General features: G+C 39.9%; 2 protein-coding genes across 2 annotated transcripts; one reads left to right on the top strand and one right to left on the bottom strand.

The window, feature by feature from the left end:
- Positions 1–24381: 24381 nt before the first annotated feature.
- NCF4 (neutrophil cytosolic factor 4) lies at positions 24382–51313 on the bottom strand. The gene is made up of 10 exons (XM_051961733.1): positions 51031–51313; positions 44259–44343; positions 42941–43094; positions 41781–41851; positions 34565–34692; positions 30937–30994; positions 29389–29487; positions 27647–27780; positions 26195–26260; positions 24382–24752 (listed from the first exon to the last, which is right to left on the bottom strand). The coding sequence occupies exons 1-10, from the start codon at positions 51060–51062 to the stop codon at positions 24557–24559; spliced, it is 1023 nt and encodes a 340-aa protein (XP_051817693.1). The 5' UTR covers positions 51063–51313; the 3' UTR covers positions 24382–24556.
- Positions 51314–52734: 1421 nt separating this feature from the next.
- On the top strand, positions 52735–53752 carry LOC127538143 (pinin-like; the record flags this gene model as incomplete). The annotated part of the gene is given in 2 exon segments (XM_051961730.1): positions 52735–53702; positions 53704–53752. Coding segments are annotated over 2 exon segments (1017 nt in total), but the record flags the coding sequence as incomplete, so codon positions are not given.
- Between the last annotated feature and the right edge of the window lie 16870 nt (positions 53753–70622).

The raw sequence follows: 70622 nt of genomic DNA, 5'->3' as shown, positions 1-70622 counted from the left end.
TAAGGGAGGATTCTTCATAATTTAGGCCATGGTAGGAACATGCTGAGCCTTCTGTTACCTCATTCAAGTAATTACCTCTCTCTAGGCTCTGTTTCCAAATATGTAAAATGAGAGGATTGGAGGAGTTGATCTCAAAGGCTCCTCTAAGCTCAGATTCTTATCATTTTTCCCCTTCCTCAGCTTCTGCTCCTTCATCTTCCACTGCCTTCTCCAGCTTCTTTAATCAGCTTAAAGTTTACATTCTCTAGTTCTTCTAAGAAAAATTCAAGATAAAGGGACTTTCATCATCAGTGGTAAATTATAAAGAGAATAAGGAACTACCCTATATTTTATTTCTCTTTTCATACCCCTGATACTGCCAAGCTAAAGACCACAGGCTTTTCTGATTAAGGAAGAATTGCTACAGACTGGGCCAAAGGACTGGGCAAAGGACATGGATAGAGAACTGGAAAGGACCTTAGAAATCATAGAATCCAAGATTTAGTGCCAGACCTCAGAGGGCATCTAACCCGACTCTCTCACCTTGCAGATGAGGAAACAAGAATAAATGACAGGCCTAAGAACACACAGGTAGTGTCAGAGATAGAATTTTTTTTTAACATTTTAAAACAAGATTTCATTACTATAATCTGTTTCTTACATCACCATAGTTCTCCCGAGTATTCTTGCCCATCCCAAAAAGCCATCCTGTGTAACAAATAAATTTTTTTCAAGAAAGAAAAAATTCAGTTTGATTGATTGATTGAAAAAAGTCTGGAAATATGTGGGTTGTGTAACAGCAGTGGAACTCCCATTTTCGCAAAAGAGTTATTTCTGATCTTTATCATTTTCTTACATACACTTTGGGGTTCCACAGACATTGTTGTAGTTACTAGATGTATTGTTTTCTTGCCTCCACTAACTTCCCTATGCATTAATTCATGATTCTCTGTATTCTTCACCCATATTTCTTACAACACAGTAATATTCCATGACATCATCTATTTGTTATTCCCCAATTAATGGGCATAGACTTTGTTTCAAGAGGCAGAATTTGAATCCAGGGCCCTGGCCTTTAAGGCTGGTGCTCTTCCCGATTGACCAGCCTCTGCCTCCCCCACTCCAGAAAGATAAAGTTCTTGCCATAGTTGGCTGAAAGTGCAAGCTGTCTATATTTGAGAATAGTCCTGCTGACTATTCTCCCTGGCCCAGAAAAAAAAAAAGCCCATGGTTCTAACTGCCACCAATATTGACTTAAGCTCTTCTCCTTAAAGCATGGAATATTGGAACTAGAAAGAAATTTAGAAGTCATCCAGTCCAGCCCATCTTCTTTGTACAGATGAAGAAATTATGGCCAGAGTTGATGTCAGACTGAGGACTAAAATCCAGAGTCTGAGTTCCGAAATGTTCTCTCAGTGTTGAATTGAGAGAACATTTCAGAACTCAAATAACCATTTAATACCTATTGTGTGCAAAGCCCTGGCCTAGGTGCTGGAAGCAGGAATGATACACACTTAAGTCATGATTCCTCCCCTAGTGGAATGGGTCCCTTTTCTTATAATCAATTAGAAGGATCCAGGCCAATCTATCTCTCAGATCCAGACATTCTCTCTGACTTGTTCTCCTTGCCTGCACTGCACTTCTACTGTTGTCCTGACTTCTATGACTTCCTTTAAATCCCAATGAAAATCCCACCTTCATCTTAGCCCTGGACCAGATGGCTCTGGAAGAGAGTAAGGTTGGTAACCTTGCCCAGCCCTCCCTCACTTAAATCCAAGCCCTTGAATGTCATAGCATCACCTCCTTGATGTCCTGATCCTTTTCAAGAACAAAGGATGAACAACCTCTGTGAATAGAACTGTCCAACTGGAGATCCAGCTGAACCCATAAGTTGAGCAACATAGCCTGTCCCTCCCTCCCTTCCTTCCCTCCCTTCCTCCCTCCTTCCTTCCTTCCTTTCTTCTTGCCTTCTTTCTTTCTTTCTCTTCCTTCCTTCCTTTCTTCTTTCCTTCTTTCTTTCTTTCTTTCTCTTTTTTGTTTCTTTCTTTCTCTCTTTCCTCTTTCTTTCTTTTTCTTTCTTCTTTCCTTTCTTCCTTTCTTCCTACATATGGCATCATACCCTTATCTGAGGGTGATCTACCTAAAGGAATTTTTTTTGATCACTGAAACCTTTCAAGATATCTTGGGGTTTGTGGGTTAGATTTCTTTCTTAAGAAGCAGAACTTACAAGAAATTGGAAAATGAGTGATGCCAATCAGTTGGAGAATGACTGAATAAGTTATGGTATATAATTATAGAATATGATTTTTTTAGTAAGAAATGATTAGCAGGATGATTTCAGAGAGACTAGAGAGACTTACATGAACTGATATGAAGTGAAATGAACAGAATTAGGAGATCATTGTACATGGCAACAAGATTATAATCTTGTTTGATCATAACAACAATCGTTGAAATGTGGCTCTCTTCAACAATGAAATGATTCAGGCCAGTTCCAATTATTCAGTGATGAAAAGTCATCTACACCCAGAGAGAGGACCGTGGGAACTGAGTGTGGATCACAACATAGCATTCTCACTCTTTTTGTTGTTGTTTCTTGCATTTTATTTTTTCTCATTTTTTTTTCCTTTTTGATCTGATTTTTCTTGTGCAGCAAGAGAATTATATAACTGTATATTCATATGTTGAATTTAACATATTTTTGCCATGTTTAACATATATTGGATTACTTACCACCTAGGGGAGAGGATAGAAGAAGGGGGAGGGGGAATTGGAACACAAGGTTTTTCAAGAATTATTATTGAAACTAAAATCACCCAGGCTCTCACTGACTGGCCAAGAATAGTCTTAGATCAAGCAAATCAATGATTGCTCATTATCTGGGTCTTGAGTGACTCAGTGAATATAAATAGCAATTGGTTTTGTTTTGGCCAGAAACCCTAAGGGTCTTTCCCTCCCAGGTTGGATTTTTTTTTCTGGAGGGAGGGGGTTCATAACATACAAGAGGCCATTTTTTGCCTCATTTCTTACTCAACCTTAATCATTGAACTGGCATTGTCTCTGTCAAATTGAGTCCTAAATTGAGTTGAGCTTTAAATAGCCAAAGTCTCTCACTGCATCCAGGGCCATCTCCAATTGTCCTGATCTATATCTTGCTACTGGATACAGAAGAGAATAAGACTAGTGACTTTGCACAGGTCTTCCTCACTTTAATCCAAGTCATTTGCTTGCCATGTCTTCACTTCCCTAATGTCATGGTCCTCTTCAAGAACAAAGGACAAACAACAGCAAGAACAAATTCCACCTTCTACTGGCAGCCTTTCCCAATCGTTCTTAATTCCAGGGCCTTCTCTCTGTTAATTACCTTCTATTTATTCTGGGTTCTGGCAAAGTAAAGATTGATTCTGGGTCCATTGACACATCCATTAACTGAATGCTCATTTTATTAGCTAAGGTCAAAGAGACTCATGGGTTTATTTGGTGACAGCAACTTTCTTTGATTACTATTTTCTTGAGTGGTGCCTGGAGTCAACTGACTGCTTAGACCTGCCTAACACATTGGGCTTATCTTTGACTCTCCCTCTCCTACACCTGAAAATCTTCATCAGTTGTTGTTCCCTGGCCATTCTCCCTCCTCAATATCTCTCCAATCTGTTTTCTCCTTCTCCTTACTGCTACACGAGTACTATCTTTCATTGTAACCTCCCTGGGCCATCACCATGGTCTCCTATCTAAACTGCTTGTTTTGTCTTTCCCTCGTTCCAAGCCCTACTTTCCTCACTCTGCTAATTTTCCTTATTCATCCCTGGAGTCATTTAATTTTTCAGCTCAAAATTCTTTGATGGCTCAGAATCACAAAATTAGGGAACGTTAGAGTTGGCAAGGACATCAGTGTACATATAATCCAACCCTTATTCAAAAGGAATTCCCATTCTAATATTCTCAAATGTTCATTTCCCTTCTACTTGAAGACTTCCAGTAAGGTGGAGCTCAACAGGTCCCAAGACAATTCGTTCCACTTAGGGACAATTTGAATTGTCAGGAAGTTGGGCTTGACAGCAAGCTTAATTTAGACTCTTCCCAGCTTCCATCTCCTATTCCTGATTCTACTCTTTGGGACCAAGAAGAACAAATTCACCTTCCGCAGGATAGCCTTTCCATTACTTAAAAATAGATATATTCCTACTAGTCATCTGCTCATCTCTAACTCAAACAGCCCTAGTTATTCCAACCAACTCCCATATGACACAGACTCAAGGTCCTTCACGCATGCATGTTGCCATCTTCTGGACACTCTAGCTTATCAATGCTCTTTTCTTATCTCCTTTGTATCCTTAACATTCAACATTGTCACATGTTAATCATTATTCAATCATTAATGATTGTCACATATTAATCATTGTCTGGTGACTGATTCCTGAAGTGTGATGCTCTGAAGTAAACCAAACCCTAGTCATCATCTGATAAGGCCATGGTACAGTGGATGAATCACTCCCTTTTCCCTGGAAGTCCTAACTCTCTCAAAAAAACAAACAAACAAACAAACAAACAAAAAAAAAACTGACAGCCCAGGAATTCTTCTAGTTGCCACATCACACTTCTGACTCAAACTAATTCCCTAAGATGACTTCCACTGTAGATCCTTCTTCTGAATATTTTGAATTCAACTTGTTCAGCATCTAAAGTGGAAGGCAGAATGTGCCCAGATTTCTCTATTTGGCAGACTTCAGAAGGGAGTGACCACTTCTCCCTAGGGCAAAGTTTCCATAATTTCCAGCTGCCTTGTTAGTGAAAATCCGATCCAGTATAGAATTTCCTCTTGGTCATTTCACCTTTCAAAGGATGAAATTATGATTAAGGCAAATCAAGAAGTTATTACTGTTGAGCAGAGAGTGCCAAGTGTTTGAATAATTGAAGTACCCAATGATCACTCTTTCATGGCACTGTATTATTTGTATCCTGTTCTTCTAGCTCATTATTTCTTTCTTGTTTCTGCTCAGGCAGTCTGTAGTACATTCTGATGACATGATTATTTTTTCTTCTTCCTCTATTGCTCTTCACCCAAAGACTCTCTATCATGAACTCACCACTTCCTCACTCACCCTGTCCATTCCTGGCTTTCCTTAAATGGATCTATGTCTGTATTCTGTTTCTTTTGAATAAGATTCCTCATCCATCCAGAACCATATTCCAGCCATGGATCACATTGCATCAAGTCTCAAGAACTCTAGTTTCACATTCTAAACTTTGGAGAGTTGTGTGTGCTTCTTTAAGGTCTGCTGAAGTAATTCCATCATACTTATTTTTTTTTAGTCGTAAGATCTGCACTTATTGGATTCCCTTTTATATTTGATATATTTTCTCTAAATGAGTCAGATAACTTCTTATAATTCTACATTTCATTGATTGTAGATTTATGCTCAGACTGGTTCCAATGTCTAAAATGTCCACCATCATTATCATTTCCTCCCTATTCCCAAGGACATCCTCATACCCCTTCTGACTGCTGAATGTCTACCAATCGTTAAAAAGCTAATTCATATACCATCTTCTCCTTTTAACCTATCCTGATACTTTTAAGTCAGCAATAGTTGTAAGTTTCAAGAGGGTAGAAGGTCTGACTTACCTAAACCGGGAATCTCTTCACCTTCTCTTTCCCCCCAAGGTAACAGTAGAAGCTGAATTGAACTGAGAAAGTGCTGAATCATAATTCAGGAGACTCTGATGTAGGTGCCAAGTGTTACAATTCATTGTCCAATGATCTTGAGTAAATCACTTCTTTGTGGGTCTTAGTTCTTCCTCTGAAAAATTGGAGACATTTGGACTATATGACCTTCTAGACCTCCATCTAATTCTGATATTTTATGATTTAAGTTACTCCCTCACTTACACACACACACACACACACACACACACAGACACACACACACACACACACACACACACACACACACACACACACTGACATTTCCTTGTCCTAAGTCTCTTTCAGCTCTGACATTCCCTGTTCCAAGTCCCCTTTCAGTTCTCATATTTCCTGTTGTAAAGTCCCTCCTAGGTAAAATGCACTGTCTTATAAAATGTTTCTCACCCCTGACATTTCATGTTCTAAGGCTTTTCTTAGCTCTTATGTTCTCTGTTCTAAAATCTCCTCCAGCTTAGACATTTCAAGTTCTGAAATTTTCTGTTCTCGTGTTTTCTGTTTTGATATCCCTTCCAGCTCTGTCATTTCATGTTCTAAGATTCCTACCATCTCTAATATTCTATATTCTAAGGTTCCTCCCAGACTTGACATTTTTGGTTTTAAGATTTCTCCCAGCTCTGACACTGTATGTTCTAAGGTCCCCACTATCTCCAACATTCTATATTCAAAGGTTTCTATTGCCCCTGACATTCTCTGCTCTAAGATCCCTCCCAGTTCTGACATTTCATGTTCTAAGGTTATCCCTACTCTTTCCAAAATTTTTCGAGTCAGTTGTCATGTAAATGGCAGTGGAAAGGGAAGAGGTTCTTAGGAGAGAGAGGATACTTCCTATTGTTTTTTTTTTTTTAATTGAAGCTTATTATTTTCAAAACATATGCACGGATAATTTTTCAACATTCACCCTTGCAAAATCTTGCGTTCCAAATTTTCCCCTCTTTACTCCCACCCCCTTCTCTAGATGGCAAGTAATCCAATATCTGTTAAACGTATTAAAATATATGTTAAATCCAATATTACCTTAGACTAGTTAATTTACTTCCTTGGTCCTCAGTTTCCTTCTCTGTAAGAATGAGTGGGCTAGACTATCTCTAAAGTTAACCTTTCTACTCTAGCTCTCTTCAGTCCCCTGCCTCTCTTCGGTTCTTTCTTTCTACCAGACCCTCTAAAGCTGTCCTTCTCTTATTAGCAAATGCCTCTCTCCCTGGATCATTCTGCCATACCCCATCCATCTTCTATGGCTTTTGGATACTAACTTTACCAAGGTTTCTTTACAAATCTGTTTCTTTTCCCGAACCTCAGAACATATAGAGTAAAGAAGAGATAATGGCACATAGTCCTATATTCCTACATTGTTTCTCCATTATTTGACAGTTTTTTCATCTGTTAAAATGAGGATCTTAATATTAAAGCTATCTAGTGAAAAACACTGTGGTCAGGGAAGGCTTTTGTTTGTTAGCTTATTTTTAAGTTTTAAAATATAAGAATGTGGTTTCAAATTGTGACATTGCTGTTCAGTGGCACTGGATAAGTCACACCCTCTCAGTCACAGTTCCTCATTTGCAACATGAAGGAGTCAGATTAGATGATCCTAAAACTTCTTTCCTAGTTCAAAATCTATGATCCTGAAAAAACAATGGAAATATCAGTTATTCCTAATAAGGGTAGGTCAATACTCAGTGATTAGAGTTAATCTGAGAATCACAGAGCATGGAGGGCCTTAGAAGCTCCAAGGGTTCTGGGAGAGTCATGAAGACCACATGTTTCCTTCTCCAGGGTCTTTGTTCTCTAATATCCTTACTGCTCCTGCCCTGGAAGACACACCAGTCTGAAGCTCACTTCCAGAGGAAACCTCATTGGTACCTTCTTCCCAGCTCCCCAATTCAATCCAAACAACATATATCAAGCTCCTTTGGGGTATAGAACATGTCTATCTCAAGATCAAATCCAGACGGAAGACACTTTCATGGACTGAAAGGAACAAAGAATACCTACATGGATCTTGGGTTCATAGGACCCAGGTAGGAAGACTCAGGGTAAAATTTTTAATGCAATGATAAAGGAGACTTCTCAAGCAGATGCTCTTCTTCCTCATGCAGTAGATTCCACTTTTTGGATGCCTGTTAAAGTCTTCTTCCTCATCTCAGACTCATAGCATCTCTGGCTTTATTCACAGCAGAGCTCTGATGCCCCTGCCTAAGTGGACTTTTTGCTAATCATCTAGACCTCAGGCAGTGCTTCTTCCCAGAAATTGTATGTTCTATGGTCATCCTTGTCATTCTGTGTTTGGAGTGGGAATATTTGGGTTCCAATCTCAGCTCTGCCTTTTATTACCTGTTAGTCTTTGGAGAAATCCCTTTGGTACAAATATACATTGTAGCTTTTGATCTCAAGAGACTGGCACATTTCAGATTCTTTGTATCTTTTCTCCTCAGTCCTGGAAGACTGTGGGATCCCCAAGGGGAAGATCTGGGTCTCCTTCTTCTTGGGTCTCCTTTCCATGACACAATTCCCAAAAGCTTTTTGATTTCTGTCCTTTTGACATCCTTAATCTCTCCAATTGGAAACCTCTGACAATGTAGTCCATGACATCAGCAACTCTTCCCTAACATGACATGACTGGGATTCCCTCTGTCAACAAACTATCCAGGAACTCATTACAAAGGAGTTTCTATTTCTACCTTTCTAAGCCTCAGGCTCCCTATCTACAAAATGATTCAAATAAGGGAAAAGAATAAACATTTATTAAGTACCTACTATGCTAGGTACTGTGCTAAACTCTTTCCAAATGCCATCATTTTATTGTCACCATAACACTAGTTGGTAGTGATTTTATGATCTCTGTTGTACAGTGGAAGAGCTTGAGGCAGTCAGAGATTAAGTGACTTCTTGGTTTGGATCAGGAAAATCCCCTACATAGGATATCTTGTCTTTTTTCTCTTTTTAAAACTACAACTCAAGTGCTTCAATACAGCTGCCTTGGTCTTTCTTCTCCTTCCCATATATTGTACCCCCCTCAACTACCCATCTCCTCATCCCCACACCCAATTAAAATTAACCTAGCTTGTGTCCCCTGTGACTATTATTATTGTTCAAAGGGACAGGAAAGATCATAGTGAATGATTCTGTCATCTTTTCTAGATAGAACTCATTATTTAGACAGGCTTCAATGTTCATATCACTGTATCATCTCTTCTGGTAAGATTGACGAGAACTTAATATTAAGGCATAGAAGAAAAAATCCTGGAGGGAACATGCCCAGAGAAATGAAGTATATATCTTTAGTGAGACTATCTTCTCACATAGAGTACATGGGTATCTAGAAAGGAGACAGAATAGACATCTCGGGTTACCTCTCCCCACCCTTCTCCAAGGGAAACTTTAATTCCTACCAGGAGAGGAAGCAGGAGATTGGAGTATTTCTCTACTAAGAGAGAGGGAATACTGCCCTAGAAATATGTTCCCTTATATATTGTTAATCCAAAGAATGTGTTTTTCAGGTTCAAACTAAACTCCTAATTCTTATTTATTAATGAGGAAAGGGAGACCTCAAGCTTTACATCCAAAGCTTGACATCTTTCCCACCAAATGCCAGTTTGACAATAAAAACAGATACCAAATAGCAAAGAAATCTATTTACTCAAGTTTATAGCAAAACAGAAATCAGAGTAAATAAACATAGGAAAATATGGGCCAGACAATAGAGAATGAATGAGCTCTCCCATTGGTAGTGAAATAACTCAGCTCAATCAAGAAAGAAAGAGTACAGATCCCATCTAAAGGGGAAGTCTCTAAAGTCTTTATTGAAGTAGTTGAGGATAGAAACAAAGGTGACTGACCAGCTCTTCTCATGTTATCTTTTTCCTGCCTTCATAATGTGAAGCGGGATTGGTTTCATCCATCTCTGTTTCTCTGTCTCTGACTCTATCTCTCTGTCTCTGTTCCCAAAGGTGCTAGTTGAGAAAGCATCAAAAAGAAGAAAAGAGATTGTTGGACATGTTTCAAGCAATTATGAAGGACAAAGAGAATTTTACTGTGATCTGCAGAGTATTTTATGCTTGTGCTTCTGCCAGTGGTATATAATATCCATGACTGTCCAAAGTGAAGCTGAAGTTCTCTTCATTCCATTAGAAGAATACATTTTTCTTCTCCAGTTTATTAGAAGGAAGAAATTATGAGGGTAGAAAGTTCAGAGAGCTTAGAGAAGATCTAGTCTAATCCCTTCATTCTAATGATGAGAATTCTGAGTTTTGAGGGGATGAGTGGAGGGTTAAATGAATTTTCCAAGGTTTTAAGGCAATGTTAGAGCCAGAGGTAAAATTTTAACCCGATTCCTCTAAATCTGGAAACAATGAGTGTACTTTTCACTGTATCATGCCTTCCATAAAAAAACGAGAGATGATTACCCACAGAAGAGAGGGAAGAAGTGCTCCTAAAATTCTGGAAGCCTATTATAAATATGACACTCTCCCTACAGACACAACTGTCTGATTTCCTGGAAAGGTGATCTTTCTCTAAAGGAACGAACTCCTCCTTCCTTTCCATGCGTTCCATTCCATGAATGATGATGTGAATCTAAAGGTATCATCAATAATTATCAGAGATAATTATTAGAGGAAGAAGAAAAAAGAACTATAGCAAAGATTGATAATTTCCTGGTGGGGGGAGCCATATGGTGGCCAGATGCAGTCTTCACATCATGATGGAGAGCTTCCCAAAAGTTATAGAACACAATAACCATTATCCTCATCATGCATTTGAAAGATACTAGGATGGATTTTAACGTTCTGGGAAAAACAAATACGTGAATACAGACCTTAGGAACACTACTGGTGATTTCAATGCTATTGATGATTTTAGACAAGGGATTCAGAAGGAGAAAGAAAATCAGAAACAAGCAATTCTAAAGATGGTATCTGAAAATGAAATTTGGATTTCTGGATCAGGACCAAGATAGAGGCATAAAATTCATGACCACCTATGTTCACATAAGAAATATACATTGTATGGGTAATGAATATGGACAACAATAAAGATTCCAACAGAAACCAGCAAAATTAAACTTATATCACTAAGACTCAGTAGAATGAGTCTCATGACTGGAATGATTCTGGAAGAGTTTAAAATAAACATATTAGATAAAAGAGAGGACAAACAAATTAAAATTTTATATTAAGAATACACACTCACGTAAGAAAATTCAGGAATCCAAGTGGGATAACATTATAGATAGCATTTGGATGATAATCAAAAAATAAAAATACTAACATTGTGGAGTTCAATTATACTTCAGACCATCTAGACAGAAGATGTAAATAAATTATATATTTAAGACTAATTAAGTAAATCTAGCATGGAAGAACTATATGATAATGATGAACGGGAAGTTTCATCTGGTTAGACATCTGCTGGTGATTGTCACATCAAAAGCGGAATGGTTGATCAATTTGTGACTTGCTTCAACATTTTCATTCTTAAAAATGTAGAATTACAAGAGAAATTTCTATTCTGGAACTGATTCCAATAAAAAAGAGAAATTCACTGATAAAGTAGAAAATACAGGAACCTTGAAAAGTGATCACTTGAATGAAAGGCATAGTATGGCATGTACCTATATTTTAGAACTGATTTCAAAATGTCCAAGGAAAGAGATCCAAGGAAAGGGGTCCATTATTCTGCTGGGAAGAGTTGGCTAAGGAAGAAAAGGGAAGCTCCTAACAAATTCTGGAGACACAAACAGAAATGATTCTAGTAAACCCCCTTCCATTCTTTACTTTTCCTATTACTGGAGAAGACAATCCCATCCTCCAGTGCCCCAGCCTCAATACCTAGGACCGATCTTGGATCCATCACTATCCCTTAGCTGTCATATCTGAGCTATTACCAAGGTGTATCACTTTCACTTCTGAAACATCTCACAGATACACTCCCTTCTCTCCTCTGAATCTGCTCCCACCTTAGTACAGACTCTTATCATCTCATGACTAGACTATTGAAATAGGGACTTAGTGGGAGGTTTAAGTCTCTCCCCATTCAAGTTCCTCCTCCATGCAGCCACAAAAGTCATTTTCCTATAGCACAGATCTGATCATGACACCCTCTACTCAGTAAACTCCAGCAATTCCCTATTGCCTCCAGGATCAAATTCAAAATCCTCTGTTTAGTGTTCCAAGCCACTATGTTCTAAAATAGTATAACAGCTTTCTTTGTGATGGCAAGAAACTAGATATAAAGGGAATTCTCACCACTGGAGCAATGGTTGAATAATTTATATGATTGTGAGGGATTACTACTGTCCATAAGAAATGATAAGCAGGTTGAGTTAAAAAAAAAAAAAAAAAGCATGGAAAGATGCCTGAAATAATGAAGAGTGAAATGAGCAGACTCAACAGAACATTGTATACAGTAATAGTGACATTGTTCAAAGAGTAATTGTGAATGACTAAGCTATTCCAAATAAGATGATTGTTCAAATCAGCTGCAAAGAACTTATGAAACTTATGAAGAAAGATGCTCATCCACTTCCAGAGAAAGAACTGATGTATGAAAGTACTTATTGTTTAGTTTCACAAATTAATCTTTGTCAAATGTTGGCATTCTCTAGTGCAAGGTTGGGAGGAAAGGAAAGAAGAAGAGAACTCATAACTCAAAATGTAACTAAATTTTTAAAAAAAAAATAGAATTGGACAAGTGGAAGCTAATGACTGTGAGACAATAAGGAACAATAAAACAAAATCAAAAGAATGAATAAAATAGATAAAAATATAAAATATCTCATTGGAAGAAGAACTGACTTAGAAAATACGTTGAGGAGAAGCAATTTAAGAATTACTGGACTATTTGAAAGCCATGATCATAAAAAGATTATATCGATAGTTGCAGAAAAAACTTTTTCACCAAAAAAAAAAAATGTATTCCTATTAAGAACACTAGAAAATATAGGAATAAGTAGAGCTTTCCTTAAAATATTAAGTAGTAGACTGAGCCAATATTATAAAAATGACAGTTCTACCTAAATTAATTTATTTATTTGGTGTCATAACAATCAAACCAACAAAAATTATTTTAAAGAGTTAGAAAAAATAATAATAAAATCCATCTAGAATAACAAAAAATCAAGAACAACAAGGGAATCATTTTTTTTAAATGTGAAGGAAGGTCACTTAGTAATACCAAAATTCAAACTTTATTCCAAAATGGTAATCTTCAAAACAATTTGACACTGGCTAAAATAGATCAGTGAAATAGATTAGGTGCATAAAACACAGTAATTGATGTTTAATAAATGTAAAAATCCAAGTTTTGAGGACAAGGATTCACTATTTGGTAAAAATTTCTGGGAAAACTGGAAAACAGTTTAGCAGAAACTGGGTGCAGATTAAAATCTCACATTGTATATCAAGATAAGACCAAAATGGGTATGATTTGGACATAAAAGTCACTCTCATAAGCAAACTAAGGGAAGATGGAATATTTCACCTATCAGATCTATGGAAAGAACTTAGGACCAAACAAGAAATAGAGAACATTACAGGATGTAAAATAGAAATTTTTTATTAACTTCAATTTAAAAGGATTTTCACAAACTGAACCAATGCAGCCAGGATTAAAGAAAAGCAAAAAGCTAGGGATGGGATATGAGGTGGGCTTAACAACAAATTTTTCTAAGACCTGATTTCTTAAATATATAGAAAACTGAGTTGAATTTTGAAGAATACAAATCATTCTTCAATTGAAAAATAGTGAAAGGATATGAATTGGCAATTTTCAGATAAAGGAATCAAAGCTATCTATAGTCATATAAAAACATTCTAAATCTCCATTTATTGAAGAAATACAAATTAAAATGACCGTGAGGTACCATCTTATACTTATCAGATTGGCTAACACAACAGAAAAACAAAATGACAAATGTTGGAGGGTATGTGGAAAAATCAGGATGCATTGTTAATATTACGAACTGATGCAACCATTCTGAAGAGCAATTTGTACTATGCCCAAAACTGAGCATCCTTTGACCCAGCAATACATCTACTAAGTTTGTATCCCCAACTAATTTTTTTTAAGGGAAAAGGTTCTATATGTACAAAAACATTATAAGAGATCTTTTCTTTTTCAAAATAAAATTTTAATTGTTTTTTTTTCTTGTTGTACATGTATACTAATTTTTTTTCTGTCATGTTGGGAGAAAAAAATCAGAACAAAAGAAAAAAACCCTGGGAGAGGAAAAAAACAGAAAAAAGAAGTGTACATAGTATGTGTTGATTTACATTCAAACTCCATAGTTTTCTTTTTAGGTGCAGATGGCATTTTCTGTCCAAAGTCTATTGGGATTGTTTTGGATCACTGAACCATGGAGAAAAACAAGTTTTTCATAGTTGATCATTGCACAATCTTGCTGTTACTGAGCACAATATATTCCTGATTCTGCTTATTTCACTCAACATCAGTTCATGCAAATCTTTCCAGACCTTTCTAAAATCAGCTTGTTTATCATTTTTTTTATAGAACAACAATAGCCCATTACTTCCATATATCATAACTTATTTAGCCATTCCCCAATTGATGGGCATCTACTTATTTTCTGATTCTTTGCTACCACAAAAGAGTAGCTATAAACATTTTTTTGCACATGCAGATCCTTTTTCCTCCTCGTTGGGTCCTTTTCCCTCCTATAATAGATCTTTTTGTGGTGGCAAAGAATAGGAAATAAATTTGTTGTCACAAAGGAAAAATATTTTACAACATACTTAAGCAGTTATTTACTGCTTAAGGTGCCGTGAAAGAATTTTTAGCATGATCTCTGTTGAACCATCATTTTGAATCTTTTGGGACTTTGAAAATCACTAAATGGGATCCATTGCTTCAATCTACCTTATATGGCCCAAATCAAAATGATATCTTCTCTAAATCCCAGGTTCATAGCATTTAAAAAATCTATATTAAGAAATTTCATGGCAGTCATTGTTTCTGATCTAGTTGCTTTTAAATTTTATTTTTATTACCTGGAAAATCCTCCATAAGCTCATGCAAATGATATGTACTTTGTACAATGTAAAAGCAATATTGTGCGATAATCAGCTGTAAATGATTTTTTATTCTCAGCAAAATAATGATCCAAGACTACTCTGAAGGACTTAGGATGAAAAATGCTATCCATACTCAGAGAAAGAACTGATTGTGTCTGAACACAGATTGAAGCATACTTTTTTAAACTTTTTGTTGGAAGGGGAGAGATCTGTTTTCTTTTGCAACATGATTTTTGTAGAAATGCTTTGCATAACTTCATATGTGTGTTCTCAATGAGGGATATGGTGGGGAAGGAGGAAAGGAGAGAATATGGAACTCAAAGTTTTAAGAACAAATGTTAAAATTGTTTTATGTGGTAACTGGAAAGTAAAATATTAAATTAGTTTAAAATGAGAACAATTATTTTTATTTCATTAAATATTTCCCAATTATAAAATTTTGAGGTGCAAATTCTCTCCTTCTTCTCCACTCCCCTCCTTGAGAAGGCAATCTGGCAGTTGTTAACAAATAAGAGGAAACATCAGAAACAAAGGAGCAAGTCACCCCCATTTCCTGGCTTCCCCTCCCCCAAGTCTTTCATCTAGGTATAAAGTCAAAAGCATGACATTGGGCAACACTTCTGAAGGGGAGGGAGGCAAAGACGGAATCTCTTGATGTTGATGAGAATGGAACAAAGAAAAGGAAGGGCAAGTTCTTGCCACATTCTCAGAATAGAATCAATTTATCACCCTCTTGGGGTTTAGCTTAACTGGTCTCAGGGCCTTGACTCAGGTTCTCAGAAAGTGCTTTGTTGGCTGAATCTCTCATTATCTCTGGACATTTCCTTTTCTTAACTCTGACCCACTCAAACCCTATCAGTTTCCAGTTATCAGTTGGCTCAACCAGAAGAAGAAAAACAAGGACATTGCTAATGAAACCAAAATAGGGGTGGGGGTGGGGAGCGTTGAATAAGAGAGAATCCAGTGCCCATCTCAGAGAGGAGCTTGGAACTGAGGACCCCAGTCTCTTACTCCCCTTGGAGAGCGCAGTATTAGAGAAAGATAGTTGGATTTGCTAGACTTGGTGTAAATTGAAGTAGTAAGCAAATGATGTTGATGTGGGAAAGATTCCTATCTTTGATTGCCAAACCTCCCTAGTTAATGTAATTACCCTTTGACTCACAAATCCTGGTCCCTTTGAATTCCAATAGAAGATCTGGACCTGTCCCAGCCCCACCAGATCTGAACCAACTTTGGGACTATGCCCAAAAGCCCCTCGAGCTAAATCTCTCATTATAAAAGGGAGATACTGGGACCCCATCTTTGCAGAGATCCCAAACATGCTAGCTATATGAGGATGGTCTGTCTCTACCTTCACCTATCTCCTTACTTCCAAACCCAATAATAAACCTTTTTTTTTTTTAACTCGATCTAGCTCTCAGGCCAATAAATGCCTTTATTGAGGACTCCTGCTGCTACTAGACTCCATTTACCGCAGTATCCTTGTGCTGAATCCAAGAGAGTTGCAGGGGAGCTCTGTTTGACTTCCTGTACCCCAAATCTGCCTTGACCTCAACTAAATCCTAATTTCATTTAGGTACCCCAAATTCAGACCTCAACAATATCATGGAAATATAGCAGATAGAGGAGATAAGTATGTCCTAATGGATGTCGGTTCAGTCCTACACCAACTTTAGGGTTGGGGAAGCCTTAATTTTCACGACTGTCTGAGAGATCTTGTAATGCCTCAGTTTCTCTGAATTATTATGCCCTGAATAAAATTATGGCCACCTCTTCCCTCCTGACTGTTATTAGGACTGAGAGAATTAAAACCTGGAAGCTCTGGCTACTTTACCTTTCACTGTATCATAAAACTCCAAGTGCCTTATTTCAAAGGTTTGCTGGGATAATTCCCCCTCAGTTTGAGTATTGCTCCTCACCTGACTGTCTCCTGCCTCAACCTTCTTATCTTGTCTGTTCACCCAATGTCCTCATCCTCCCTTACCCTTATCCTGTCAGGACTAAGTTATGATCCTTTCCTAGAATTATGATTTGTTCAGTATCCTCGACAACCCCCTCCCCTTATCTGCCTGTTTGCCCTACCTATAACCTGAATTAATCACTCACTGCTGTATGCTTTGAGACAAGAGTCCCATGCAGCCGGCTAGTCTCGGCTAATCTAAATTCTCCACAATTAAATTATTAAAAACCGATCTCTGTCTTGCCTCAGTTTCTCCAGCATTACAATCTCACTCCATCTCATTCAGTCCCATAGATTGATCCAATACAATGGGATTGTCTCCTAGCTCTTTTAATAATCCATAAAGATGTGACTTTCTCTCTTCCCCTGTCAGGATGAAGCCCAACCAACTATTATCAGATATAACCAAATTTTCAGGCTATCCTATTTGTGTAGAAGGATTTGTATAGAGTGATTCAAAAAATGAGGATGGAACTCTTGTCCATCCCTCAAACCTCTGTGTATCTTTAAAAATTATTTGAGAGATTGATTAATATATCTTTAGATTGGTCCAGACCTGGTCTGCGAAGTATATTTTATTTAGCTCTTTGATCCTCTCTCTGAATTCAGGTACCTTTTCTTCTCTGAGAAACCACAAGCCATAGTTTGTCACATGATGCTACTTATTCAATCTGCCAACTATGGACCTTTACATTTTCCTTATTTGTAACTGTGACTGTTGAGATTGGAAGTCACATGAGTAAAAACTACAGAGGATCACTGAGAAGTAGATCTCAAGATCTACTCATGATGAAGATCTTGGCTAAGTTCTTTTCAGGAATAAGCTCACCAAGCTATACTTTGCTTTTCCTTTCTCCCTTTTCTTCTTCACCATTGTTTTGCTTCTGACCACCTTACCGCCCCTCTCCCTTTCTTCTCCCTTTCCCTTTCTACTTCTGTTCTCCCTTCAATTATTAGCCTCCCCCTTTTCTTTTTTATATCATCACAGTAAAGTCAAATTATATCTGCACCTTCTAAGTACACTCTCAACAAAGATATAGTTCTCAAGAGTTAAACATGTTATCTTCCCATATAGGGAGGTAACATTTTAACCTTTAAAAAAACATAGGTTTTTTTTTTTCCTTCCCCCTTTACCTTTTTATGTTTTTCTTGAGTTCTGTATTTGAAGATCAGCTTTTCTATTTAGTTCTGGTCTTTCATTCAAAAATAAATGAAAATCCCCTATTTCACTGAATGCAGAGTTAAGTTCATTAGTGATTTTTTTCCTTCCCTTTTTACCTTTTTATGTTTCTCTTGAGTTCTGTATTTGAAGAGCAAATATTCTGTTCAGTTCTGGGCTTTCATTCAAAAATAAATGAAAATCTCCTATTTCATTGAATGCAGAATTAAGTTCACTAGTTTTTTTTTTTCCCCTTCCCTTTTTACCTTTTTATGCTTCTCTTGAGTTCTATATTTAAAGATCAAATTTTCTGTTCAGCTCTGTTCTTTCATTCAAAAATAAATGAAAATCTCCTATTTCATTGAAAGCAGGATCAAGTTCACTATGAGGTTACTCTTTCTCCCTTCTCATAGTGCCTTCCCTATAATGGCATCTTTCTCCATACTCCAGCTAACTCTGGCTTGTCTGCCAAACTCCTCTATGGATCTAACCTGCTGGTCAATGACTTATTCCCACCTTTCTCCTGGTTAATTATGAATTCCCTGAGGAACTTGTCTTTTTTTTTGTTGTTGTTTTTGGCTAACCATATGCTCTCCCAACTTTATTTTATATTTGCCACTCCTGATGCCTATTTTACCTCTTATTTTTTTCTATAATCTCTTTACCTAAATAAACCTGCCTTTTGCTAAAGAGAATGGCCATTGTGATTTTTTCACGTTTATTTTGAACTAGGAATTGCTAATCCGACGCCATCAAAGGGTCTCATCACTCAAACTGTCCATCTGTTTTCTCTCATTTTCATTCCAATATCATCCCATCTTCTCTTTTGCTCACATGTCTCCTTGATGAGGCATTATTTGCAACACTATTGCATGCAAGCCATGGTTAGTCACATGATGCTATTTATTCAAACTGCCAACTATGGACCTTTACATTTTCCTTATTTGTAACTGCTGAGATTGGGATTCACATGAGTAAAAACTACAGAGGATCACTGAGAGAATATTGGAGGTTTTTTTTTTTTTTTAAATGAGGGCCACGTACTATTCTGCTTGAATGACTTTCTCCACAAACTCTCATCCTGGTTATAATTTGGAGAGGCTCCTTTTCTGCAGCATTCCAGTTCCAACCCAATATCCTTCCTATTCAATCTAGATCCTATGGTCATGAACTGGGAGACCATTTGCTTTCAAAGCTTATGGCTCTGGTGATGAGAGAACTTAGAGCTAGACGCTTATTTTACAGATGAAACTCAGAAATAAAATAGATTTACCCAAAATGACAATACTTTGAGAGGGGTAGAAATCTCAGGTTCTCCCAAGAACAGATTTACCCAAAATGACTTTGAGAGGGGTAGAAATCTCAGGCTCTCCCAAGAAAGAGCTAAATAGGTTTTTATAGAGAATGTTATAGTTGGAAAGACCTGCGTACAAATCCTGCATCAGATATTTACTAGCTGTTTAATCTCTTTCAATCTTAACTTCTTTCAGACTCAGTTTCCTTATCTATAAAAGAGGGTTGATAATAGCACCTACCTCAAATATTGTGAAGACCAATAAGACGCTATGTTGAAGGTACTTTGCAAATGTATAGACAAGTTAGTAAAGTGTAACCTTCCAAATGCCAGGCTATATCCTCTGTAAGCCTTTTCCTGCCCTTGTCGCAAGTAAAATATTCTTAATTATTATTCTTAGTTATTGTTCTAGATCTAGAGACTGGGAGAGATACAAAATTAAGGTAAGACATTTTGCTTATAGTTTAATAAAAGGATAAAACACAGGCAGAGATAACTATGTAAAAGAGGTTAAAGAATTGACTGGAATGTCAGAATTTTTAAGTTAAAAGGACAAGCATTCACCCTCATCTCTGAGAGGGATTTGGGCCTCTTGCAATATTTGTGCCAGAAGGCAGTCTTGAATCATACTCAATAGATCTTGGAAAGCCCCACTTCTCATTCTCAGTCTGAGTCTCACAGACTGACTATATCCTTTTTAAGAATTCCTGGATATTAGTTGTCTGCCTTCTGATTCATGGAAACAATAGTCTTAAATGACTCTTATAGTTTAATTACAAATCCCAAAATGCCAGTTCATTTTCAAGCCTCTATTACACTTGCAATATACAATAAACAGGATAAGACTATTAGCATGATGGATAAAGCAAGGGAAGGACCTGTACCCTTTCTTCACTCAGATTGGTCATTGAATGACCTCAGAAAGAGAGGAAGAGGTGACGGGCACAAGAAAACTAACGATGGGATGGTCATTGAATCAAGTGACAGCCTTTGCAGGCTCTTGAGAATAGAAAACAATGGGCTGCTGGTTGGGACCCTCTCCAAACATAATTCCAAAGATTTTTCACACACACACACACACACACACACACACTCCTCAAGGATGAGGACTTGTACTGGAAGTATTCTCTATGTATTGTGGTCCCTTTCTCTAATTGCTTACTTCCAGACTTCCATTTTAAGAACGATTCTGAGATCAGCCATATGTTCAGGACTCTACAAGTTATATACCTGACTCAGCTAGGACTTTCTCAACCCTGCCCTCAGTGGGAATTTTCTCCCTCCCCACTTGTTTTTGTTAATGCATTATCTTCTCCCATTAGAATGCAAGTTCCTTATTCATCTCTTCAGTTATACAGCTATGATAGCTGTTGTGCCACAGTTTCATTTTATTGTTCTATCTAAATTGCGCTGCCTCAGTTTCCCTAAATTGTCCTGCCTCAGTTTCCCTGAATTGTTCTGCCTCAGTTCCTTGAATTGTTTAGCTTCAATCCCCCTGGTTGCAACCCTGCCCCCCCTTTCCTGATCATTATTAGAACTGAGATAATTAGGGCTGGGAGCCCTGACTATTAGCATTCCATAGAGCCATAAATTGCAGATGAGTTACTGGGAGATATGCTTACATATCTCTAAGTTCCAGACTTTCTGTCTCTAGTGACTACCCCCTTCACTTCCAGTTTATCAGAATTTATGGCCTTACCCCCAATCTGTCAGAACTGAATTGATGGTCCCTAACTGGAAATTCCCACTATTACCAATGCTTGAACTCCATCCCTTGTTGTTGTTTCCCCTCATCTTGTAGCCAAAAAAATCATTGGAATCTCACATCCAATGTGGTATTCTTTGAGATGAAAATCCAATTCAGCCCTGGAGGCAGAATGGATTCTCCCTCTCAGAAACACAAATAAAATATTAAAAACTCTCTAATCTCTATCTTGCCTCAGTTTCTCCAGCATTCCAAGCGAATCTTGGGGTGATGCAATGGAAAGAATTTTAACTTTTTGTCAGGAGACTTATGTTCGAACCCTCACTCTAATATTGATTCCCATGGTTATCTCTCAGCCTTTGTTTTCTTACATATAAAATGGGGACAAAATACTAAAATACTTTCCCTCTCAAGGTTTTTGACCCTAAAGTAGATGAAAGCCTAGAGCACTGAAGCCCAAAACTTATCAGGGAAGACCCCTGCCAGTTCCAAGCTAAGGGATTCTGGGAATGTGAAAGAAGCCTTCTATCAAAGCCCCAGGAACCAACGTGGATTATATTAAGAAGTGATTGTTAACAATTCAGGATTAGTGAGAAAAGTACTGAAAATATGCTTTATTAGCTGTTGCCTGGGGCTAGAAAGGTTGGTGGGTTTTTTTTTTTGACTACTGTGCAGAAACCACTTTGCATAGTAGTTTCAAACCCCAGAGCCAAACTGCTTACTATGGTTACAATGGTTCTAATATTCTGTGACCCAGTTCTCTTTCACTAACCTCCTCCCATTGTGGTATGTGCATTTGTGCTCAAAGACTGCATTCTTTTTTCGGCCCACTTGCTCAATACTTAACTGTCCAGAAAACATCCACGGAAAGTACCTTGCTTGAAGAAAGCTTTCAAGGATCTATTTTGATTGTACAAGAAACAGCTGTGAATGACTTAGTTATTCTCAACAATACAATGATCCAAGACAATTCTGTAGCACTTGTGATGAAAAAGGCTCTCCACCTCTAGAGAAATGGAGTCTGATTGAAGTATATTAAAAAAAAAAAAAACTTTCATTATTATTCTTGGGTTTTGGTCTGTTTTTTTCTTTTGCAACATGGTTAATATGGAAATGTTTTGCACGACTGCACACGTTTAATCTATATCAAATTGCTTGCTTTCTCTAGGAGGAAAAGGGAAGGAAAGGAGGGGAGGAAAAGAATTTGGAACTCAGTTTTTAAAAATGAATTTTTAAAATGTTTACACGTAATTGAGAAAAAAATAAAAATTAAATATATAGCACATTAAAGATTGGAGGAAAAGATCTATATTGTTCTGCCAAATTAAGAAAAAGTAATAAATAATAAACCTAGCAGACATATATAGCCTCTGCTATATTAAAGACCACCACTCCCTGCTTATTTTACAGATGGAACCCAGAGACAGAACAGATTTGTCCAAAATAGCCACACTTTGAGTGGAGTAGAACTTTCAGGATCTCCCAAGAACAGATTTACCCCAAATGACCACACTTTAAATGGGGTAGTCAGGCGTGTGGATAATATAAAGATCTGCCCACTGTAGAAATGTATCTGCAAAAGCCAGCTGTTCCCTTCTCATGTTTTCATTTAACATTTTCATTTTAAATGTTAACATTTTTGTAAGGATTCTATAGAGGTGAGAAAGTACTCTTGAGATGGCTTCATCTTGGCCTTTTGTGAGATAAAAGCATTATCTGAGTCCATGGTCACATCATAGTCTTGAGACATAAATTGAGTTACTTTGGATCAAAGAGTATCAATCATCAAATTAATATTTGTAGAACTAAGAATTGTTTGCTGCTAAATCCCCTCCATCTGTTAGCATCATAGGATCAGAATCAGAGAGAGATAAGAGACTTTAATTTAACCCCTTCGTTATTCACAGGAAGAGAACAAAGCCCAGAGGTGAAGTTAACTTTGGTCACTCAGATAATAAGACAAAGAGATTTCAAGTCTTTGACGCCAAAGGAGTTCTCATTGTGCCACATGGACATGGACTGACTTCCACCCACAGTGGAAAGAGAAAGGAACCCAAAGGGATTATGGAACATTTTGCATTTTTGTTCATTTCTTGGGTTATTGTGCTCAAAAACAAAACTGAAATTAAAAATCTATCCCTTGATGGCCAACTTTCTGGCAACGAACCCCCAGCTCTTAGCAAGACTGTTCCTGGGATGAGACATGGGCTCCATTGCCAGGTTTATACTCAAAACCTTCCCAGTCTGGAAGAGGCCCCAGCAATTTTAATCCACTAGCAAGAGCTTTCCAGAGCCAAGCTGAAGCTTAAAGGAGCATGCCAGAGGAACTCTATTTGTATGTCTCTAATATGAGCTTTCCCCCATAAGTTAGTGCTGTCCTCTGTAAACAAAAGAGTAAAACCATTTGGTCTCTTCCTCTGGAAACCTCCCTGATGGATTCTAGAAAATGATGCTTGAGGGAGGCAACAACAAAGCTTTCACTGATTAATCAACCAACAGAGAGGGCTGAGCCTTGAAAGCAGTGCCTGCCTGATGGAAGGCTGCCCATACATCAGCAGTTCCCAGCCTGGCTGGGCCTCAAGGCACCAGGGGACCCAGAGCAAGCACCTGCTTTTATTAAACAAAAAACAAAAAACAAAAAAAAAAAAAAAAAAAAAAAAAAAAAAAGGAACCAGGCTCTGAAAGGATGGAAAGGGCTCGGAAATGACCACAGCAGCAACTGGAGACTCAGCTAATTAGAGCAAAAGAGCCCAGACTGACTCCTTCCCATTCTGCTGTTTCTAACTTCCTTTTGAATGTGACCTTGGACATGAGTCTCTGAGTCTGCTTATGAAAAGGAGAGGATAAACAGATCATGGGGGAATTCAGAAGATCTAAGTTCAAATGTTACCTCCCTTCCTTACCCCATGTGACTTTGGGCAAGTCATTGAACTTTGACCTCATTTTTTCCTACGTAAAATGGGGTATTGACCCAGCCAGCCTCTGAAGTCCTTTCCAGGCCTCGCTCTAGGATCATAGGATCTTTCTGGGGCTCAGTTTCCTTATCTGTAGGATGAGGGGGTTGGGCTATCTGGCCAATGAGGCTCCTTCTAGCTCTAAATCAATAATTCTGTGGGTCTCAGTTTGCCTGGTGTTACGAGAGGAGTTTCCACACTCAATTCTAATGTCCGGGTGCTAATTCATTTGTCCCCCTCTTCTCAGAAGGTGGTGACCTTGTAACCAGGTCGGGATCCGCTTGTATGGATCACCTAGCTTCGTCCCCTTTTTCCTCTCGTTTGTTTAAAGTCTTTTAGAACAGAGAATAGGACAGGGAGATTGTAGCTTTAGGGCTGGAAGCCACCTCAGAAGCAATCTAATTCATTCCCCTCATTTTAGAGAAACTGGGGCTTAGAGAAAGGAGGTAATTTGCCCCAAATCACACGGGGACTAAGTATGGGAGGTAGAATCCAGACTTCCCGGCTCTGATGTTCTCTGGTCTAAGGGAAGCAGAAAGGTTTCTATCTGGATTGGAACTCCAAACCATGTCTCACTGCACCACTGGGCGGCTGTGGGGCTGAGGCTGCAGACTGTTTATTTCATTCAGGCTGGGGAAGTTAGGGGCAGATGGCATGGGAACCGAGCACCTTGGAACAAGAGGCCGGCTGGGCGTCGTCAGCTCCAGTCTGGGGGAGAGAATCATCCGCCACCTTCCCGCCCCATCCCTGCCCCGGCCCAACGAGCGACGGCTTCTCAGGGGGCTGTGTTGTAGACGTGGAGACTGTCCTGCTGCGTGATGTGGAGCTTCCAAGGGAAGAGCCGCTTCTGAGTGGGCTGGGCCCAGGCCTGCTTCACCATCAGCTCCACGTCCTGGTCAGACAGCAGCCGCACCAGGTCCCCCTGGCTGTCCCGGTAATTGAGAGCAATGTCGCTGCGTTGGAACTCTCGCCTGGAGGGGAAAGCAAGGGCAGGAGGCTTAGGGGAGTCCAGAAAGTCTCCAAAAGAGAAACATGGGGAAGAACATGGCGACCTATGTTCGGGCACAAGCTTTGCTTTGCTGATCCTTACATCTCTAGAGTAAAAAGAGGTCTTCGACGTTATCTAGTCCAAATCCATTCATTTACAGAAGAGGAAACCGAGTTCCTGGGGCAAAGGGATTTGCTCAACTCACACAGTACTAAGATTTGAATCCTCTGGCTCCAAACCCGGGACTCTTTCTACTCTACCACTTTGCTCAGCTAATTTAACCCCCATTAGATTCTAAGTTCCTTGAGGGTGACTCTTTTTGTGCTTACTTGATGCATAATAAATTAAGACATGGTAATATAATAGTTTGCTATATCAACAAATGTTCAAGAAACAACTTGAATAAATGATAAATGTATTATAATGCATTGTATTGTCATATAATGAAAATATAATACAATATATTAATATGTAATATACAACAAATACATTATATGTTGTTTTGATATAATAAATATTATATATTGTGTTAATACATAATAAATATAATTCCAACGACATATAATATAGTATGTTAATATAATAAATGCATTATGATAATAAATTCATACTAATAAAAAATGTTATGATATATTGTATTAACATAATAAACATACACCAATAAATAAATACATTATACTATATTATGATACAGTAAGTAAAATGTTGATAAGTGTTGATTGATTGATTCTAACTTTATTATTTGGTAGATGGGGAAACTGAGGCCTACACATTTCTTCTGCATACATACTAATAAATAACCAATATATTATGAGATATTGTATTAATATAATAAACATGCAAATAAATATATTATATATTATTATACTTTAAATATAATACTAATGTATTGATTGAGTCTAACTTTATTATTTGGTAGGTGGGGAAACTGAGGCCTGCAGAAGAGATTTGCCCACTGTCTGTCATATAAGTGGTCACTAATGGAACCAGGTCTTCTGACTACCATTTCATAATTTTTGCTACATTATCCAGATGTTTCCTACGAAACATCTGACTGATATTTTAAAGAATATGAATAAAGGATTTCCCCCACTGAATCAGCACCTCCCCAAATCCTCATTTGAAGAACAAAAAAGCAGTCAGTTGGCATCTTGCTGCCATCACACAGAGTTTGATTTCCGTTCTAGATGGGTCTCAGCTTCTCACCAGGGAAGACTTGCCCATTACTTGAGAATGGATCTTAATTAAAGAACAGGAACTTATTATGTTCAAAGAAAGCAGAACCCACGACATTCCACTTCTTCAATCTTTAAGAACCTTAGTCAGAAGGACCGGCCTGGATCGCTGCCCTCTCTCATCCCCTGGACCTCAAGTTACTGAGATGTCTTGAGAACATTACTTTTGCCCTTTCAGAGGGCTCCTTACCTCATTAGTTCCATCAGGTCTTTATATAACGGAGTGCTCCTGAGGTCTTCTTCTATTGCAATATCCCTAAGAAGGTGACAAAGAAAAATAAGAGATTTGTCAGCACAAGCTTGGGAAGGACAGATGTCCACCCAGCCCCTCTGCCTTTCTCCTTTGTTATATTCTATCAAACATGGAAGAGGGGTCGCTTTGGTCCCTTTGACCCAAGTGACACAACAAAGAATAATGGGCAGAATTAATCTGTTCTCTGTACACAACATTTCATCTTCCTCCTCCATGACTCTGTACAGACTATATTCAATGCCTACTCACCCCTTTGCTTCTTGGAACCCAAAGTTGAGTTCTGATGATGTACTTCCAGAGCCCATTCGTTACTGATTTCCTCGGCTTGCCCCATCAAATAAATGTTTAATTATTTTGTATGAGAATTGTATAGCTGCTAATATCCTCTCGATGTCAGAAGAGACTGAGGAAGGCCTCCAAAACATTGAGTGGATATCCCAAGGCAAGATTATGGAGGGACCAGATGAGGCAAACAAGAGGAGTAGGCCATGGAGGAGTCATCTATGGCATTGTTGGATAGAATAATTAAGTGGAAAAGAGTACATATCTATGGAAAATTTTTAGTATTCTGCATTGACTTCTCTGCAAATATGTCATGTTCCCTGCTGCCATCACATCCACTATCAGTGGGGGGCTCTTTGGGAACAGGGACGATCTCACTTTTTTTTTTTTTTTTTGCTGGGGCAGTTGGAGTTAAATGACTTGCTCAGGATCACACAGCTAAGAGGTATTAAATGTCTGAGACCAGATTTGAATTCAGGTCCTCCTGACTTCAGAGCTGGTGCTCTATCCACTATCTCACTTCTTTATTTGTATCTCAAGTACCTGGTACAGAGCAAGAAAATCAATATGCTTACATAATCAATATTTCTTATTTTTATCTTGATTGCAAAGAGGGAAACTCAAGCTTGGCGCCAGAAAAAACTTCCTAATGGTTAACGTTCAAGGCTCACTTCAAATACCACTTTCTACCTCTTCTGTGGTATCTTAGCCCCAAATTACTTTGCCTCCCTTTGGCTTCTAGCTAAGAGTCTTCCCCAGATGCAATGCAAGCTCCTTAAAGATGGCTGGTTTGTTGGGATTTTTTGCCTTGGTTCCCTCAGCACCTAGCCCAGTGCTCTTTTCTACTGGCAAGATCCTTCCTCCCCATGGCCACTCCCAGACCCTCCCTGACCCAGTTACTGAGCATGGTCACCTTTCTTCCTTTGACACTCACTTCCCTTACGTGTGGCTACATCTCCAGGACTCTCTACCTCCCTTCTTAAAGAATTCAGTACCCTGTTTTCTCAGGGCCCAGGTGAGATAAGGGGGAGGAAAGAGCCCCATTGAGAGCTAGGAGGAAACCACAGGAAGAGAAGGCCGCAGATCCCAGCTTCTGAGCCTCAGTACCTGATGGTGCTCACTGTGTCTTCATAATAGTAGCATCGAAGCCAATTTGTGAGGCCATCTTCCTCTTCCGGGAGGTCCTTGATGATCTTCACAAAGGAGACTGGGAAGATCCCTGTGGCGCCATGGGTAGTGCCCTGGAAAGATGAAGAGAGCATAGAACCTTGAGAGGCAATATGGCGGCCTGGTCAAAGTAACTGAGTTGAAGTTTAGACTCAGGCACTTAATAAGGCCAACTTATCTGACCTCTGAGAGACTCAATCTTCCTTTCTGTAAAAAAAAAGAAAGCTAACATACCCCTACCTCAGTATTCTGCAAAAAAAAAAAATCCTTTAAAATGCGATTACAATTATTGGTTGCTGTACCCTTACTCTTATCCCTACCAACCTAAGTCAACCCTCTCAATAGTCAGTCATCATGATAAAGTGGAAAGAAGAAAGATTTGGAGTCACTGGGCCTAGTTTCAAATTTACCCTTGACATTTAATGCCTGTAATGCTTTTGAGCAAATCATTTCATTTATCTGGATCTCAGTTTCTTCCTCTTTAAAATGAGATGGTTGAACTAGATGACCTTGGAGATCTCTTTCATCTCGAGATGTATGAACCTGTGATTTATTACTCATATGACTTTGGCCAGATTTGAATTCAGAGCTTCTTAACTTCAGATCCAGAATTCTATCCACTTTACGTTCTAGCTTCCTCCAGGTAAGTTCAAGGTCAAGAAATCCTGCCTCAGATTTTTTTAAACTAACATTTATATAGGATCACAAGATTTACAAGGCATTTACATCATATACTTTTACTTGAAATATATTAACGACTCAGAAAGTTTTACTTAAAATTTTTTCATAGAGTTTTTTTATTAAAACAATTATATAAAAACAATTTTAAAATTGTTTTCATAGGGTAGTTCACATTGTTTCATCCCCCTCTAAGCTCTATTAGAAAGCAAACTCCTTAAAAACAAGAATATTCCTTTATTCTTTGCCATTATTTTTCCAGCACCAAGGACAGTGTCTAACAGAGTAGGTATAATAAGTGCTTATTGATTGATTGACTGGGAGAGAGAAGGATGGAGGGAATAAGCATTTTTATAGTATCTACTATTATCAGGCACTGTGCTAAGCATTTTTCAACAAATATTATCTGGTTGATTAATTAAATCTCAGATGTGGGTCTCTGTGTGTGTTTGTGTGCATTTGTGTGTGTGTGTGTGTGTGTGTGTGTTTGTGTGTGTGTATGTGCGCGCCCTACACCAAAGTGTTCCCAAACTCCACATCTTGCTTAAGCAATCTTACATCCAAGGTTCTGAAGGAGGCAATTAGAATACAAAGACAAATGGAATAGTTGCTGCTCGCAAAGAATTTACATTTTATTAGCAGGAAAGAACACATTCGTGGCTAAGGTAATTAAAAATATAAACAAAGTTCTCCTGAGATCTCTCATAATAATCTAATCTCTCTGATATAATATCTAATAATCTAATCTAAAGATCCACATAATGATTTTTCAAATCTTTGAAGATCAATCAGCCACTCAGCAAATGTTTATTGTGTCTACAACTATGACAAAAGATAGAACAATCTCTGCTCCCAAGGAGTTAAATGTCAGTCAGTCAGTCGGTCAATAATCAGGCTCCTCAAGGGTCTCAAGATATCCTCATGGAATATGGTTCTGAGTTACTTTCCCATTTCTACTCATTATTTTGTTTCTTTTTCTCAGTTCACTCTCAAAATCATCTTACCTCCAGCCAGTCCTTGTTGACTCGGCTCAACAGGAAAATCATGTCTTTGGCCTTGAATGTCAGCTCCAGTTTGCTGTTTCCAGTAAAGTCAAACAAAGCCTGAGAAAACATAAAGGTAGCTGGGATTAATGTGTGAAGATTTATTTTCAAATCTCTACAATCCTTGGGAAAGTAGAAGAAGGGAGAAAAGCATTTCTGAGGAAAACATACATGTTGTGAGATTAAAAAAAAAAAACAAATTCTGGGTAATAGTGATTTAAGAGATTTAGTTATTGAACTTGGATTCTATACTGTATAAGTAAGAATCCATCTCTTGATCATGTGATTTCAACTGGTCTCTAAGACTATTCTGGTTACTTGAAATCTAGAATTCTGAAGTGGCTGCAGTGATGCTGGTGAACTAGATGACTCTGCTGTAACAAACAGACATCATGGTATAGGGGAAAGTGAACCGAACATGAAGAAGTGAGTTCAAATCCTGATTTGACCATCTACTTACTAACTGTGAGACTATTCTAGACACTCAACCTTATTGTGCCTCAGTTTCCTCATTTGTGAAATTAGAAGGTTGGACTAGATGATCTCAGCACTAGAACTATAATTCTACATGCTATCTGCCCAATCATGCACTATAACCAACATCTGAATGAATAAAAAATTATTTATTAAGCACTTGCTTAATAAATTCAGTAGCGCTTTAAGAACGTTATTGTTCAGTCAAGTCTTGACTATCTGTGACCCCGTTTGGAGTTTTCTTGGCAAAGATACTAGAGTGGTTTGCCATTTCCTTCTCCAGCTCATTTTACAGATGAGTAAACTGAGGCAAACAGGGTTATAGGGTCACACGTGAAGTGTCTGAAGCCAGATTTAAACTCAGGTTTTCCTGACTCCAGACCTCTTGCTGCAGTCACTGTGCCACATAAGCACATTATCTCATTTGATCTTCTCTACAACAATCCCTGGCAAACAATGGACAATAAGCTCATATCTCTATAGCAGGAAGGGACTCAAGGGGCCATCTGGTCCAACCCCCTCATTTGACAAAGGAAGAAACAGGCTTTGTAAGACCATTGGACTTCAGGGACCATGGAGTCCAACCCCCTCATTTTCCAGTAAAGCAGTTTGCTGAATTGAGAGAATCAGATAAGTTACTGAAGGCAAAGAGCTTTGCACATCTTAAATGGCCATAGAAATGTCATCTATAATGAATAACAACCCTTTGAGTTAGTTTTCTATCGTACAAATGAGTCAGCTGAGGCTCTGAGAGAATGAGTCACTATTACACTGTTAGTGTCGGAGGCAGATTTCAAACTCAGTTTACTTGACTCTACAGTCAATTCTTCTTATATAATATGCATCTTTCCAATATAGAATTCCCAAGCCCCTATGCTAACAGACCCACACTCCCACACCTAGAACCTAGCGCAGTACCAGAGCACAGGTGGCAGCCAATAAAAAATGTCCTCCGAGGGACTGAGTGGCTGAGAAGTCGCTCTGCACGGTGGATGCTTTCTAGGTGAGAGTATGAAGACCTGAGGGAACACGTACCTCAGCACATGGAGCGCCCAGACGGTCAAAACCCGGAGCTTGAGGAGAGATGTTCTTGCTGCGAAGAGAAAAGAGAGGCTCTATATGAGGGACAAGCTCACAGAGCTCCTCTTCCCCAAGAAAATGTTCCCTTTGGTCTTATTTGAATGGGAGCTCCCTGATATTCTCAATAGAGACTGTCTTTTAGGGTTATTGGTTTTTTAAAGATCCCTAACCAGTACCCCATGCTTAATAAATGATTATTGTTTGACTAAAAAAGAGCAGGGCTGGACTGGCTCTCCTGCATGGAGCCTGGAAAGGAAGCAGAAACTGGAGCAGTGACTGGTCTCTCCCTTGTGACTTGAGAACAGGACCAGTACCAGGCAGTTCCAGTACCTGTTACCAGTGGCCAAAACCTCCATCTGTAGGGTTGGTTGGATTCAGAGCTTAAATGTGAGCATCACACTTTAGGGAAAATGTTGGTGAATGGGAAGTCAACTAAAGAGAGTACTATGAGAGGCCCTCTGCCATATACAAAAAAGAAATCACTAATTATATACCTATTAATGTATATATTGTCTTCAGCTATTGAATGTGAGGCCCTTGAGGGCAATCACTGTTTCATTTTTGCCTTAGCATAGTGAGGGACATAGTGAGGTTTTCTCACATACACATTGGTCAACATATATGTGCACACACATCGCCTTATATGCATGCATTATGTACATATGTATGCACCTATATATGGATATAGAATCCCCTGCTTAGAATGCAAGTTCCCTGAGGACAGATACGTTTGTCTTTGTACCCTCAGTGCCCAACATATTGCCTAGCATGCAGTAATCATTTATTAAATCTCTGCTGATTGAAAGATTGATTGGAAATCATGTCATATGAGAACTGATTGAAGAAATACGAGATTTTTAACTTGCAAAAGTCAGTGAGTGGACATGATGGCCTGCTGTCTTTAATTTTTGAAGAGATGTCATTGTCAAAAGGAATTAGACTTATTTTGTTGAATGCAAGGTGTTCAGCACTGGGTTCAGAGTCAGGAAGATCTGCCATTTACTAAATCTCAGACACTTCTTAGCTGTATGACTCTGGGAAAATCAATTGTCTGCGTCATTTCCCTCATCTGTAAAAATGAGGGCCAATAACAGCACCTGTCTCCCAGGATGGTTGTGAAAATCAAATGAGATAATAATCATAAAACAATACCTGGCACATAATAGGTGCTTAAATAATGCTCATTCCTTTTTTTTTCCCCACAAGGCAGAACAAGGAGTAATGGGTGGCAAGAGGGAAGAGAAAGACTGAAGCTTAAAATTTTCAAGCAAATTAATAGAAAAGTAAGATTTCGAACTGAGGGGAACTTTGAATATTGGCCATGCCAACCCTTCCATTTTACAGATGAGAAAACTGAGTTCAAGAGTAATGACTTGCTCAAAGGCACATAGGCAGTAAGTGGCAAGACCAGATGTCCTCACAGTCCAATTGCAGGACTCTTCACTGCACCACAAGCCCCACTAGTTGCCATTTCTGGAGGTCTGGGCTTCTCATCTGCTGCGACATTGACCTGGGACCTGCTCTCCCTGCCCTTATTGCTGCAGAAATCCTCTTGTAAAGTCTCCAACATATGGGCACCCTCTCACCTCCTGAAGACCCGCAGTGATCCAGAACTTGCTCCTGTATAATACTATAAAAGTCAGTCAGCCTTGGTTTTTCATCTATAAAACAAGGGAATTGGACTAGGCCCTTCCCTAGGCCCCATTCTGTTCTAAATCACATGCTTCCATGGTCCCCCATCTCAGGCTATTTCATTTTGGGAAAGCACAGATCATTAAGAAGGATTTATTTTTTTTTGGTCTGTGGTCAAGCCTGAATCTGCCTCTGAAACTATGGCTCTCTGGGGCCAAACAGGAAAAACTTAATATCTCCTCCAAGGGACAACCTTCACATAATCCAGGACCTCATCTCTTGGATCTTCAAACTTTGTCTTTCCAGACTAAATATTCCCTTCTCTCTCCTCTCAGATGGCAGCATTTTCACTTCCTCTCACAATTTTTGTCATGTTTTTCTGCATCTGGGCTTGGTTGTCAGTTTACTTCCTAAAACCTGCTCCCCAGAACTGAACGTTCTCCTCCAGATGTTTCCTGGCTATAGTGGATATCAGCAATGTAACCCCGCTCTTTTCCTCCGATCACAATGCCTCTATTAATTACTCCATGCTAAGCCATTAATTAAAGATTACCACAGTCTAGTGTGGATTTCAGACCCCTGAGGGTGTCCAAGACCCTTTCAGGAAGTCCTCATGATCAACACTAGTTTTATGATACTACAAAGACCAAGTCATTTGTTGAATGAAAAATACTTCTTTTTCTTCCAAGTTTGTATTTGTGAGGACTGATTTTCTTCATATACTTCGACCAAAACAAGTTAGATTGAATGCAGAAGCAGACATGAGAACCCTGTTATTTTCTATTAAGTTAGATATTAAAGAGATTTTCAAAAAAAGATATAAAACAATGCCATTCAACTTATTACCTTTTTAAAAAAAAGATACAGTTATTTTGGGGCAGCTAGTTGGTATAGTGGATAGAGCACCAGCCCTGAAGTCAGGAGGACCTGAGTTCAAATTTGGCCTCAGACACTTAATACTTCCTGGCTGTGTGACCCTGGGCAAGTCACTTAACCCCAATTGCCTCAGTCAAAAAAAAAAGATATAGTTATTTTTAATTTTAAATGTTATGGTAACATGTAATAGATTTTTTATTATTTTTATATGAAGCAATAAATGTTTTTAAGTTGTATCATTTTAAATTCCTAACAGTAAATAGCAATAGATATCTCATGTCAACAAAAGCTCTTTGAGGTCCTCAATAATTTTGAAGTATATAAAGGAGTCTTGAGGTCAAAATATTTTAGAAGAATGGCCAGCCTTTAAATCAGAAAAATGCCATCTCAAATCTTCCACACATAGTGGACGTGTGACTCTGGACAAGCCCCTTAACTTCTTGGCGCTTCCACAGAGACTACAATTAGAAATAAATTATTACTTTGTATCAGTGAGAGAGCTGGGAGCCACAGTGGATTAAGTCTTCTTAACCAAGAATTAAGAAGACCTGATTCAAATCCCAACTCAGACACAAATTGTGTGACTCTAGACAAGTCACTTATTTTAGCTTTCTCAGCTTCCTCATCTCTAAAATAGAATGACAATATTAAACTATCTCCCAGAATTGTCAAGATCCAATGAGAAAATATTTGTAAGGTGATTTATACTTTATAAATAATAATATTTATTATTTGTACATAAATAATAACTACAACTATTATTATTATTAAAGAGAGAAATTTCCACACTGTGTACTCTCCATAACATGGAATAAGACCAAGATCTTTCTCCAAAAGAGAGATGGGGTAAATGGGACGGACCTCACCTTGTATCATCCACAGAATTCGTCTTGGAGAATGAAGGCAGAACAATAACAGGGGCAAGGGCTTCCCCAGGAGAGTGAGGTATAACTAGAGTCTTCTGGAGATAGAATGAACCCTGTAGCGTGATTCTAATACCAGCACCAAGAGTCTCTTTCATCCCTTCAGAGACTCAGTCCTGATAAGGAGCTAGAAGGTGGGCTTTGCCACTTACATTTTCCGGGTCCGAGGCCGGAGTCGCCTTAAAGCCTGCGGGATTTGCTCGGAGTCGTAGGAGGACTGGTAGAAAAAGATGCGAACGTCTTCATCCATCAGTACCCAAGGAGGCAGGCTGAGAAGTTTCTGGAAAAGAAAAAGGGGGTGTCATAGGAAGCACAGAGAAATCAACTTGCAGACGAAGAGACCAGCCCCTAAACAATCTTCTTGAAAGGTCTCTCTCCTCCTCACTCCCATCCTTTGTCCTCTCAGTATGGGAGAATGGGGCTGATATGCTGGTTGGCAGACCCTAGAGGAAATGAGGGAGGGTCTGCTTTGAAATGAGGAATAAAATCACACTAGGGACAAAAGAGGTCCATATTTATAAGGGAAAACATTTCATTGGGAGTCAAAATCTAAATTTGAATTCTGGCTTTTCCCCTCTGTGGGCTTTAGTTTTCTTGTCTCTAAAAAGGAAAGGTCAGTCTCCTGCTGAGACTTTATTTGGGGACGGGAATGATCCAGTGACTGGAGTTTTCCAGGGAAGAAATCTCCTCTATCGAGGCTTTAAGAAATGTCTAGCCTTAGATAAGGAATAGTACAGGAGGATGGTAGGAACAGCTCATTTTGGCTCAGGAGAGCTGGGCATTAAATTTTCAGTGTGGGATTTTATTCCTTCCAAGTCCACTAACAGTGCTGCAGATCAGGGTTTGGTTTATTGTTTTGTTGATCATCTATACTTAAGTAAATAATATACAAAATGCTATTAAGACAATATTAAACTTAAACTTTCTTTTTTTAACTTAAACTTTTTTTCAAGTTTTAAAGTTAAAAGTTTAAAACTAAAAAGTATATTTAGGGAGCAGGAGGGGATCTGATTGCTAAACATTCACCAGTGCACCCCTAGAGTATTATGAGATTAAATGATTTCTCTAAGACACAATATGTGGAAGAGGTATTTGCGACTCCAATATCCTGTTGTGTGTGTGTGTGTGTGTGTGTGTGTGTGAATACACACACACATGCACAGGATCACACAGCTAATAAGTATCTGAGGCTGGATTTGAACTCGGGAAGATGAGTGTTCCTGACCCCAGGCCCAGCACTCTATCCCGCATGGCGCCACCTAGCTGCTCCCAACATGGTCCCACTCTGAATTAAGAAGCGCAGGGCTCGGAGCTAAGGATGCGATGGCCACAAACACATCTGGAGTTTATAACAGCTGCCCCGCAAATACAAACAACTCTCAGAGTTTAAAGGATGCTGCTAGCCAATGACCAGACATGACTCCAGAGGCTCCCTACTTCCTGCCAGAAAGAGAATGGACTCAAGGCACAGAATGAAACGCATCCATTTGGACAAGGCCAAAGTGTGAACCTCCACCTTGCTTGATAATGTCTATTTATTACAAGGGTTTTGTTTTTCCTTTGTTTTTCCCGATAAGAGACAGGAAGGATGTTTGTCAATTGAAAAAAAAAAAACTTTAAGATTACACCTAGAGTGTTGTACCCACTTCTGAACAGAAGCAAATTCTAAATGGGGCTGACATCAATGGAATTGGGGGCAGACAAAGGGCCCCTGGGATACTGAAGCGCCTAGAAACTGAACTTCAGCTTTTGATTTACAGGGAGGGGAATCTCTCCCCAAACACATCCTGGTTTTTCTTTCATAGGAGGTCTTCCATAAGCACTCCCAGCTGCATGGCTCATTGGATAGAGTTCCAGGCTAGATAGTTGTGAAGACTTGCTGGGTGATCCTGAATAAGTCACCTGATTTCTGCCTGCCTTAATTCCTTCAGTACAACTGAAAAAGTACAACTTTTGACAAAAAAATAGAGGAGGAGCTAATGCATGGAGCACGGGGCTTAGAATCAGGAGGACCCATCTTCATGAGTTCAAATCTAGCTTCAGATACTTACTAGTTGCATGACCCTGGGCAAGCCCCTTCACCCTGTTTGCCTCAGTTTCTTCATCTGTAAAATGAGCTGGAGAAGGAAATGGCCAACCATTCCAGCCTTCTCTCCACTGTATCCCATAGCGATATGAAGAGAAACTTATTGTCCCAAGCGCATACAGACAGAACAACTCAATATGCAAGGAAGCTGCTAATAGAAGATTTAAACATTTGGTGCCTTAAGCTCTAAGCTATAATATTTGGATTCATGCATTTTAATTACAAATTAGTATTTCACAGCTTTATGCAGATTTGATTTGTATTTGCTGTTGTTACAGTGCCCCCTGCTGGAGCAGCAAAGCTATCACAGTTGAAGCTCATGCACTCCCTCCTTTGGGACTGGGGAATAGTGAACAGCTCTAATCCTTCCTGGATCCCTAGTTTACCCAACCAAAATTCCCTACCCAGAGAAGGTCAGGGCTGGAATCATGGGGCGTCGGTGGGTTAAGGTGCTAAGGCGGGGTGGCGAGAGATCGGTATAGTGGAAAGTGCATTCAATTTGGAGTTGTAGGATCCAAATTCAAATTCTGACTATGGAACTATGTGATGGGAAAGTCTCTTTGCTTCTCTGCTCCTCAGTTTCCACTTCTGAAAAATGAGAGATTTGATCTAGAAACCTCTAAAGTTCTTCCTAGCTTTAAATCTATGACCCTTTACTGAGAAGTAAGAGAAGAGAAGAGAGAGAAGAGAAGAGAGAGAGAGGAAGAGAGGGACAGACAGACAGAGAAGGGGGGGGGGGGGACAGATAGAGAGAGGGAAAAAATATATATAGAGAGAGAGAGAAAGGGAGACAGACAGGCAGGCAGAGAGACAGAGAGAGACAGAGAGAGAGAGAGACAGAGAGACAGAGAGACAGAGAGACAGAGACAGAGAGAGAGGAGAGAGAGAGAGAGGAGGAGGAGGAGGAGGAGGAGGAAGAGGAGAGAAAGAAGGGAGAGACAGACAGATAGAGACAGAGAGAGATGGAGACAGAGACAGAGAAAGAGAGTGATTTTTCTAGGTTTTCATCCCAGCAGACTGCTGTTTTGATGCCTTCCCACTCCTGATTATCTCCCATTTAACCTGTCTACATCTTATTTGCACATAGTTGTTGGCATGTTTTCCCCACTATACTGTGAGCTTAAGAGCTTTTCTTTGTATCTCCAGCACGTAACACAATTCCCAGCACACAGAAGATGCTTAATAAATGCTAGATGATAAATTGTGTTTGACTAATTGTGGGGCTTTGGCCAAAACCCCTTCCTCCTTATCTAGGATCATAGGTCCAGAACGAGAAAGGACCTGTAAGATCAGTCAATATGGCCCTCCCATTTTACAGATTGGAAAACAGAACCAGAGGGAGACTTCAAGGATTCAACCTCACATCCTCCCCCTCCCTTGCACTGTCCAGGCTCTACCATTCCATGACATTAATGTCTTTGTGAGTAAGCCATCCTCATCCTCTGTTTATTTTTGAGCCTGAAATTGGAGCTGGAGCAGGGACTAGTGGGTCACAGACGCTCAACCAATATTTGGGGGGTGGCTGGAAGTAGACAAATGGCCAAACACTGGGCAGGCAGGTGATTGTTTCTGGCACTAATTGTATAGAATCAGAAATAGAAGGCTGCCTTCCCCACCATTACTAGGGGAGAAAACTGGAGATGACAGAAGGACTGCTCCCATCAGCCCCTCCTGATAGAGGAGAATGGTCTCTGAGCGAATCATCAGAAAACCTTCTCATTATGGCGCTGAGGGGGTGGGCACGGGCTTCCTCCTTCAGGCTTAGGGCAGATCAGAGTCTCTTTGGATCTCTTAGTGGTTTCCTTCCTTTTCATTATTTCCACAGGCTTCAAACTGGGCTAATCAGCACGACCCTGGGACGTGAAACCAGAAAATCACATCTACATGGACGAATAAGAGGACATGATGGTGGCTTATTAGAGGGAATTTTTATTTAATTTTTCTAGGATCTGTGATTTGAGGGATAAAAATCTCTTCCCTCTGGTGGCTCTGATCACAGCCTGCCTAACACTTTTCAATGGTTGGTCTCCAAAGCTATCATGGTTGAAATGTTCACCCCCTTACCCCCAATCGATGGCAATCTCACGATGAGTCTCTCTGTGTTTAGCTGGCGTGGGACTGAGAAAACATGTACGCTCAAGCTCTGGGCTGTTATATAGACAAAAACCTGGTACTGTGGAAACACCATTGATGGTAGTGCCAGGAAGATTTATGTTTCTGACATTTAATAGCTGAGGGATTTTGAAAAATCACCTTATTTTCATGGCCCTCACTTTCCTCATCTATAAATCAAGGGAGATGGATCAGAGGTCTTGGAGGTTCCTTTTAAATTTAGATATGAGGCCTACTCTGGTTCCTCATTGTAGGGTAGCCTGACCCCCAACCCTCAATCACATTTGCCTTAATTGTCAAAACTCCTAATACGGCTCTGCCATCTTCATTGATAAGAGTTGAGAAGGTCCCCAAAGTCTGCCTTTCTTTCTTCTCAGGCCATTTTCAGGTCTTCCCCAAAGCTATCCATGTATCCCTTTCCCTTATGTGATTTTTGCCTCCAAAGTTGGTGTACGCTCCAGGATAGGACCCTCAAAATTCTCCTTCTCTAGCCCATATCCTTGTGTGTCTGATTTCCAATTGATTCCCAACCATTTCTCATTTATGGCCTTACACTAACAAGTCCTTCAGATTGGGACTGAAAGAAAAACTAAGTGATATAATGTCAATTGTATTTTTTAAATGAAATTCAATGAAAAGAAAAGAAAAAACATATTGCTATGTGTTCCTTCTGAGGTCACTGTGAAGAAAACTTCCCCTTTAGACCTTCTCTTCTTCTAAACTGTTCTCCCAGGCTCCCAGGTATATCACCTCAAAGTCATCTCTGACTCTGCCCTTTTCCTCATGCACCTTATTAGCTGCCAAGGATTGGCAGTCCTAATAATGATAATTATAAGAACTAGCATTTACTATCTAACGAGAGCTGAGCACTCTGTAGTCGGCAGAGTATGTGACATGACATTTTAGCTCATCCTCTCAGCAACCTGGAGAAATTAGTATCACTATCTCCCCATTTTACAGATAAGGAAACTGAATGCTATTATCTCCCCATTTTACAGATAAGGAAACTGAGATTATGCAAAGTATCCAGGGTCACACAACTGGTATCTGAGGCAAAATATGAACCCGGGTCTATCTGCATTTAAATCTATTCTGCCAGCTAGCTGCCTAGCTCTAGAATTACAATATCTCTCCTATCTGTCCCCTTCTCTTCGTTTACATAGTGATCGTTCCAGCTCAGGCTCTCATCACTTCTAGCCTGGACCACTGCAATAGCTTCCTCATTGATTTCCACGTTCCAATTCATCTTTCACACAGTGGTCAAAGTGATTTTTCTAAAATGTAAGTCATTCTCCTCTTCAAGGACTTTAAGGGGCTCCCTTTGGACTTTAGGATTAAACACGAACATCCTCTGATTGTCATTTACTAGGTGGCGCAATGGGGTAGTTTTGGACTTGGAGTCAACATCTGCATTCAGATTCTTGACTATTAGCTTTATAACCATGAGGAAGTTACCCATTATCTGTCTCAGTTTCCTCATCTGTAAAATGGAGCTAATAATAATTCCTACTCTGGAGGATAGTTGCCAACAAGCGAAACACTTTGTGAACTTTACAATGCTCTTTAGAGGTTTAAATGACTGTTGCTGTAGTTAGTTAAAGCCCCTCCAGTCTATATTACTCCCCCTCATGTGCTCTATGCATGCTAGGACACCTGGTTTTTGTGTGCAGTCTCATAAACTTAGCACCTCCTACCTTCAGGCTAATGCTCAGGCTGTTCCCCGATGGCTGCCATGCAATCTCTTTTTCCTTCCTCCCATTAGACTCCTCAGTCTCACTCAAGGTTCCAGCCAGAGCCATCTCCTACAGGCAGCCTCTGCTGATCATACCAGTTGTTAGCATTTCCATCCAGATTAACTATCCATAACCTATACTCCCCCTCTTCCCTATAAAACATCAACTTGAGGGCAAAGGCCTATGGGTATGGAGCTTTTTAATCTCCATGACCTAGTACAAGACCTTGAACACAGCTTGTTGAATTGAGGCAAGTAAGTAGTCCAAGCAAATAGGAAATATCATACATGAGGTAAATGGGATCCAGAGAAACTAAGGAATTACTGAAGAACACACAGCTCTTTTCATCACATCGTCCAATCTTTTTCTCATTATCACTTCCTGAGTACAATGCAGTGGGAATAATGCTGACTCTGGCATAGGGGACAACTTGTCCAAACCCCTCATTTCACAAAAGAAAGAAACAGACCCAGAAAGAGGGAAAGATTTAGGATTAGAGATTCTGAATCAGGAGGGGGCCTAGAGGATCAATAGTCCAACTCTCTCATTTTATAAACTAGTCTCAGAAGCATCAAATGACTTGTCTGAAATCACTTAGGTAAGAAAGGAAGGAAGGAAGGAAGGAAGCATTTATTAAACACTTAATATATGCTAGGTACTGTGCTAAGTACTTTACAAATATTATCTCCCAACGGTACTGGAAAATTAGTACTATTATTATCCTCACTTTACAGTTGAAGAAATTGAGACAGATAGAAGTGAGTAACTGTCTCAATCACAAATAATAATAATAATATAATCTATTATATATAATATTAATAATAAATTTGTAATTTATAAGTAATAAAATAATAATAAAAGTACCAAGCGTTGTGCTAAATGTGCTCCAATAAATAAATTTATCAATATAATAATAATGATAAAATATTAAATAAATATATAAAATAATAATAAAAGTACCAAGAATTGTGCTAAATGTGCTACAATCTCATTTGTCAGCAACCCTGAGACAGAGTTAGTTGGGGGGGGAGGGAGACAGAGACAGAGAAGGGAGGAGGGAGGAAGATAGAGAAAGAGAGAGACAAAGAGACAGAGAGAGATAGGGACAGAGAGAGAGAGACAGAGATAGAGACAGAGAGAGAGACAGAGACAGAGAGAGAGAGAGAGACAGAGACAGAGAGAGAGAGAAGCATTCCCTCCACTACTCCTTTAAGTGAATGCAGATGAGCATCCCTGATACAGAAAAGCAAGATTCTCTGCTCTCCACCCCCCCTGCTTGGGAATCCACCCCGAGGGGCTCCAGAGAGGTTCGGGAGCACTCACTGAACGGATAGGGCCTAAGATTTAAAATGGAGACTTCTTCATGCCTGGGCCAGAGGGAGAGGTTTGCGGCCCAGGAGGGATCCGGTTTTCGCCGCTCTCAGAGCTCAGAAGTACCTTCATATAGTAGTTGAGCGCGGGGATTCGGCTTTCGGCGATCTCCTGCTTCACACCGACGTAAACCTTGGCTGTAGAGAGCAACGAGCGCCCGTCAGAAATTGTGCTAGATTGTCCCCCTTCGGGGGTCCCGGAACTGAATATGGGGCTGTGAAAGCACGGTTTGCTCTCGGTAAAGGTTAGTTAGCACGCCTGTTTTATATACTTAAATACCCAGGGACGGGTAAAAATTTCACCAGTGAAAAATAATCGCGGGTGAAAAAAGATGAAGAGACCCAGTCCTGACCGTGATGAGGTGAAAGAAAGACTTCAGAACTCTAAGCAATCAGTAGTCACCGTGGCCACTCTAGGGGACTTAGCGGAAAGGCGGTGGACCACAGGAGAGGAACGCGGAACCCATTATCGGGCAGGGCCAACGTCTGGATTTATTTATCCCCATTTCTGATTACAGAAGAGCGTCCTGCTTTGTGTGGGCGGAGGGATTGGAACTATTAGACATATTTAAAAACAGATCCAATAGCATTTTTATTTTTATTTTTTTGCTGAGGCAATTGGGGTTAAGTGACTTAAGTCACACAGACAGGAAGTGTTAAGTGTCTGAGGCAGGATTTGAACTCAGGGTCAGTCAGCACTCTATCCGCTGCACAATCTAGCTGCTCCTCAATAGCATTAAAAAAAAAATAGCCTAAGATTCAGAGACACAGAAAATATAATCCCACTCTAACCTACTCGTCTTGCAGCTGGAGAAATAGGCGCAAACAAGAATGATTTGTCCAGCGCTGCAGAGTAGCTTTATCACAGAAATCACAGCATTCCCCAATCTCAGATTTAGAAGGGACGGCAGGAGCAGCTAGGGGGCGCTGTGGGGCGAGCACCAGCCCCGAAGTCAGGAAGACCTGACTACTAAGGTAGACTGAAAGCAGTCAGCAGTGCTTCTCTGCCTTTGTAGAGGGAGTATAATCAAAGAGGGAGGAGCCTACCTGGCAGTATAGGGAGAGGGCAGGCAAAGGGGGCGGAGTCTTTCTGTCAGTATAAAGAGAGTGCAGGCAAAGGGGAGGAGCCTACTTGGCAGTGTTGGGAGGGTCCAGACAAAAGGGCGGAGCTTAGCTGCCAGTAAGTAAGTAAATAAGGAGGGTACAGGCAAAAGGGGAGGAGCCTACCTGGCAGCGTGGGGAGGGTGCAGGCAAAGGGGACGGTCTTGCTCTCAGGCCCAAACCTCTCCTCCAGTTGAGTATGTAGGGCATAGAATTGGCGATATCGGCGGTAAATGAGGTACTTGGCTCCCCCTTTCGTCTTCACCTCAATGACAAACACCTGAGGGAAGACAAAGGTTCAGAGGTTGGTTCAGAGGTCACAGAGGAAGCTTAAAGAGGGTCTGAGGGCTGAAGAAAGGAGAACTCAGAAAAATCGAAGGCAACCTCTTCATTTTATGGTTAAAAAAACGGAGGCCCAGAGAGGGTGAGCTCTTTGCCCAAGGTCACACAGGAAATGAAACAGATTCCAAATTCGTTGTTCTTTCTCCTGTCTTCACTTGGATGGGTAAATTCTGTGATTCTGTGGGAGGGGGGTATAAGGCCTCTGCCCAAATTGCCCTTAATTGTGTTCGTTACACAGAGTACTGAATTTCCCACCACACCTTTGCACAGGCCTGGAACATCCTTCCTCCTCAACTTCACTTTTTGGAACCTCTGGTTTCCTCTGTTCAAGTTCCACCTTTTACATTAAACGTTTCGTACTTGCCTCCCCCAACCGTAAATCTTATATTTATACATTTATTCTGAATATACCCTGCGTGTCCTTTGTTAGACTGAAGGCAGTTGCCTTTGTCTGCCCAGTGCCAATCACCGAGCTTGCTAATTGGTTCATTAACTCCTATCTTTCCCCATAATCCTGTTACCGCATCTGAACTCTTCTAGTAATTTGGCCCCCGTAGGTCTGAGCTATTTATGGTTTAGAGCATAGAAGGTTCCTTCCAACACGTGGATCTGTCAGTCATGGCAATGTGGAGTGCTGGATTTAGAGTCGGGGGACGTGGATTCGAATTCTTTGGCCATTTGCTGTGTGACCTTAGAAAAATGACTGCCCTTCTCTGAGATTCAGTTCCTCTTTTGCAAAATAAGGATAGATGAGCCAGCCTCTACTCTTAGGCTCTCTTAAATCTATAGTCTCCAAGGAGAGGATAACATGGAGCCATTATCGGTCATCAATATCTTAGCTTTCTTTGAGGAGCATCTGATGAGCTTCCTTCATCTCCAGGATGCAGGGGGGCTGGGGAAGGTGAGGGCTGGAAGGGAAAGCTGGGTTTGAGCTGGAGTCTTTGGTAAATGGGAGGATATTCCTTGCCTCCTTATGGGCCTGAAAGAGGCCCTGAAAGCAGAAGGCCCCAGGTGACCCAGGAACCAGTCCCCATTCCCCACCCTTGGCCCTGCCCAGAGCAGGCTGGATGCTCTGGGTTGGGAGTTCAAAAGTCTCTCTTACAAAGTGGCTGGTGAAGCCCCTCTTCTCCTCGATGTCAGCGATGTTGGCTGATATAGGCACATCATCTGGGAGCTGGTCGAAGTCACTGAGAAAGCAAAAGGGAAAAGTCATCACGTGGCTCTTTTAACAACGAGATGATTCAGGCCAGCTCCAATGGACTTGTGATAGAGAGAGCCGTCTGCATCCAGAGAGGATGATGGGAACTGAGTCTGGACCACAACATAGCAGTTTCACTCTTTTTGTTGTTGTCCCCTTTCTTTCTCATTTTTTTCCTTTTTGATTTCATTTTTCTTGTGCAGCATGATAATTGTATAAATATATTGGATTTAACATATATGTTTTACCATGTTTAATATATATTGGATTACTTGCCATAGGGGAGGGGATTGGGAGAGGGGGGAAATTGGAACACAAGGTTTTGCAAGGGTCAAGGGTGAAAAATTATCCAAGCGTATGTTTTGAAAATAAAAAAGCTCTCATAAAAAAAGAAAGAAAAGGTCATCAAGTCATCAAAGCAGGGATCCTCAGAGGACCCTGATTGGGGGGTCATAAACATACAGAGACCCGCATCCATTCAGGAAGCATTTTCTAAGTACCTCACTGTGTGTAGATGTTTTGGGAGATACAAGGATAAGGGCAACAACAGGCAGATAACAGGTGCACAGTTGGCTAGGATAAGAGCCAGAAGTAATAAAGGGAATGATGCTCATCTGAATCTATATTTTATTAGAATTATGGACTATTACTGTTGGGGGAGCTTTTCTAACAGAGAATGTTGGAACAGGAAGGTCAGAACTGGAGGGGCCTTAGAATAGGAAATGTCAGAGCTGAGAAAAGGCTTAGAACAAGGGATGTCAGAGGTGAGAGGAGCTTAGAACAGGGGATGTCAGAGCTGGGAGAGGGCTTAGAATAGGAGATGTCAGAGCTGGGAGGGAGCTTAGAACAGAGGATGTCAGGGCTGGGAGGGAGCTTAAAACAGGGATGTCAGAGCTGAAAAGGGGCTTAGAACAAAGAATATCTGAGCTGGGAAGAGATTTAGGACAGGGAATGTCAGAAGTGAAAAGAGATTTAGAACAGAGAATGTCAGAGCTGGGAGGAGCCTTAAAACAGAATGTCAGACCTGGGGGGAGGGATTTAGAAGATGGAATGTCAGATCTGGAAGAGAGCTTAGAACATGGAAACTCAGGACCGGGAAAGGACTTAGAACAGGGAATGTCAAGTCTGAGAGGGGACTTAGAAGATGGAATGTCAGACCTAGAAGAGAACTTAAAAAGAAAAATAAAGAAAAATAAAGCTGAAAAGAGGCTTAGAACAGGAAATGTCAGAGCCGGGAGGAGACTTTGAACAGGGATGGTCAGAGCTGGAAGGCAGTTTAGAAAATGAAATGTCAGAAATGGAAAGGACCTTAGAGAACATCTAATTCAGCTTCCTCTGATTATAGAAACCAAAGTCCAGAAAGGTCATATTGTGGTTAATTGAATATTCTGGCTAAAAATTCAATTGCATTAATAATAATTCTTTAATACTAAATTCCATTGAATTTAATTGAATTTTTCTTTCTGATTTAGGCAGCCTTTCAGAATCTTGCACAGCACGAGAACTGTCATTATAAAGATGGATGTTCATTGCACGGGAATTAAATTTCAAATCCCTGCACCTTTGGGGTGCTCTGTTTCTGGATGAAGAGGGATTCCCTGGAACGCTGTATCTCATGGTCAAACTAAGAGCTTTTAGCTTAAAAAGACCAAGAGCTCCCATTGCATTCAGGGCCATCTTCTGATCTATATCTGGCCATTAGACTCAGATGGCTCTGAAGGGGAAAGTGAGGCAGGTGATGGTGCACAACCCTCCCTCATTTAAATCTAATTTACTTGCATGCCATGGCATCCCCTTCCTGATGTCATGTCCTCCCAGAGAACAAAGGACAAATGACAACAATCTCCTAAGTACAAAGAGCTTTTTGCTCAGAGTAAGGAGAGGATCTGGGTTTGATTCAGCTTTGACACATACTGGCTTTGTGACCCTGATGGAGACAATGCACCTCAGTTTCCATGTCTATATAATGGGGACAATATGTATACTACCTGCTTCGTGGAGTATATTTCTATTCCACAGTTTTTAGCACAGACTAACCAGCCAAGGATAAGAAGAGAAAAATAAAGCCAGTTCTATTCATTAAAAGCTGACATTCTGTTGAGGAACTCTAACATTTACACAGAGAGAAGTTCAAAATAAAATATTCAGTGAAAGAGGGGGATAAGTACCTGACAAAATGTTCTAGGACTGTCTGAGGAGAGACAGAACAGTAACAACTGGGGACCAAAGAAATCGGAACGGAGAAAAATCGCCTGAACTCAAAGAAAAGACTGGGACTAAGAGGTGGAAGGAAGAAGGAAGGGCACCCTAGGAGTGGGGCTTGATCTGGCAAAGGTGTGGAAGAGGGAAGTGGAATGCCAAGTCTGGGGAACAGCGAGTCAGACTGGGAGGAAAAATATATGAATGGCAGTGATGTGAAAAAAGTGTAGATGTAGATGGGAGGTGATATGCAGAAGCCCTTAAATGACAAGGTGATCATGAAGAAAGTACTCTGAGAAAATGTGAAAGGAGGAGAAGAAGGAAGAAGAAGAGAAAAAAAGAGGATAAAGAGGAGGAGGATGGAAAGGGAGAGGAGAAAGAGAAGGAGAGAGAAGAAAGAGAAGAAGGGAGGGGAAAGAGAAGGAGGGAGAAGAAGAGAAGAAAGGAGGAAGAGAAAGAAGAGGAGAAAGAGGAAGAAAAGGAGGAAAGAAGGAGGAAAAGGAGGAAAAGGTAGAGGAGGAGGAAGAAGAAGAAAAGTAAGAGAAGGAGGAGGGGGAGAAGGAGAAGGAGGAGAGGAAGGAAAAATTAGAGGAGGAAGAGGAAGAGGAGGAGGAAGAGCAAGAAAAAGGAGGAGGAGAGGGAGAAAAAGAAGAAAGAAGAAGAGGAGGAAGAAGAGAAAAAGGAGGACTGAAAAAGATGAAAAGGAGGGAGGAAGAGGAGGAAGATTCTTTGGTCCAAATCTGTTTTCATTAGTGAAAGAAAGGGTGAGGGAGGGGGGTTTTCCCCATCTAGCATAATCCCTCTACTAAGGCAGATCAGCTCCTGCTATGCCATTTTGGGTTCTAAGAGTTGTGGAGAACTCTGAGAAGTCCAATGATTTGCCCACAGTCCTAGGACCAGAGATCTAGGCTTGGAAGGGATGGTGGAGCCAGTCAGATCTCATCTCCTCACTTTATATTTAAGAAAACTCAAAGGGTAAGTGGCTTGCCCAAGCAGATATTAAAAGTATGTATCAGAGGTTAGTCTTGAACCGGGTTTTCCTTAGGCCAAAACCAGCTCTCTATTAACCCCACTGCTTCTCTTCATTAAGAAAACCCATTGTGGAGAAGAAGTGACCAGGGCATGCCGGATAGCCCCTAAACTCCCTTCTAGTCTCTGATTTCGTGAGAGAAAGAGTGGGTAAGCCATCTGCCTGGGGTCACCAAGCTGTTCAGTGTCAGAGCTCCATCCCACAGCTGCATCTCTCCTGACCGCAGGAAGCAGCTCCTCTCCTACAATATTACAACATTCGAGAGACAGGTCTGTCTTCCCACAAGGGCAAAGTGGTTCCCTGACCTGGACAGCTCCCATGGCCACCCAGTAGAAAACAAAGGTTTACTTCTTCTTTGAAAAAGCATATATGGTGCTTCTTTGGCCAAATGAATTTCGATTCCCAAAGCCTGAGTGTAAGTGTGCATGAGAATTTATGCTCCCATGGTCCCATTCACCATCTCTGGCCTCCCTAGCCACCACTTCCCTTTATGCTTTTCTTCTTAATAGAATGTAAGCTCCTCGAGGGCAAGAGCTGCCCTGATTTTTGTCTATCCAGTTCTTAGCAGAGTACTCAAAAGATAGGAAGCATTTAATAAATCCATGCATTCATTTACTCAAATATGGTTTTCTTGTCCAATGAAAATACCAGACTCCTAGACTTGTGATGTTGAAGGGTCCTTAGAGGTAACTTCCTTATAGAATGGATGAAAAAGTGGTGGCTCAGGTGGGTGATGACTTGCCCAAAATCACACAGGCAATAAGTCATGGATCCTGATGTGCTCATTATTTAGAGCTTTTTTCAGACAAATCAAGAGGGAAGAGGGGCTTGGAAAGGAGGGATGTTCCCAAAGATCAATGAATTTGGCTGCTTAAAAGGGAACCAACTCCTCTAGCCTGCGGGGAACTCCCCCTCCTCCAATCTTCTCCTAGTACTTGTAGCCACTACTGAGTAGCTCAGCAATTATTTCATTCCAAGTGTGAATGTCTTGTTTGCTTTCCTTCAAGTAGACTATAAGCCCCATAGAAGTAGTCACCTTGTCTTCTTTCTAGGCTCCAAAAGAGCCCCACAGCTTTGGAAATATATGCTTGATAGACATAAGTCTGTGTGTGTTCTCACAGAACAGATGGGAATATCACCCTTGCTATATAAATCCTAAGTCACAGATTTAGAACTGAAAGACACTGCAATTATATAGTCTTTTTTTCAGGTAAGGAAACTAAGGCCCAGAGAGGAGAAATGATTTGCAAGGTTCAAAGCCAGATTCTCTGATTCTGAATCTCAACTCAGTTTTCTCATTCGTAAAATGGGGGGAAACAAAGTCCCATCTTCACAATATGGATATGATTTTCAAATAAAATAATGCATCCAAAAAGTGCTTTGAAGACTTGTAGAAAAGATAACCAGCTGAATGGAAGATAGCTTTCCATACCCATTTCAGCAAAATCCTGAAGTTCGGACTAGACCAGACAATCACAAAGGAATCAGAAGAAACTGATTTCACCTCAGAGCAAAGGAAAAAGAAAGAATCTCCTGAAAAGAGCTTCCAGAAATGTTAGAGCCAAAATCCAGAGTTTCCATGTCAAAGAAAAAATATTTCAAGCACGTATGGAGGAGAGAGGAAAGCAGTTCAAGAATCAAGGAACTACACAACAATGAATTACAGGATCACACAAAACATGGTAGCTTCTGCAAAAATCAGAGGGGATCTTGGAATACGGTATTCTAAATTCCAAAAGATTTAGGATTTCAACAAAGAATGACATATCTTGCAAAGCTGAGTATAATCCTCTGAATTTATTGGGAATGTAAGATCAAAGGACTAGAGAAATTTGAAGAATTTTTTGATAAAAAAATGAGAAATGATGAGGAATTTTGAAATACAAACATAAGTGTTCAGAGGAATCTAGAAAGATAGATGTATTTGAGTGAATTAGAAAGAGTTATTATAATGTAGTGCTAACATTCTAATCAGAAGAAGAGAAACAGGCATCTTTTTAGAATTACAATGTCTTTGAAGGTTATTGAGAAAATATAAATGTTCTGGGGAGATAGAAATTTTTTCATTTTGGGGGCTAGATGGAATGAGAAAAAAGTGTGATGAAAACAATGAAAAAACATGTCCCTAGAAGAGTTGTTACAAAAAATTATTACCCACCTAATAGAGTGGGGATGGACCCAAGGTACAGGGTCACATTTTTGGATATGGCCACTGTTGGATTCATCTTGCTTGATTATGTTTATTTATTACAAGCAGATTTTTCCTTTCTTTCTCTGAGCTCTTAATTAGGAAGGAAAGTGAGGATTAGCAGTTCTGATAGGGAAAAAAAGAGGTTCATTGTAAGATTTTTTTTAAGAGAATAAAAAATAAATTCAGAAAGAACAACTAGTAGGACAGTTTCAAAAGTAATATGTAGAATTTAAAACTTTAAAAAAGCAAACTTTATAAAGTGGAGTCACTTTCATATAAAATACCTTTTTTGAGTTGTACTGACTGTATGAAAATGATTTTTTCATTGTTTTGCTTCAAAATATAAATACATTGATTTAAATAACATTTTGCAAACCTTAAAGTATAAATCTCAACTATTATTAAATATCAGTAATTTCCAAGTTTTTTAATGGATTTCAGGTGAAAATAGTCATGGAAGAAATTTCATTCCTGTTATTGTTCTGATACATTTAATGGTCTGCCTTCTATTGTGCCTGTGGATCAAATAGCTAATTTTTCTTTTTTTTTTTTTTTGTCTGGTGGAGGGGGAAGAGCAGTCAGGGTTTAATTAACTTGCCCAAGGTCACACAGCCAGTAAGTATGAAGTATCTGAGGCTAGATTTGAACTTAGTTCCTCCTGACTCCAGGGCCTGTGCTCTATCCACTATAGCGCCACCTAGCTGCCCGGGCTAATTTTTCTTGTTATTGCCTCATCACCTTGTTCAATGACATTTAGACAGCAAAGACTCCTGAGATAATGATAGTGTTTAATGTTCTGCTACCAACAGCCCGGGCCAATATTATCATCTCTATTATTACTATCCATTGTCACAGAGCTTTGGGGAGGAAAGGGAACCATCCCTTAGATCTGAGAGTCTGACTCAGAAAGTGACCGGCTTTTGACATTGCAGACCTGAGTCTGCCTGTTACAGGCTACGTGACCATGGACTTCCTGCTTTAAGCCTCAGTTTCCTCAAATAAAAAGTTGAGAAGTCAATCTCTACTTCTAACTCCGTGATCAGTGCATCAGGAGGTAGTTTCTATCTTTAAAGAAAACTGACTAGAATCCCTCATTCACCAGAAGGACTCTAACTCAACCTGTTCTTTCCTAGTTTTGCCATCAGTTCCCCCCACCAGAGTGAGAAGCTTACTATATAAAACCTTCAGGGCACTGAGGGAGACTTCTACTCAAAGGACAAGGCCAGAGGTTATACTGGAGGTGTTTGTCCACTCACCTCTCTTCTCGGAGCTGTCTGGGCAGAGACATGGCTTTGGACGGTCAGAGAAAGAAGCTGGAGGTCCACAAGGCCTGGGCAACTCAGGCAGTCAGCTGGAGCCCAACCTCTCACTTCCCTCTAGTTGCCTTCTGGGTCTGTGTGATCTCTGGGATTCCCCAGGGCCGGGTAGTTCTGCCTAGGGATTCCCAGGATGTCCAAAGCCCTAGGAAATATGGGAAATTCCTTCTGATCAACTCCTCTTTGCGTCCAAGCTGCACTAACACCTTTTCTCTCAATCCCAGAAGCCCTAAAGCTCTTTGGGGACCTTCCTGCCTCTTTAAAGTTGGTTTCCTCAAACCCTCACCTCCCCCTTCCCCTCCCCCCACAATTGAGGAAGTGTGACTACAGATGCATTTGCACAGGCAGTCAGTCAGATTCATAAATTATTTGTGCTGCAAGGGACAGCCTAGAAACATGGTTTAGTCCAACTGCCTCATTTCACATTCAAGAAAACTGAAGCCAAGAAACATTTTTCCAAAATTACACAGCATTTGGGTGACTGAACCAGGACTGGATCGGCCTCTTGGTACCAGGACTCTTTCCCCAGAAGTTATTTCCTGGCCTGTTTTGGAAGCAAAAACTTGCATCAGGCACAGAGTGAGGCAAGCCCAGGTTTTATTGGCCCCTCCCCTAAACCCCAGGCATCCAGAGCTCCTACCCCATTGGCCTCCTATGGGTGGGCTTAGAAGAGCTAATGCACTCAGCCCGGGAGGAAAAGGAAGGAAGCTCTTGAAAGGGCATAGATGGGGAAAATAGGATGTGTTAATCCATCATACCCTTTACCTCTACCTCCAAGCTTCTTCACATCTCATGGGACTTTTCTTACCCTGCACTGTTGGAATCTTTACAAACTGTTAAGTCATTAGAGTCGATAGAGACAATAACTATCTAATTTAGCACGGTTCAGTATCCTTGATCTGATCTTACAAAGAGATGTTTTGGGCTAGAACCTGAAACAAGGTACTAAGTAGAACTAATAGAAACAATGCTTGTGTTCACACCTTTAGAGAGCTCATATAAGTTCATATAAGATAAGCTCATATAAGTATTTAAGTACTCGTTGGAGTTCACAAGTATGGGAGTTTCACAAAGTAAACTTTGTAACTTTTGTGAATTCACACCTTCCTTGAAGCTCTTAGGGCCAGAGAGCACTCTGGGAGAAAACCCATAATCCCATTCTCTCGCATCCCACAATCCCTCTCTCTCGAAGGAGCATAAATAGAGCTTCAGTGAGCCCAGTCAGGGAGTTCAGCTGAATTACATTGAGAGGGGGGCGTCAAGTGACCCAGAAGCCCTCTGTCTCAGAGGCAAGAAAGATTCATTTCCAACTTTTACCTTGGCGCTGGCTGGAGGCTGAAGAAAGCAGAGGCAGAAGCAAAGGACTCTTAGAACCAAGCAGAGGGAGAGAGGCTTCTAAGAAAAACTAACCGGCTATTTTGAAGGAGAAAATAAACATTTGCATTTTATCACCTGGCTGCATTTTGAGGTGATTATTACTTTCAACTACAAGGAAAGCTGCCTCCAGAAACCCTCCCCAAGAAACCTGCTCTCCCCCAGAGAAAACCATTATATTATTCTAAAGAAGAAGATCACCACATTTTGGAGTCCGACTCGGACGATCTGGCTTGAGAGCTGCCTCCGCACCAGCCGCGGGTGGAGAAGATGGCGGTCGCAGTGCGAACTTTGCAGGAGCAGCTAGAAAAAGCCAAGGAGAGCTTAAAAAATGTAGACAAGAATATCCGAAAACTCACGGGCCGAGATCCTAATGACATGAGACCCAGCCAAGCTGGATTGCTGGCTCTCTCAGGCCCTGGTGGAGGTAGGGGTCGTGGTAATTTATTGCAAAGGCGTGGATTCTCAGACAGTGGAGGAGGACCCCCAGCCAAACAGAGAGATCTTGAAGGGGCAGTCAGTAGGCTGGGAGGAGAGCGTTGGACAAGAAGAGAATCACGCCAAGAAAGTGACGCAGAGGATGATGATATCAAAAAACCAGCGTTGCAGTCTTCAGTTGTAGCTACCTCCAAAGAGCTCCCACGTAGAGACCTTATTCAGGATCAAAATATGGATGAAAAGGGAAAACAAAGGAATCGACGGATATTTGGCTTGTTAATGGATACCCTTCAGAAATTTAAGCAGGAATCAACTGTAGCTACAGAAAGGCAAAAGAGGCGTCAAGAAATTGAACAAAAGCTTGAAGTGCAAGCAGAAGAAGAAAGAAAACAAGTTGAAAATGAAAGGAGACAACTTTTTGAAGAAAGACGTGCTAAACAGACAGAACTGCGACTTTTGGAACAAAAGGTTGAACTTGCTCAGTTGCAAGAAGAATGGAATGAGCATAATTCTAAGATAATTAAATATATAAGAACTAAAACGAAGCCCCATTTGTTCTACATTCCTGGAAAAATGTGCCCAGCTACACAAAAGCTGATAGAAGAGTCACAGAGAAAAATGAACGCTATATTTGAAGGTAGACACAATGAATTTGCGGAACAAATAAATAAAATGGAGGCTAGCCCTAGAAGACAATCAAAGAAGGAAAAAGAATCTCAGGTGGTGCATAATGAAGAACAGAAGGCGGAACAAGAAGAGGGTAAGATGGCTCAGCTTGAGGAAGAGATGGAGGAGACAGGAGAATGCTAATGTTACAGAAATTGAAAATGAATCTGAAGAGAAACAAGAGAGAGAACCATTATTATTTTAAAGAAGAAAAACACCACACTTCACTGATTTGTACACCAGCTCCTAATCACTTCATTGCATGGGATGGTGGATATAGAGCTCTAGGAGGAGTAGGATTGGAAGCTCACTCAGAGAGATGTTTTTTTTTTATATTAGTGATAATCAGAAGCCATTTGGGGGGATTTTGGGGTCAGGGATAGAGAGGGTCATGGAAAGATGTTTATTTTCAGAATATCAATATGGCAGCAGCTTGGAGGATGGATTGGAGAGGTGAAAGGCTGGAGGGAAGCAGATAATTAGGAGACAATTACAATCATGTAGGTGAGAGCTAATGCTGACCTGAATTACAGTGGTTTAAATCATATTTTTGAATCAAGTACATAAAGTCAAGTACATAAAAGAAAACCAATTTTATAATAATACAATTATCTACATTTTTCTTTAAAGTTGGAGAATTCCAAATTAGGAACCCCTAATATAGGGAGAAGAAAGAGTTAAGGATGACTCAATGGGTGTGAATTTGTTTGATTAGAAGGATGGTGAGATGGTAGACAAGAAAAAGGAAGTTTGAAAGGAGGGTGGGAGAAATGTCAATAGTCACGTACTTACTGTGTGACTATAGAATGGCTCCATCCCACACTTCTCAGATTTGGTCAAGAACACACCTAGAGAAAATGTGAGAGATGGACCTGAATGTTGGCTTAAGCCACTTAGCTGACTTCCCTGAACTCCATGCCTGAGTCCAATTCCTCATCCCTACTGGAGATTAAGTACAAATATCAGACCATCACAGTTACAGTACTTTTAATGGCAACTCTCCTAATTGCCCTGAAGGGTCGATGGAGGGGATATCCACACCGGGAGGATCTTATATATTGATGTCTCTCATTAATTTATATCATCTTTCAGGGCTCAACTCAAGTACTCCATCATCCAAAGCATTTTAGCATTTCATTTATGCTTTGGCAGTTCCATTGCAAAGTCCATGGTCTTCCCCAGAATCACGTTTGTAAATGCATAAAATGCATAGGATTAAAAAGGAAACAAATTTGATTGAATGAAAGATGTATTTTTTTCCACTGCAAATTCATGGGCTCCCTTGGGGGATGGATGGACTCCAGATTAAGAACCCCTTTTCTACATGAAGTCTTTTTCAAGCCCCCAGCTTCTGGTACTAGTACCTGCTGTCCCAACTTGTTTGTATCTATTTTGTATCTATCTCCCCAAGGAGAGCTTAGCATAGTAGATATAATATAGTAGATATAGTGGATAGATAGATAGATGGATAGACACACAGATAGATAGAATATAGTATATTGTATATATGGTAGCATAGAGCTAAGCACATAGTAGGTGCTTAATAAATTTCTTAATTTGATTGCTATCTCTTTTATCGTGGTGCCTAGTATGTAGTAGGTACTTAATAAATGCTTGTTGGTTGATTACAAATTACATTTCTCTTCACCCCAGCCCCAGATGGATGTGAGTATTCTGGGACCTCTCCCATTATATCTTTTATACAACAATGATTCTTTGCTGGGTTTTGCTATTGCTGTGACTGATACAGTAGAGCTAGAGACCACTGTTCTCTCCTCTCTCCTTCTCTAACCTGGGGACTTAATCAGCCACATCCCTATTAAAATATTAGAGTTGGGGTTTTTTAGCATTCTGGCAATATATATTCTGGTCCCTCCCCTTTTCTGGTGATTTTTTCATATTATATTAAACAAGAAGTTAGGAATTTACTCACAAAATCTCAGAACCACAATATAAGCAAATTCCTAATATTTTGGCAGATTTTTGACTCTCTATAATAATTTAAATTTGAAGGGTTTTTTAAATAGCCAATTTTAGCAAAATCATAGCAAAAAAAATGGGGAATGGGCTGCAAGAGCCACTGGGGCAAAGAAACAAGTAGAATATGTTTGTAGTCACTCGAATCAGGCCAGTTCCAATAATCTTGTGATGACGAGAATCATCTGCACCTAGAGAGAGGACTGTGGGAACTGAGTATAGATCACAACTAGCATTGTCACTTCTTTTGTTGTTGTTTGCTTGAATTTATTTTCTTTCTCATTTTTTTTCCCTTTTGATTCTTCTTGGGCAGCAAGATAATTGTATAAATACATATACCTATACTGGATTTACATTAAAAAATAAAATGAGGGATTGGAATAAAAAAAAAGAAAAGAATAACTTTTCTGTAAAAAAATAAATGTTTGTAGTCCCTTTTAATAAACAATACTGGTTAGGGAAATTGAAGGAAAATTAAATCTTTTGGAACTTGATGAGTCTTCTGTTCCAAGATGATCTAAGATATCCCAAGAGTATATCTTGACCCTGCTGGCTGCCGAGCCCTACTCCCTCTCCTTTCACCTGTTGCCCCTTTGTTGTTTTCTGGTTCATCTCATAAGGTTCTCCTCATACCCATCTCTTATTTTTTAAAACAATTTCAGGGCAGAAAGACTCAATTTTGCTTTCCAAGGGTCCATAATTGCTCACCCGACTGAAAGATGCTAGTCAGTTCTTAACCCCGATGCATTTGTATCTCTTGGGTCTTGCACAGGGTAGGCACTTCATGAATGAAGTTGAGCTCAGGAGCTTCAGAGATCACTATGCTCCTGACTGCTTCTGCTCATGTGTGCCTCAGAACCGAAGGACTTAAATTGAAATAACAAACCATCTCCTCATTGGCCTCTGGACCAATGGAGCTTTTGGATCTGGATCTTTTAAGGGGGTGATCTATCTTCAGGTACTCTTCATTTCTCCTATTAGTTGGGGAACATATGAGTTTCCTCCTAAGCTCTCAATGAGATATATGTGTGGCTAATGATGAGTAATAGCAAAAAATGGGGAACTCAACTCAAAACTTGAACCTCTTGGCTACCTTTTTTGCTTTTAGTTTTCTTTCCAAAGTCGGTGACTGAGCAGTGATGTTGAGACAGATCTGTCCAGACGTGGGGCAACGTCAGAAGTTTGAGAGCTCTGGGGATTCCAATTCCTCAATTGGTGCAGAGCAAGTTTTTGCATCAGGGAAGATGACCACAAACAAGAAGAGAAGCCCAAGTCCTGGCCTAGTTGACCAGTAGACATGGGCTCGGTAGGATAGCAGTACAGAGCTGAGATAACATGAAACAATGCCTGTTCATCAATCCTACATGTTGTTCTGTGTTCTGATGGGGTTTATAAATCCACCACCCAAAAGAGAAGAACTATAATCCTATATTTTACCAAATACAATTATACATCTTTCTGTTAATACAGGTTTGTGAGTAATTTGTATTTAATATTACTTTCATTTGTGGAGAAGAAATACCTGTTCCATTGCTGATTCATATTATACAATGAGTAGCTCTACTTATAAGTCAAAACCTAAGATCTAAGTAAATTGTCCTTGGGCAATGGGGTGTGGAATGTAATGATACAAAGAACATGAGAAAAGGAAACCTAACCTCTTATTAGAGGTTAGACTGAACTAACACTCTCTCTCTCTCTCTCTCTCTCTCTCTCTCTTCTCTCTCTCTCTCTCTCTTCCTCTCTCTCACTCTCTTTTCCTTCTCTCTCTCTCTCTCTTTCTCTCTCTTTTCTCTCTCTTTTTCTTCTCTCTCTCTCTCTTCTCTCTCTCTCTCTTCTCTCTCTCTCTTCTCTCTCTCTCTCTCTCTCTCTCTCTCTCTCTCTCTCTCTCTCTCTCTCTCTCTCTCTCTCTCTCTTTTCTCTCTCTCACTCTCTTCCCCCTCTCTCTTCTCTCTCTCTCTGTCTCTCTCTCTCTTTTCTTTCTCTCTCCTTTTCTCTCTGTGTCTTTCTCAATAATAGATAGATATTTTATTTTTGTATAACAAAATAATGATATAAATAAACGTCATTGCATAAATCATTTCTCCCTTTGTAGTCATATAACAAATATCTCTCCATATAGAGAAATGATATATGCAACCATGTATCATACATAATTTTACCAATATCTTTTATTTTTGTCACCTTTACATTCCAGTATATCCCATTCCTACGCTCCCTAGAAAGTTTCCCATTATTCAAAATTATATACAATATTTTACACTCATTATTTCTCACTTCTGCAAAGAAAAGAGAGAGGTGTGATGTCATATCTTTTTTTGGTCATTATAATTGTACCATTCAATTTTGATTTTTTTTTCCTTTCATTTATATTGTTTTGGTCAATGTGTCTATCGATTCCCGGTTCTGATTTTTTACCTTTGCATCGGTCCATATAAGTCTTCTCATATTTCTCTATATTCATCATATGCATTGTTTTTTTGCGGCACAGTAATATTCTATTACATTCATGTATCACAATTTATATGGTCATTTCTCCTTTCACGAACATGTATTTTATTTCCAGTTCTTTGCTACTACAAACCAAATGCTGCTATAAATATTTTGGTGTATATGGGACTTTCTATTTTACTTCTTTGAGATGTGTGAATAGCACAGTGACTGACATGTGGAAAATCCTTAATAAATACTCATTGATTGATTGATTTCTAGGTCACAGAGGCTATATACATTTTGTATTTTCTGATCTTCATTCATTTGTGTTGTCTTCTTTCAATAGAATTTCAAGGTCCTTGAGGAAAGGGACAATTTTATTTTGATCTTTTTTATCCCCATTGCTTATCACAGTGCCAGCTACATAGTAGATACTTAAGAAATCCATACTGAATAAATGAATGAGTAAATTAACCCCACTGAGAACAGGTGAGGTTTCCAAGTTCCTTCACAATTTATTGACCAAACCTGCACCCATGTCATTTCTCTCTCACACTTATGAAGTACAAGGTATTAGAAACAGCATTAGATTTGAAATTCAAGGCGATAAATTCAAACCCTAGTTCTTACTATGTACTATGTAAAGAACTATATAAAGTTCTACGACTTTGAGCATTTCACTTAATCTCTCTGGGCCCTGGACTCCTCATCTGAAAATGTAAGGAAAGGTTTTGCTGTAAGTCTTTTCCAGTTCTTGTCTTATAAAGCCAGAACAACCAATTATCTCAAGATTACATTGGCCAGGAGGGGGCAGAGTATGTTAACATGAAAAAATATCTATCTAGTCCCTCATTTTAAGCATAAAACTAACCCCCTAACTTGAAAAGAAGTTGGGTAAATCTGCTTAAGGTGGTTGGTTAGATGGACCTTGTTGTGCTGAGTCATTCAGTTATATGTAGCATGGGCATAAAATCATGAGATGGGTTTTCCCATGTGATCATTACATTAAGTTTGCTTTCTTCTATAGAGACTAAGTTCCATCAAGGCCTGTAAGATAGAAATAATTTGAATTCTGAGTCACAGAATTTCTGAATCATTAGAGCTAGAAGGAATAGGGATCACCAAAGGAGAAGACTGTATATGAGCATGGTATGGACTCAAGTGGAAACTAATCAAAGAGTAGGACGACATGTCTCATCTTCCTCTCCTCACATTAACCAGTCATTAGAGGAAAAGTGGAATTGTGGATAAGACACTGGATTTTGATTCAAACCCCACCTCAGATACTAGCTAGCTTTAAGATCCTGGGAAAATTTTTTAAAATTCTCTCAGCCTCAGTTTCCTCATCTGTAAAACAATAAAGTTGACCTCTAAGGACCTTTAAGTCTAAAATCTTACAATCCTAGAATAACCAGTTGTGGTGATTGGCTCCAGTGTAACTCCATCCTACCTTATTCTGTTATCATTCAACACTTCCCCTCTATATTTCTTGTCTTTGTTGGTAGTATCCTACATCTCTCATCCTTTCTCTTCTGCTTTAGATATCATATGCTTAAGAAGATTATAATATAACAATGATCCAGAAATAGGTTGAATTTCTACCTGACCCTATTAACTCCATACTCTCATTTGCCCACTCTCCCATATCACTTCATGGCTGCAGCAGGCAATCCTTGATGAAATTTGGGCTCCTAGTTGAGGGTCATGAGTAAGAATCCTGCTCTACTCGTGTCATTTTTTGGTGAGACCAAATAGGATGAGCAAATATGGATACACTGAAATCTGTATTACCATCTCACTACATTATCTTCCTTTATTCCTTCATTATTTTCTTTTATTATTCCTTTATTTCCTTTATTATTATTAAGATAAATGAAATTCATTTATCTTCTGAATTTTCTAATTTCTACCAAGGAAAGAAGGAAACAAGCATTTATTAAAGGCCTACTATGTAGCAAGCACTGTGCTAAGTGCTTTAAAAATATAGCATTTGATGTTCACCACAATCTTGAAAGGTATCATTATCCCCATTTTACAGATGAAGAAAATAAGGGTGTATAATTATATAATTTTATAAAATTGTATAATTTATAAATAAGCAAACATACATATATTCAAAATCTTTTTACTGATGGGGTGAACAAAAGAAAAGATATTTAAAAACTAATCTAACTTCCTTAGTTCACTATTAAGAAAATGAAGTTGAAACAATACTATATGATGACCAATTCTGATGGATGTGACCATCCTCAGCAATGACATGAACCAAATCAGTTCCAATGGAGCAGTAATGAACTGAACCAGCTACGCCCAGCGAAAGAACTCTGGGAGATGACTATGAACCATTACATTGAATTCCCAATCCTTATATTTTTGCACACCTGCATTTTTTATTTCCTTCACAGGCTAAAGGTACAATATTTCAGAGTCCGATTCTTTTTGTACAGCAAAATAACAGTTTGGCCATGTATAGTTATTGTGTATCTAATTTATACTCTAATATATTTAACATCTACTGGTCATCCTGCCATCTGGGAGAGGGGGTAGGGGGAAGAAGGGGAAAAATTGAGACAAGAGGTTTGGCAATTGTCAATGTTGTAGTTACCCATACATATAACCTTTAAAAAAAGGCTATTAAAATTAAAAAAGAAAAGAAAAGAAAATGAAGTTGAGAAAATGAATGATGTAAAAGACATAAGTCAAAGACCCAGGACTGAGAACTAGATCTTCAGACTCCCAATTCCCATCTAATCCAAGAAACATTTGTTAAATGCAATCCACAAAGAAAACAAAAAATAAAAAATAGTTTCTGCCTTCAATAAGTTTATAGAGAAATCATCATGTACACAGATAATTAAATATAAAATCATTTGAAAAGGGAAAGAGGCTAATACCTGAGAGGAATCAGGAGAAGCTTCTCATCAGAGGTGACACCTGAGCTGAGCCTTCAAGAAAACTAAGGCTCCTAAAAGGGAATGAGAAAGGAGTATATTCCAGCCATGGAATACAGCCCATGCAAAAAGGCAAGGAGGTGAGAGATAGAATGCCAAATTCAGGGAACAGCAAATAATCCATTTTAAAGGATGCAACAGGGAATAATAGGAAATAAGTAGCTGAAGCCAGACTATGAAGGGTTTTAAGGGTATTTTTTCTAGAGAAAATTCTTATATTTTCTTGTAGAAGTCATAGGGAGCTACTGAAATTTCTTGAGCTGAGGAGTAAAGTCAGCTTTGTGCCATTAGAACATGGTTTTGGTGGCTAGGTGGAGGAGTGGCCGGAAAGAATGGGAGAAGCAATGAATACATACAATTGTTCAAGTGAGAGGCGATAAGGACCCAAAGTTGGATGGGAAGTGGTACGCTTTCCAATTATCCTCCTGGCAAAGAAGGCCCTGCTCCCAATAGTCAGGTCAGGCGGCAAGTTGGGATTTATTGATCCCCTTCTGTCTGCCCAGCCCAATCCGAGATGATGGTGTTAGCAAAAAAAAAAATCTGGAGTTCAGCTTGGACTGAGTACCAGAGAGGAGTGGACGATTATATTAGCCCAGGATCATAAAAGGAGGATGGAGGGAAAGGGTCATCTGAGGCCATGCAGGAGAAAGGAGCATTGGAAGTAAACACAGAACTGGGCGCTATTTAAGCCACGGCTGTCCTACTGCCTTCTGGGCAGGTGTACCCAAGGCACACTGGGCTGGCTGGTGGGAGCTTTTGAGTTCTGAGTATGAGGGAGGAGGGAGGTGGAGAGGGGATTAATCCAGAAGAAGCCCTCAGCACAACTGGCCTGCAATGGTCTAGGACTCCCCCACCCTCCCCTGCAGCTGCCATCTTTCCTTAGAATTCTGTATGTGGCCCTCACTGCCACACCCCCGGGGGCCTGAACCCTCGAAGCTCCCAGGATGCTTGTCTATGTTTCCCTGGGGGTCTCGCGGGGTCCACAGCCAGCTCCTGTACTGCTTGGGAGCCAGGACACAGCGTACGTCCAAGAGGGTATTTGAGCACTGATGATGTAGCCGGCAAATTTGGCCTCGGCTCAGATATTTGGTTCTTTCCCAACTGAGCTTCCCACTGCTGGGCGAGAGAGCCCGGTAAGGGGACACTTCAGGACTATAAGAAAAAAGACAGAGAAAAGGCCCCAAGGAGCTCATAATTAGAGGATACAGTGGTATAGTGGAAGTTCAGGGCAACTGATGACAAATCCAGCCTTGTAGAGCCCTTTGAGTTGGGACTAGAGGGCTGGATCCTGGCCTCTAGACACAATGTAGACATTGTGTTTTAGAAACCAAGTTTTATCCAAGGTAAACAGGAAACGAGGGGGATTAAGTTCTCCATTCTCAACTTTTAGCATGATACTAGTTAAGAGTCAAAATGAGCAATATAGGGATTCCCCAAAATGTAGGCGTGGGAATAAAAAAAGAAGTACCCAATGCACAATATAAATCAGATATGAAATGTGTGTTTTAAAAAATTTTTAAAATCTTCATTCATACAATGGGGATATCGGACTCCTTTCCATTCTACTCTGCATCATCTTCCTTTTGAAAGGATCTTTCACTCCTGGGATAGGAAGGAACTTTCACAATAATACTACTAGGTCCCTATCAATGTGATATAAGGAATATATTATTGTGATAAAATTGTGATCTTATTATAAAAGTCTTATTGTGAAAGCCCCATTGTATGGATGAATATATTTTTTTAATTTTTAAAAATTTGCTCATTGGAAGGTAGTGGGAATGACAGATAGAAATACTTATAAAATGAAAAATAAAAATAAACCATTTTTTAAATGAAAAAGTTAACAATAAAAGCATTAAAACATACATTTCATATCTGATTTATATTGTGCATTGGGTTCTTTTTTATTCCCATTTCTTTGAATAATGCAGTCACTCTATCCTACATTTTTCTTCTTTCTCCTCTGTCTCTCCCTTTCTCTCTGTGTCTGTCTTACTTCTCTTTCTCTTTCTTTTTCTCTCTGTTCTCTGTCTCTCTCTGTGTTTGTGTATGTATGACAGAGAGAGACAGACAGAGACAGAGAGACACAGAGAGAGATATGAGGAGTCTTATTTGGGAAATGTTGAGTTTGAGATATTGGCAGAAGCTCCAACTACATATAACTGTAGGAATACCATGAGAAAAGAGAATAGAGAAGGTTGAGGTAGTTTGTTTTGTTTTGTCTTTGAAAGATAAAGATCTAGTGAGAAACTAAAATAAAATGGATTCCAAGGCCTTAGTTTCCATCCAGATCCTAGGGTCCATTTTTTTGTTTGGCAAAGTCCCCTGAAATGGGTTTTTGGGGATCAAAAGATCCCAATAAGAGGCAAAAGGGCATTATAAGGAATCTCTAACTTTAAATCAGATAATTTCCTGCTATGATAGATTTCCATTTAGCACTAGATATATTTGGATTAATAAATAGATTTAACTTAATACTTTGATTAACTTTGAATAGTCACCACATGAATTTAAGCAATAATAAAACAAATTTAAGAAAATATGTCCTTCAACTTCCTGGTCTACTTTCCTATATTTTATTATAGTCTACTTTTTTATCTTTAATAGATTATATATATATATATGTATATATATATATATATATATATATATATATATATATATATATATATATATATATATATATGTCATCAGGAAGATAACCATATTGGGAATTGGCCTGTGAGAAAAGCACTTCTGATAGCATCTCCTTACAAAGAGAGGTTACAACACCTACTTTGGAAAGAATCAAGATGGTGGGTAATGAAGGTTCATCGGAAGGACTGTGGAGCATATCTGGGCCTTTTCTATCTGATTTTGGTAGACTAACCTCCTAGTGAATGAAAGGTTATTTTATTGGATGTGGAGGTTTTGCATTATCTGAGTCATCCTTGTATACTCATTAAATCACTGCATCACTTTCTCTTCAGCTACATTCATTCCATAATTACTTCTGGTGAGAGACCAGAGTTTGTGCCATTTTAGGTGAAGGATGGGAGAACTAGGTCTCAATAACATGGTTTCTCAGCAAATCAGGATCTGGGTTTTTCCATACAGCTAAATATCAAAACTTCAAGGAGCAAGGAGCAAGACCCATTTCAGTGATAGTTCTGACTAAGATTAACCTGGTAACCACGCTGCTTTTGGACAGGGACTTGGTGGTACCAATCCTATGTGAAGGGGATTATGGGGGGAGATTAGGAGGGAGATAGTATTTATAATTCTGTTCTTGCCATTCCCCCTCCACACACCTAACTACCTCCATTCAAAGAAATAACATTACTTCTGAACAGTAAGGCGCTCTCTCTGTCTCTCTCTGTCTCTCTGTCTCTCTCTCTCTCTCTCTGTCTCTCTCTCTCTCTCTCTGTCTGTCTGTCTCTCTCTGTCTCTCTCTCTGTCTCTCTGTTCTCTCTGTCTCTCTCTCTCTCTCTATCTCTCCCTCTCTGTCTCTCTGTCTCTCTCTGTCTCTCTCTCTCTTTCTTTCTCTCTCTGTTCTCTCTCTTTCTCTGTCTCTCTCTCTCTGTCTCTCTCTCTGTCTCTCTCTCTCTCTCTCTTTTTCTCTCTTTCTTTCTCTGTCTGTCTCTCCGGATGCAAAAAGATACAGCTTTCTGATCTAATCATAAGAATTTTCTTCCACAAAGTATTCTCATTCTCAGTATTCTCATGTTATTGGCATCCAATAAATATTTGATTAATAAATTTAACTAATTAATTAGAGGGGGTTGGAATTAGGATTGTAGAGATTATCTAATGCAATCCTCTCATTTATACTGGGGCCAGGAATCATGATGCAGAGAACAGAATGGCAGTCTTGAAGGCACAGGACCTGAATTCAAATCCCTCACCTATCTGATCCTCTTTAGCCTGGAACGGGGAGCATCACTACTGTCACTTTCTTTGACCACTGGTCCTGTATGTTAGAAAGGCCCAGGCTGACGAGCCTTCATTGCTCTCCCTTCTCTACTTCTGAGTCTCTAAACTTTGCCACCAAGTGCCACACGGGTACCTTTCTCTCAGATTTTCAGGGTTTTTTGTGAGTGTTGGGTTCCTTTATTAGAGTATAAGCTCCGTGAAGGCAGAGACTGCCTTTTTGCTTTTAATCTGTATCCCGACATTTAGCACAGTCCCTGGTGCACAATGAGCACTGATTGACTACCAGGCTACCACTTACTATATGTGTGTCTTCTGTTTCCATATCTATAAATATTGGTGGGAGATACCAACTCTAGACTGATGATTCTAAGTTCCTTGACCTCTCTGGGTCTCAGTTTACTTATCTATAAAGTGAGAGGATTGGAATTGGAGGCTACTGAGGACTAAAAAAAGATCCTACTGCCTGGACCACAATTTTCCCATCTGTAAAATGAGTTACATGGCTTCTAAGGTTTCAAATTTATGATCCAATGACTAAAATTCACATTTCTTAGACCATGGTGTGAATAAACAAAGATTTTTTTTAATTATAGCTTTTTATTTTCAAAACATATGCATGGATAATTTTTCAACATTGACCCTTGGGAAACCTTGTATTCCAAATCCCCCTTCTTCTCCCCCCTCCCTCCTCTAGATGGCAGGTAATCCAATATATTAAACAAAGACTTTTGCTGGGCTCTGTAAAATTACTTTACAATTTGGTTGAGGACTGTTTGTCCTGTATACAGGAAAGGAGAAAAAAGCAGAAACTTGTTAAACTTTTCATGGCCCTAGAACTGGAGAGATCTCAGGGGCCATCTAGTCCAATCTCCTGATTTTACGGACGAGGAACGAAGGCCTGGATATCATGGGATCACAGGATCTTAACTCTAGATAGGAAAGGGTCTTAGAATCTCTCTAATCCAACACTTTCCATTTACAGATGAGGAAACTGAGACCCAGAGGAGAACAATCCCTTAGAGACATAGATTTAGAGTAAGAAGGGATTTCAGAAGTTGTTTTTTTCAACTCCTCTCTTTACAGAGGAGGAGCTTGGAGCTAGAGTAATAAGTCAACTCAGGCAATTTAATCCACACTCACACACTCATTTTTACAGGTAGGAAGTACCAGAAACCACACAGTCCCTTAATTAGGTCAAAATTGATTTAGTTTCCCCACCCTAGTGCTCAAAAACTGCTCACACAGCTTAGATGGCATTGGGACCATGAGGATTTCAATGACCTTATTGATTGGGGCCAAATCTCTATTCTGGTTCGATATCGGTGGACAGAGAGCAAGAAAGAGAGGATTTATCTTGAGCATTGTGTAGGTGGGGAAAGGGATCTTGCTCTATGAAACTGCATGTGAGAAAATGAGTTTATATAAGCACATAGACATGTGTGTAAATGAAATTATATGTGTGTGCATGGAAGAGCTGTCTTTCCAAACAGCGTGTGCATATATGTTACGGTTGTGGCAGGTGGGTGGGTACGGGAGGCTCATACTATGTGTGGATATATGGGATTGTTGTATGATTGGTATATTACTGATGAGTGACAAGAAATAGTGGTGACAGTGATTGTAGGGCCAAATAGTGGTTAGAGAACTGGTCTCAGAATTAGGAAAAATTGGTCTAAGTCTTGCTTCTGTATGTGCCTGATGGCTGACCTGGGCAAGTCATTTCTTACTCCATTACCTAGGATAACCTCTCTAGGCCTCAGTTTCCTCATCTGTTAACAAAGGGGTCAGGTAGTTCTTGGTGACCCCAGGAGCTCTCTAAGATGATAAATTGAAGGACAAGCACCTTCTGTGAGAGGGAGAGAGATGTTTTCCTCACTAGGAGCTAGTTCTTACATCCCTGAAATCAGAGGACCAGACCAAGATGGTGGGTGGGTAAATGGCTGAGTGTTTCCATGTCCCGCTGAACTTGGTATTGAAAGATTGGGGTGGAAGGGAGAGTCTGTGCTCATTTTAAATGAGGCGTCTCCTAATGATTGTCAATCTGGGTGCTGTGAATTTGATTTTTAGATGTTTTGATAATTATATTTTAAGATAATTGGTTTCTTTTGTAATTCAATGTTATTTGATGATGTGAATTTGCACCCACGATGCTTAGAAGGGGTCCACAGGCTCCGCTGGACTGCCAAAGAGGGCCATGATGAAAAAGGTGAAGAATCTTGTTAGAGAGGAGAGATATGAGAAGAAATAAGTCCCAGGGCCCACCCCACTGGGCCGGGCCAAGTCTTGGCCCCCAGTGTGTACCCTATTTCCAACCCCTCTCCTCAGCTGCTCAGCCCACGTCCCCAGACTCATGTCCATGTTCCCGTCTCGCTTTCGAGCCATTTTAGGGCCTGGCCCAGTGAGAGGATGGGCTGCCCACTCCTGCCTACTCTGGCCCACTTTCCCTTCCTTCTCTCCCTCTCTCTGTACTTCTCTCCTCCTGCAGTTCTGCTGAATGTGACATTTTTTCCCCTGGTGCCTTGTACACAAAACACTGCTTCTAATTTTATGCCCAGAACTCTGATCCTGTGTAATTTGAGGCCAGATGCTCTTTGAGTGGTTGCTGTGCCAGCCTGAGGACTCACATCCTCCTCCTCCTATTCCTCCTTTCCTTCCTCCTCCTCCTCCTCCCTCTCTGCCCCTTCCCCAAACCTCTCCAGACCCTGGCCTCCCTTCTAATCTCTCAGTCTGAAGTCTAGATAGCCACTTCCTCCGAGGAGCCTACCTTGACATCTCCCTTTACCCTTCCTTCCCTCCCTCATTCCTCTGGGCTCCAATAGCGCTGCCTTTCCCCTCTCCTGGAATATTCTAACAGCTAGGGGGCACCACAGGGGATAGAGCGCTTGACTTGGGAATCACAGAGTTCAGACCCACTTTTGGATGCTTATTGGGTGTGTGATCCTAGGCAAGCCACGTTGCTTCTGTCTGCCTCAATTTCCTCATCTGTATAATGGAAATAATAGTAGAGCCCATCCTGTAGGGGTAAGGATTAAGTGAGTTAATATATTTTAAATATTTTATAAACCTAAAAGCACCATATTAAAATGAGCTATTGTTATTCCTTAGCAGTCTGTTAGAAATTGGTAAGTGGCCTTTATGGCATACAAAGTGGATAGAGTGTTGGATGGCAGAAAGACATGGGTTGAAGTCCCACCCTGGGCAAGCCCAGGTAGTATGACCAGAGGCAAGCCAGTTCTCTGTGTCTCAGGTTCCTCAGCTATAAAGTGAGAGGGTTTTATTATATATCTGCTAAGGGTCTCTCCCAACCCTAACTCTGTGGGAATCCTGTGATTCCACATGGCACAATGAGTAATTTCCTTAGATACTCCCTGGCTATGTGACCCTGAATAAATCACTTAACCACTCTCTGCCTCAATTTCCTCATCTGTAAAATGAGGAGACTATCTCTTAAGGATGTCAACCTCTCTCTGCTTCAAGTTCTTTATTAAATGAGGATTATTATAATAATATCTACCTCTAAGGATGTCAATGTCCCTCTATCTTAGTTTCTCCATCTAAAAAAAGTGATTAATAATAGATATCTCTAAGCATGTCAACCTCTCTCTGCTTCAGTTTCTTCATCTGTAAAATGTGGATAATAATATCTTTAAGGATGTCCATCTCTTTCTGCCTTAGTTTCTCCATCTGTAAGATGGGGATAATAATAGCACTTACCTTTGAGAATAGTGAGAACAAATGAGATAATATATGGAAACACTTTCCAAACTTGAAAGCCATTCAGTCAATAAATAGTCAATTAGAATTGTTGTGAGGATCAAATAAAATAATAATTATAAAGCACTTATTCGGTGCCTGGCACATAGTAGGAACTCTGTATATGTTGCTATTATTATTATTTTTGGCTGTTATTATTTAAAAAAAATAATTGTTAGGCATCTACTACATTGTGTCTATTATTATTGCATCTCATCTTCCAGGAAAGGCAAAGATGGGAGTCAATCAGCAAGCATTATTTTAATAATAACCTCTCAATTCCCTAAGTAAAGCTCTGGAAAGGTGCCAGCTTGTACTGAGAGAGGATGCTTTCTCATCTGGGAGTCCCCCACACCAATAAAATCAGTTTCAGTCTATCCCTTATTCCTCTTGTGTCAGGTACTGTACTAGGCACTGCAGCCCTGCCTTCATGGAACTTACATTCTAAAGGGGAAGACATACTGTACACAAACTGGAATATATCAAAAATACAGAGGAGATACAAGGGAACCTTAGAAAGGGATACTGAAGTTGGGGGGGGGGCTGGCAGAGACCTCTTGCAGAAGAGTATTGAAGGAAGCCAGGGACACTTAGTTTTAGAAAGCTCTCTCCCAGTAGGTAAAAGCCATTGCCAAGGATGTGAGACAAGCGAGGGCCATCTTTGTCCTTGAATCTTCCATGGTGCCCTGAATAAAGTTGGTACCTGATAGATACACTCCTCCACAAGGTAGCCATGCTATGTTGTGGAAACGGCACTGCGTTTGGAGTCATAAATCTATAGATTTGGGTTCCAATTCTTCTACTTCCTACCTATATGTCCTTGAGCAAACCTCCTTGCCCTATGGGAGCCTTCGGCTTTTCAACTGAGAAATATGGATAAGTATTTTATTTATTTTGGTTGAGGCAGTTGGGGTTAAGTGACTTTCCCAGGGTCACACAGCTAGGTGTCTGAAGTAAGATTTGAACTCTGATCCTCCTGACTTCAGGGCTGGTGCTCTATCCACTGAGCCCCCTAGCTGTCCCGATAAGTATTTTTTAAAATATCTACTTCACAGAGCTGGGGAGAACTCGAGTTTTAAGCCCCCAAACACCATTAAAATTGGCCCACTCTTTTGGACTGTCTACAGTCAGGGCTGGAAAGCCGTATTCCAGATTGAACAGAGTCAAGGTTCCCAGGAAAGCCCTAGCACCACACTTCCATACTGTGGCCCACATGTGTCATCTTGAATCCTAATTTACGAGGAGAACTGCTTTGGGCCAATTAACTAGGTCATAAATCTCTCTCCTTGGCCAAACCTCCCGAGTGCCAGGCACTTTTGGAGGACAAAGGGGATGGAAAAAGAAAGCAAATGAGCTAAGATTGAGCCTGCTAGGAAGCCCCTTGAGGGCAGAGAACTCTCTTTTTCCCTTTTCTTCTTTCCCACAATACCTTGCAAAGGCTTGGGCACACAGCAGGTACCTATTAAAAAATTATTGATGGAGTAAGTGAAGATCCTACAATTAAAAGACATTCAACAGAATCCACTCTTCCAAGCTCAACCTTGGGCTATGGAAAGAATATTGGGTTTAGAATGGGAGAATCAGTATGCTAATATCAGCCTCTACCATTAATTAGCTTGTGTGACCTTAAGCCTAGGCTCATTGAATTAGTCTAGAAAGGACCATCTCAGCCAATTCTTTAACAGACAAGGAAACTGAGGCCCAAGGGAATTTCAGAAAGGGAATTTGAACCCAGGTCTTCTTCTGAAGCTTTTCTAAATCACAGTAATTTCTCTGCTTCTCAATTTCTTCTTCTTTAGAAAAAGGGGCTCACAATGAATGAGCTTCCAGATTCCTTCAAGATCAACAACAAGAGTTGTTCATATGGAGTCCATGGATCCCTCAGTGATTGGTGGATCGGTTTGAAAAGATCTTGGAACTTTTAATATACTGATAACCACTTGTTCAGTCATGTCTGGTTTTTCATGATTTCATTAAAACTCATTTGGGGTTTTCTTGACAAAGTTACTAGAGTGATTTGCCATT

Source organism: Antechinus flavipes, chromosome 5, assembly GCF_016432865.1.
Source record: "Antechinus flavipes isolate AdamAnt ecotype Samford, QLD, Australia chromosome 5, AdamAnt_v2, whole genome shotgun sequence".
In the NCBI taxonomy this organism is placed as follows: domain Eukaryota; kingdom Metazoa; phylum Chordata; class Mammalia; order Dasyuromorphia; family Dasyuridae; genus Antechinus; species Antechinus flavipes.
The sequence above is the reverse complement of the archived record's forward strand: the minus strand, read 5'-3'. Positions and strand labels throughout refer to the sequence as shown.

What these genes read in the sequence shown, in the direction of transcription:
- NCF4 (XM_051961733.1), bottom strand. Translation starts at nt 51,062, where the DNA reads ATGTCTCTGCCCAGACAGCTCCGAGAAGAGAG. An exon ending in GGGGCTTCACCAGCCACTTT is followed by an intron (nt 43,095 to 44,258) that starts GTAAGAGAGACT and finishes GTCTTCCCTCAG; the next exon opens with GTGTTTGTCATTGAGGTGAA. An exon ending in CACCCTCCCCACGCTGCCAG is followed by an intron (nt 41,852 to 42,940) that starts GTAGGCTCCTCC and finishes TGCTCTCTACAG; the next exon opens with CCAAGGTTTACGTCGGTGTG.